The sequence below is a fragment of the Chenopodium quinoa genome, unplaced genomic scaffold (genome assembly GCF_001683475.1).
Source record: "Chenopodium quinoa cultivar QQ74 unplaced genomic scaffold, ASM168347v1, whole genome shotgun sequence".
Classification (NCBI taxonomy): domain Eukaryota; kingdom Viridiplantae; phylum Streptophyta; class Magnoliopsida; order Caryophyllales; family Amaranthaceae; genus Chenopodium; species Chenopodium quinoa.
In genome coordinates this window covers 2,016,633-2,088,721 of record NW_018743327.1, presented here as the reverse complement: position 1 = coordinate 2,088,721, position 72,089 = coordinate 2,016,633, and the positions used below count along the sequence as shown (strand labels likewise).

The 72,089-nt window shown below is 38.5% G+C and overlaps 1 long non-coding RNA gene across 1 annotated transcript; it reads right to left on the bottom strand.

The window, feature by feature from the left end:
- Positions 1–41,121: 41,121 nt before the first annotated feature.
- LOC110737388 lies at positions 41,122–54,888 on the bottom strand. Its single transcript, XR_002514382.1, has 4 exons — positions 54,627–54,888; positions 53,044–53,167; positions 41,717–41,806; positions 41,122–41,544 (listed from the first exon to the last, which is right to left on the bottom strand). It is a non-coding gene; the product is annotated as an uncharacterized LOC110737388 (long non-coding RNA).
- Between the last annotated feature and the right edge of the window lie 17,201 nt (positions 54,889–72,089).

The following is a 72,089-nucleotide window of genomic DNA, read 5'->3' as shown; positions in this document are numbered from 1 at the left end:
CACTCGGTTCAATTAACTAAGTTGAATGCATTTGACTTTCATTCAATTCAAAAAGCTTTATTTGAATGTGTTTGACTTTCATTTGATTCAAAAGGCTTTGTTTGAATGCGTTTGACTTTCATTTGGTTCAAAAAGCTTTGCTTAAATGTGTTTAACTTTAATTTGATCCAAGTAGCTTCGTTTAATGCAATTGACGTTCATTCGATTCAAAAAGATTTGTTTGAATGATTTTTACTTTATTTGATTCAAAAAGCTTTTTTTGAATGTGTTTGGCTTGCATTTGATTCAAAAAGTTTTGTATGTATATGTTTGACTTTCATTTGATACTAAAAGCTTTGTTTGCATGTGTTTGACTATCATTTGATTCAATTAGCTTCGTTGAATATATTTGACTTTCATTCGATTCAAAAAGCTTTGTTTGAATGTGTCATTTGGTTCGAAAAGCTTTGTTACAATGTGTTTGACATTCATTTGATTCAAAAAGCTTTGTTTGAGTGTGTTTGACTTTCATTCAGTTCAATTAGCTTCGTTGAATGCATTTGACTTTCATTTCATTCAAAAAGCATTGTCGGAGACTATTTGACTTTCATTTCATTAAATAAGCTTCGTTGACGACATTTTACTTTCATTTGATTCAAAAAGCTTTGTTTGAATGTGTTAGACTTTCATTTGATTCAAAAAGCATCGTTGAATATGTTAGACTTTCATTTGCATGTGTTTGACTTAAATTTTATTCAATTTCCTATGTTAAATATATTCGACTTTCATTCGATAAAAAAAGCTTTGTTTGAATTTGTTTAACTTTCATTTGATTCAAAAAGCTTTTGTTGAATGTGTTTGACTTTCAATTATTTGAAAAAACTACGTTGAACGCATTTAACTTTCATTCGATTCAAATAGCTTTGTTTTAAAGTGTTTGACTTTCATTTGATTCAATAAGCTTTGTTTGAGTGTGTTTGACTTTCATTTGATTTAATTAGCTTCGTTACGCATTAGAGTTTCATTCGATTCGAAAAGCTTTGTTTAAATGTGTTTGACTTTCATTTGAATCAAAATTCTTTTTTTGCACGTGTTTTTACTTTCGTTTCATTCAAAAAGCTTTGTTTGCATGTGTTTGACTTTCATATGATTCAATTAGCTTCGTTGAATGCATTTGATTTTCATTCGATTCAAAAACCTTTTTTGAATGCGTTTGACTTTTTTTTATTCGAAAAGGTTTGTTAAAATGTGTTTGACATTCATTTGATTCAAAAAGCTTTGTTTTAATGTGTTTGATTTTCATTAGATTCAATTAGCTTCGTTGAATGCAATTGACTTTTATTGATTCAAAAAGCTTTGATTGAATGAGTTTGAGTTCATTTGAATCAAAAAGCTTTGTTTTAATGTGTTTGAATTTCATTAGATTTAATTAGATTCGTTGAATGCATTTGAATTTCATTGTATAAAAAAACTTTGATTGAATGTGTTTGAGTTCATTTGATTTGAAAAGCTTTGTTTTAATGTGTTTGACTTTCATTTGAATCAAAAAGCTTTGTTTAAATTTGTTTGACTTTCCTTATATTGAATTACCTTTGTTGAATGCATTTGACTTTAATTCGATTCAAAAAGATTTGTTTTCATTTGTTTAACTTTCATTTTATTCAATTAGCTTTATTGACTGCATTTGACTTTCATTCGATTCAAAAGGTTTTGTTTGAATTTGTTCAACTTTCATTTAATTCAAAATGCTTTGTTTGAATGTGCTTGACTTTCTTTTTATTAAAAAAGCTTTGTTTGCATGTGTTCGACTTTCATTTTATTCAATTTGATTTGTTAAGTTCATTTAACTTTCAATCAATTCACAAAGCTTTATTTTAATTTGTTTGACTTTCATTTGATTCAAAAAGCTTTGTTTGAAGGTATTTGACTTTCATTTGATTCAATTAGCTTCGTTGAATGCATTTTACTTTCAATCGATTTAAAAAGCATTGTTTGAATGTGTTTCACTTTCATTTGATTTAAAAAGATTGTTTTTAATAAGTTAAATTTCTTTATATAAAAAAAATTGTTTGAGTGTGTTTGACTATCACTCGGTTCAATTAACAAAGTTGAATGCATTTGACTTTCATTCAATTCAAAAAGCTTTATTTGAATGTGTTTGACTTTCATTTGATTCAAAAGGCTTTGTTTGAATGCGTTTGACTTTCATTTGGTTCAAAAAGCTTTGCTTAAATGTGTTTAACTTTAATTTGATCCAAGTAGCTTCGTTTAATGCAATTGACGTTCATTCGATTCAAAAAGATTTGTTTGAATGATTTTTACTTTATTTGATTCAAAAAGCTTTTTTTGAATGTGTTTGGCTTGCATTTGATTCAAAAAGTTTTGTATGTATATGTTTGACTTTCATTTGATACTAAAAGCTTTGTTTGCATGTGTTTGACTATCATTTGATTCAATTAGCTTCGTTGAATATATTTGACTTTCATTCGATTCAAAAAGCTTTGTTTGAATGTGTCATTTGGTTCGAAAAGCTTTGTTACAATGTGTTTGACATTCATTTGATTCAAAAAGCTTTGTTTGAGTGTGTTTGACTTTCATTCAGTTCAATTAGCTTCGTTGAATGCATTTGACTTTCATTTCATTCAAAAAGCATTGTCGGAGACTATTTGACTTTCATTTCATTAAATAAGCTTCGTTGACGACATTTTACTTTCATTTGATTCAAAAAGCTTTGTTTGAATGTGTTAGACTTTCATTTGATTCAAAAAGCATCGTTGAATATGTTAGACTTTCATTTGCATGTGTTTGACTTAAATTTTATTCAATTTCCTATGTTAAATATATTCGACTTTCATTCGATAAAAAAAGCTTTGTTTGAATTTGTTTAACTTTCATTTGATTCAAAAAGCTTTTGTTGAATGTGTTTGACTTTCAATTATTTGAAAAAAACTACGTTGAACGCATTTAACTTTCATTCGATTCAAATAGCTTTGTTTTAAAGTGTTTGACTTTCATTTGATTCAATAAGCTTTGTTTGAGTGTGTTTGACTTTCATTTGATTTAATTAGCTTCGTTACGCATTAGAGTTTCATTCGATTCGAAAAGCTTTGTTTAAATGTGTTTGACTTTCATTTGAATCAAAATTCTTTGTTTGCACGTGTTTTTACTTTCGTTTCATTCAAAAAGCTTTGTTTGCATGTGTTTGACTTTCATATGATTCAATTAGCTTCGTTGAATGCATTTGATTTTCATTCGATTCAAAAACCTTTTTTGAATGCGTTTGACTTTTTTTTATTCGAAAAGGTTTGTTAAAATGTGTTTGACATTCATTTGATTCAAAAAGCTTTGTTTTAATGTGTTTGATTTTCATTAGATTCAATTAGCTTCGTTGAATGCAATTGACTTTTATTGATTCAAAAAACTTTGATTGAATGAGTTTGAGTTCATTTGAATCAAAAAGCTTTGTTTTAATGTGTTTGAATTTCATTAGATTTAATTAGATTCGTTGAATGCATTTGAATTTCATTGTATAAAAAAACTTTGATTGAATGTGTTTGAGTTCATTTGATTTGAAAAGCTTTGTTTTAATGTGTTTGACTTTCATTTGAATCAAAAAGCTTTGTTTAAATTTGTTTGACTTTCCTTATATTGAATTACCTTTGTTGAATGCATTTGACTTTAATTCGATTCAAAAAGATTTGTTTTCATTTGTTTAACTTTCATTTTATTCAATTATCTTTATTGACTGCATTTGACTTTCATTCGATTCAAAAGGTTTTGTTTGAATTTGTTCAACTTTCATTTAATTCAAAATGCTTTGTTTGAATGTGCTTGACTTTCTTTTTATTAAAAAAGCTTTGTTTGCATGTGTTCGACTTTCATTTTATTCAATTTGATTTGTTAAGTTCATTTAACTTTCATTCAATTCACAAAGCTTTATTTTAATCTGTTTGACTTTCATTTGATTCAAAAAGCTTTGTTTGAAGGTATTTAACTTTCATTTGATTCAATTAGCTTCGTTGAATGCATTTTACTTTCAATCGATTTAAAAAGCTTTGTTTGAATGTGTTTCACTTTTATTTGATTTAAAAATATTAATTTTAAATAAGTTTAACTCTCTTTATATAAAAAAGATTTGTTTGAGTGTGTTTGGCATGCATTTGATTCAAAATGTTTTGTATGTATATGTTTGACTTTCATTTGATACTAAAAGCTTTGTTTGCATGTGGTTGACTATCATTTGATTTAATTAGCTTCGTTGAATATATTTGACATTCATTCGATTCAAAAAGCTTTGTTTGAATGTGTCATTTGATTTGAAAAGCTTTGTTACAATGTGTTTGACATTCATTTGATTCAAAAAGCTTGGTTTAAGTGTGTTTGTCTTTCATTCAGTTCAATTAGCTTCGTTAAATGTATTTGACTTTCAATTGATTTAAAAAGCTTTGCCTGAATCTATTTGACTTGCATTTGATTAAATAAGCTTCGTTAACTGCATTTTACTTTCATACGATTCAAAAAGCTTTGTTTGAATGTGTTTGACTTTCATTTGATTCAAAAAGCTTTGTTTGAATATGTTTGGCTTCCATTTGATTCATAAAGCTTCCTTTGCATGTGTTTGACTTTAATTTAATTCAATTTGCTATGTTAAATATATTTAACTTTCATTCGATAAATAAAGCTTTGTTTGAATGTGTTTAACTTACATTTGATTCAAAAAGCTTTTGTTGAATGTGTTTGACTTTCAATTAATTGAATAAGCTACGTTTAATGCATTTGACTTTCATTCGATGCAGGCTTTGTTTTAAAGTATTTGTCTTTTATCTGATTCAATAAGCTTTATTTGAATGTGTTTGACTTTCATTAGATTTAATTAGCTTCGTTACGCATTAGAGTTTCATTAGATTCAAAAAGCTTTGTTAAAATGTGTTTGACTTTCATTTGATTCAAAATGCTTTGTTTCCACGTGTTTTTACTTTCGTTTGATTCAAAAAGCTTTGTTTGCATGTGTTTGACTTTCATATGATTCAATTTGCTTCGTTGAATGCATTTGATTTTCATTTGATTCAAAAACCTTTCTTGAATGTGTTTGACTTTTTTTTGATTCGAAAAGGTTTGATAAAATGTGTTTGACATTGAGTTGATTCAAAAAGCTTTGTTTTAATGTGTTTGAATTTCATAAGATTCAATTAGCTTCGTTGAATGCAATTGACTCTTATTGATTCAAAAACTTTGATTAAGTGTGTTTAAGTTCATTTGAATCAAAAAGTTTTGTTTTAATGTGTTTGAATTTCATTATATTTAATTAGCTTCGTTGAATGCATTTGACTTTCATTGATTCAAAAAACTTTGATTGAATGTGTTTGAGTTCATTTGATTTATAAAGCTTTGTTTGAATGTGTTTCAATTTCATTTGATTTAAAAAGATTGTTTTTAAATAACTTTAACTTTCTTTATATAAAAAAGATTTGTTTGAGTATGTTTGACTATCATTCAGTTCAATTAACTACGTTGAATGCATTTGACTTTCATTCAATTCAAAAAGCTTTGTTTGAATGTGTTTGACTTTCATTTGATTCAAAAGGCTTTTATTGAATGCGTTTGACTTTCATTTGGTTCAAAAACCTTTTCTTAAATGTGTTTAACTTTAATTTAATCCAAGTTGCTTCGTTTAATGCAATTTACTTTCATTCCATTCAAAATAATTTGTTTGAATGATTTTGAATTTATTTGATTCAAAAAGCTTTTTTTGAATGTGTTTGGCCTGCATTTGATTTAAAATGTTTTGTATGTATATGTGTGACTTTCATTTGATACTAAAAGCTTTGTTTGCATGTGTTTGACTATCATTTGATTCAATTAGCTTTGCTGAATATATTTGACTTTCATTCGATTCAAAAAGCTTTGTTTGAATGTGTCATTTGATTCGAAAACCTTTGTTACAATGTGTTTGACATTCGTTTGATTCGAAAAGCTTTGTTTGAGTGTGTTTGTCATTCATTCAGTTCAATTAGCTTCGTTAAATGCATTTGGCTTTCATTTGATTTAAAAAGCTTTATCTGAATCAATTTGACTTTCATTTGATTAAATAAGCTTCGTTGACGTCATTTTACATTCATTCGATTCAAAAAGCTTTGTTTGAATGTGTTTGACTTTCATTTGAATCAAAAATTTTTGTTTGAATATAGTTGACTTCCATTTGATTCATAAAGCTTCATTTGCATGTTTTTGACTTTAATTTTATTCAATTTGCTATGGTAAATGTATTTGACTTTCATTCGATAAAAAAAGCTTTGTTTGAATCTGTTCAACTTTCATTTGATTCAAAAAGCTTTTGTTGAATGTGTTTGACTTTCAATTAATTAAATAAGCTACGTTGAATGCATTTGACTTTCATTCGATTCAAATAGCTTTGTTTTAAAGTGTTTGACTTTCATTTGATTCAATAACCTTTGTTTGAGTGTGTTTGACTTTCATTAGATTTAATTAGCTTCGTTACGCATTAGAGTGTCATTCCATTCAAAAAGCTATGTTTAAATGTGTTTGACTTTCATTTGATTCAAAATGCTTTGTTTGCACGTGTTTTTACTTTTGTTTGATTCAAAAAGCTTTTTTTGCATGTGTTTTACTTTCATATGATTCAATTAGCTTCCTTGAATGCATTTGATTTTCATTCGATTCAAAAACCTTTCTTGAATGCGTTTGACTTTTTTTGATTCGAAAAGGTTTGTTAAAATGTGTTTGACATTCATTTGATTCAAAAAGCTTTGTTTTAATGTGTTTGAATTTCATTAGATTCAATTAGCTTCGTTGAATGCAATTGACTCTTATTGATTAAAAAAACTTTGATTAAATGTGTTTAAGTTCATTTGAATCAAAAAGTTTTGTTTTAATGTGTTTGAATTTCATTATATTTAATTAGCTTCGTTGAATGCATTTGACTTTCATTGATTCAAAAAACTTTGATTGAATGTCTTTGAGTTCATTTGATATAAAAAGCTTTGTTTGAATGTGTTTCACTTTCATTTGATTTCAAAAAAGATTGTTTTTAAATAAGTTTAACTTTCTTTATTTAAAAAAGATTTGTTTGAGTGTGTTTGACTATCATTCGATTCAATTAACTACGTTAAATGCATTTGACTTTCATTCAATTCAAAATGCTTTGTTTGAATGTGTTTGATTTTCATTTGATTCAAAAGGCTTTGATTGAATGCGTTTGACTTTCATTTGGTTCAAAAAGCTTTGCATAAATGTGTATAACTTTAATTTATTCCCAGTTGCTTCGTTTAATGCAATTAACTTTCATTCGATTCAAAATAATTTGTTTGAATGATTTTGACTTAATTTGATTCAAAAAGCTTTTTTTGAATGTGTTTGGCTTGCATTTGATTCAAAAAGTTTTGTATGTATATGTTTCACTTTCATTTAATATTAAAAGCTTTGTTTGCATTTGTTTGACTTTCATTTGATTCAATTAGCTTCGTTGAATATATTTGACTTTCATTCGATTCAAAAAGCTTTGTTTGAATGTGTCATTTGATTCGTAAAGCTTTGTTACAATGTGTTTGACATTCATTTGATTCAAAAAGATTTGTGTTAGTGTGTCTGACTTTCATTCAGTTCAATTAGCTTTGTTGAATGCATTTGACTTTCATTTGATTCAAAAAGCTTTGTCTGAATCTATTTAACTTTCATTTCATTAAATAAGCTTCGATGACGACTTTTTACTTTTATTCGATTCAAAAAGCTTTGTTTGAATGTGTTTGACTTTCATTTGATTCAAAAAGCTTTGTTTGAATATGATTGGCTTCCATTTGATTCATAAAGCTTCATTTGCATGTGTGTGACTTTAATTTTACTCAATTTGCTATGTTAAATATATTTGATTTTCATTCGATAAAAAAAGCTTTGTTTGAAAGTGTTTAACTTTCATTTGATTCAAAAAGCTTCTGTTGATCGCTCTGAGCAACAAAGGGTACATCCGAGAATGTTGAATTCACCAAACCATGGAAGCGTGTTTTTTCTAAAACTCGCGGTGTCCCATTCACTCGCTCCAACCCTTCACGGTTAGGCTTCCGTGCGGTGCATCTGGACAATTAACCATGGACCCTCTATTGACTAAACCATATCCCGAACTTTAGAGAACTAGAGCCATGGTTAGGTTGTAAACTCATTGCATCATATTGTGCCTACTTGACTAATTGTGCATTATTTGTTGTGCATATTTTATGTTTCTCTTAACCGTTTGTTTGACCTGTGTTGAAATTTAATAAATTAATGGCTTAAAGAACTTTGCCTAATTAATTAATTAATTAATTTGAGTCAATAAAGTCTTTTTTTTAATCAAAATTGACCTAGTACGACTTTAGGCATACCCTGTTGATTAATAACACTGAAAACAGTCTTAGATTGAAGCTCCAGCATTGGCGCTAGAATCTGAACTGTAGCGCCACTCTGTGGAGTGTATTGCCTGGCGACAACTCTGTCGTCTGGCGCTACACTACACAGTGCGACGCCAGTCCTGTCGTTTTGCCGACAGTTTGGATTATTGGTCGAGTCATCACCTAGTGTCTAATTAACCAGTTTGCTAAATAATTCGGTTAAATATTACTGTCAATAATACCCTTGTTAAGACATTAATTGAGTCTAGTCACATAGTCTAGCCACATGGTCATGACACGAGTCTTAACATGTCACCTACACTCACTAGTCTTAGCACACACTTTGAGTATATGTCACCATAACCATGTCTTAGGTTCTTGCATGAGTCGGTTTTTTCCGTCATTTGAGTTGGGGGGTACATTCTACTCCTAATTCTTCATATCCCTCCATCTTCATCATTTTTCTTCACATTCTATTCCAATCTTTCTTCACTTCCTCCATCCATTACATGTTGAATAGAGTTTGAGTCAAATAATTAACAATGAATATCTCCAAATTCCTTTTCCACAGTACTTGATCGAGGAGAAAAGGGCGATTAAACAAGGACAACCTCTTTATTCAAGTTTCACTTTTCGATAATCAAATTCGTCAAAAGAGGAAGGCTAAGAAGATAATGGCAAGTCAAGAAGAAGTCAATGAACTTAGGAATCAATTGAATGACGTGACTGAGGTGTTAAAGACTTTAACCCTCAAAATTGATGACCTTGTTAAGCAACAACAAATGACCCTTATGCAAGAAAGCTTGAGCAAGCTATCTAGTGACTATAAATTTCAGGGCATGAGTTCACAAGGAGTCTCGCTGGACAAGGAACTTCTTCCGCATAAGTTCAACGCCACTGACATCCCGAAATTCAAGGCAGCAGATAACCCTTACTTTCATCTAAGAGCTTTTGAAACTATTATGAACATTAAGGATATTGATAAGAAAGTGTTCCCCTCTATATTTTCTCTATCTCTTGAGACCGTTTGTCAACAATGGTTCTTTTCTCTCGAGAAAGAGAAAACCTCTTCTTGGGAGTCGATAACAAACGCTTTCATAGATAGATATAAGTGTAACATCCAAGACGAAACAGATCATAGACAACTTGAGATGTTAAAACAAAAAGAAAACGAAGGGTTCACGTCTTTCTTCAACAAATGGAGGGAAATTTCCGCTAATATGGTCAAGGCTCCTACCGAAAAAGAATCTGTGAGGATGTTTATCATGAACCTCCAAGGGAAGTATCCAAGGCACTTAAAGTACCAACACAATTTAAATACTTTCAAGGCTGTTTATAATATACGCATTGACATTGAAGATAACCTTCTGATAGATAATAGTGCGAGAGGAAAGAAAAACGACCATCCTTCTTCTTCCTCTCCCATTAATAAGGTACATGCCACGAACGCCTCTGAATCGCGAATCCAAAGGTCAAAAAGGGTGTTCACTCCACTTGGCATGAGTTATGAAACAGCTTTCGAGAAGCTACATCACAAAGGACTAGTCATGCCCATAGGGCCCATCAAAGATCCAGTTCTAGAAGCCAGGCCACCTAAGTGGGATCCTAATAAGCACTGTAAATATCACCAAGGAAAGGCTCACGACACTAAGGAGTGTTGGAAACTCAAAGAATTTATTCAAGATCTGATCGATAACAATGAAACTTCCGAGATTCTAGCCATCGAAGATGATCAAGCATCCTTCGATCCATCACTTATTATCACACCTGTAGGAGAGCCCATGATCGAGACAGCTTATATGACCTCTCTCGATGAAGTGGCCATGATTGAGGGGGATGAAAGTCTTTTCTTAGATAATACCAGGGAAGACTCGTCAAGTCTAAAAGAGGACGTTCGAAAATTGCAAGATGTCGTTGCCATGCTCTTGAACGTGGTAGAAGGATTAGCAAATCGAGTGATGGTCATCGAACAAAATTCTCGCCAAGGGTTTAATGAAAAACTCAATGCTCCTAAGCCATGGGCAAAACGGACCATTGAAGAATACACACCAATAGGAATAACTTACAATGAAGCTTTTGACTGTCTTCACGATCAAGGTCTTATTCACTCCATTGCTCCCAGTCAAGACCCTCCATCTGAAAAACGTTTTCCCAATTGGGATCAAATTCCTATTGTCGATACCATAAAGGTCGCGGTCACACGACTGAAAAGTGTCTCGCCCTCAAGGATCGTGTTCAAGACTTCATTGGTTCAAATCTCCTTCATGTTCCTCCGCGCGACAAGAAGGCCAAGATTAGTAACGATAACAACAGTGGCTGTAAAGGAAAGAAGAACGACTATCCTTCTTCTTCCGAAAACACCTACTCTAGCAACAGTGTTGGTACTTTCGACCTTAATGAGATCTTAGGATTTAGAAAGCAACAAAAAAGGGATTTTACCCCTATTGGAATTAGCTACGATGATGCTTTCGATCGACTCCATGCCAAGGGACTCATTACTCCTATTGGACCTCTCCAAGAACCCCCTCTTGAGAAGAGGGTGCCTAGTTGGAATCTAAATGTGCGCTGCAAGTACCATCAAGGTAGGGGTCATGCTACTGAGAGCTCTTGGAAGCTAAAGGAGGCTATCCAACATTTGATTGATAATAACAAAATTCCCATACCTCCAGTTAACAAGAAGAGCGAGTGATGATAAAGCAAACAACACAAGACAAGAGGCGAGCTTCAAAGACGAGATTTCATGACATCATTTTTTCTTTTTCTTTATTTACCCTTTCCCCAATAAGTCTAGCATAGGCACCTTTCTTTTAATAAAATGAGCATTTATTCTCTTACATATGATCATTTCATTATTATTGCATTAAAAAAATAAAAAAAATAAAAAAAATAAAAAAAAATCCATGTTGAATTAAGCACAAGGTATACCAATGATTTGAGGCACCCCTTGTAGCCACATCATATTACTTTTCACCCTTCAATTATACATCCTTTTTTGATAAACCATTTTGAGCCTCGTCTAACGATAGTCCTTTCATTTTTCAACCCACATCTACCTAACCTTGGGATGGGATGGTGTGTAACTTATGCAATCTCAAAAGCTTGAGTGATTTCAAAAGAGCAAAATAAAAACAATAATAAAAGTGTACAAAAGGGTAAGTGTTCCAATGTCTTTGACATGATCATATCTTTGATAAGAACACGTCTCAGATTGCGTCTCTTATCGAGTGCTTGGTACCGTTCCATAGAAACATGAATGCCAAGTGAGTGATAGACCGCATGATTGGGTTTGCCCACACTTATAAAAATGAAATAAATGTTAAAGCAAAAAAAAGAGTAGAAAACCTCAAGCGTGAAAATACAAATACTCAATAGCAAGGTTGCACACCTTGGGGGCTTATCGAGGGTCTTGAGCCTTTATCCCTTTCTTCTATAACCTTTAGCCTAACAACATTACAACCCTTAAAAAGACCTTTTTGAGGTATACACATACTTGTGCGAGGTTCGGCTAGAGCTATGTTCGGCCTGATTCCTAACGGATACGTAGGCAACCTCACATCGAGTGCGGCCGTAATAAACATGCATTCATATTCACACACTCACACCATGATCATATCAAGGGATCCTCTGTGCTCATCCCTATTCATTTAGAGCTAGACTTGGGGTCTTGATCCCTACATCATTAGGTTACCTAGCCTAAGAGTCACCACCATTTGACTCTTTTAAAAATAATATTTTCCCACGCACTTAGCCTTTGTGCCCTAACTTTAGAATCACTATCACACACATCACAGATATATGACCAAATATACTTACCTTAGGAACCCTTTGTCATGGAATCTTAACATAACACTAAAGCATGCCTTGTCATGTCAAAATGCCCAACATCACTCATAATCATCATCGCATCGAAGTATGAAGTGCTTAGCCTTCGTGCTTAATTTACCCAAATACTTTCATCATGGAGCCAAAAATTGAGATAGCCTAGGATGAACCAATCCTTGCTCCTTGAGAAATAGTATCAAACAACATTTGACTAAGCTCTTTCAACATGCACCTTCAAAAACTTCGCTTCATTCTTTTTCATGTCTTTCTTTTTCGGGACAAAGTCGGTACCCTCTACAAAACGACGGAAATTTTTTGCTTTTTTGAATTTTTGTTTCACAATCAACATTATGCACACACGGGTCATGAGTCACATGTGTCAAACATTTCGAGTCGAGTCAACCTCGAGTCAATCACAGCGAGTCAGGTTTATACCTTGAGTCGTGTCCAGTCGATGAGTAAATCGACGTTAAACCTTAGGTCAACCCTAAGATAATTGAAGAGATTGGCAAAGTTCTATAGTCAAAAATAAATACAGGTGCAGCAGAATAGGGAAGACCCTTCTCCTGCGCCAGACGACAACATCTAGCGTATGGAAATAGATTTCAGCGCTTGGCGCTAAATCTCAACGTGTGACAGCAGAGCCAATTCTTGGCGCCAGAGATATTTCAGCAGTGACAGAGCTCGATGCCTCTTAGAAAGGTAATTTCAACCTCATACAGCAATTTCGGGTTCCTTGGTACGCCAGTTAGCCCCCATAAGCAATTTGACATGATTAAGTAGTCTGTTTGATTACAATCACAATAAGTGATCGACCTGATGAAAGAACGTCTTACTTAGCTTAAAGCGCCTAAGAATTGGCTCATCAAGAAGACACCGACGTACTGGTTTTAGCGGAAGCAAAGTTCAAGCGAGCTTTAGAGATCGACAAGCGTTGGTCTTCGGAAATTTTTCTTCAGAATATTATCGCAACAAGCGTTTAAGTATCATCAAAGCTCTTCGCTCCAGAGACGCGTGGGCATATTATCAAAGCTCTATTGTTCAGAGAAACGTGGGCATGTCTTTTAAGCTCTTTTGCTCCAGAGACGCGTGGGCATATTAATCAAGCTCTTTTATTCAGAGACGCGTGGACATTCCTTTCAAGCTCTTTTGTTCAGAGATGCGTGGACATTCTTTTCAAGCTCTTTTGCTCCAGAGACGCGTAGATATATTATCAAGCTCTTTATTCGGAGACGCGTGGACACATCATTCAGAAGTTCATATCCTAAAAATGAAGAAGCTCTATTGTTCAGAGACGCGTGGACATATCCAAAAAAAGAAGCTCTTTGTTGAGAGGCGCGTGAACATATCCAAAGGAAGCTCTTTGTTCAGAGACGAGTGGAGAGAAAAACTGCAAGATGGCGTTCCCTAGATTGTGGAGAATTGTCAAAAAGCAACTGAAGGTGATTTCAAGCGAAGTTGTCTTCCATCTTGTTACCTTAGAAGTGGAGGATTGTCATAAAGCGGAAGAGGATTGTTTCAAGTGAAGGAATCATCGATAGTATTCCTTGGACGTGGAATATTATCAAGGCGGATATTAGAAGCAGTTACAAGCATAGCGGTTTTCAAGCGGGATGGCATTCTCTTGGCAGGAGGTCATCAAAACAACAACAATGCGGCAGCAAATCGGTTACCCTTCAGAGACGTGTGCTTGACGGTGCAAGACACGCGTTTCTTAACTTTTTTATCTGTTTAACTAACGCTAGTTTGTAGATATCGGCGTTCCAAGAGTGATTTAGGATCGCAGAACGTTCTGAATCATTCTCCGTCCCTATCGATATTTTGACTTTTGTTTTCAAAACTTGCGTTTCCCAAAACTCAGTCAAAGTGGGGGCTTCTATAGACACCCATTTGTCTCTCCCTGAAACCAAACCCGGTGATGAGTACCTTTCGCGTCGAATCATAATCGAATGAAGTGAAAGTGTGAAAAGTTTAGTGTTGCGGATAGTTTTAATTTCTTTTCTCTTCTCTCTGTTTTTGAAAACTTATTTTAATAAAGTAGCCAATCTAGTTTGGTTGGTCCATGATATGAGTCCAATAGTAGTGTAGTTATATGGGGCTTGAAATGAGCTTTCCAACGATATATTATAAGCCCAATTTCGATGAATATTGAGAAAGTTATGGTCAATTTACTGAACTGGGCCCGTTTTGAGTTTTATATGCAGTCCAATGATCTAGGGGAGGGCCTAATATAGATTTATCATTCCTCATGCAATTAAGAATGGTTTTAGTCTTCTAGATTCTTCTAGAAGGTTCTTTTCATTTTAATTCAATTGGCATTGATAAATTGACTTTTGTTAACTTTTTAGAGTTTTAATTAAGATCAAATAGCATTTTTTAGGGAAATACGATTTTATCCTTCTGTACGGCAATTTTTATCTGATTTTAAGAAAACGCGTGAAATTTTAAATCAGCGCCAAACGCCAGCTGTAGCGCCTGGCGCTATGCTTGGCGCTTGGTGCCAATAGCCAGTGTTGGCGCTGGTAAGATGTTTTGTGCGCCAAAACTCTGTTTTGATATTTTATCTTTTTGGCTGATTTTCTTTATAAATAACGTCGTAAAAACTCCGTTTTGATAGACCAACTCTCATTAAGATCTTCTTGATTATTCTCTCTCTCTCTCTCTTTTTCTAAACTAGTTTTTCTCAAACAAAATTCTGCATTCATTAGATCTAGATACACCTAGCCATATTCAAAGTTGCCTTCACCCTAGACGTGAAAGGTTTAATTTATGAGGGTTTGTTCCAAAATCTCTCTTTCAATTATTTAATTTAATTATTGTTTTGTTTATTATTTTCCTTGAAGTTACTAACGTGTGTATTTTGTTATTAGAAAGAGGTACGAGACATCAAAGTAAGTTGGTGTAGACCGGCTCCTTATTGGTGTCCGAACTACTAGCAGGTTGGGGTGTCTTAGCTGACTGCCTCAAGTTCTTCTTATTAGTCCTTTTGGACTTAGAAATGTAGGACTTTAACATCCCCTTGTCAGCCAGACAGTCAAACGCCCGTTGAAGGTTGAAGCAGTCGTTGGTGTCATGGCCAACTTCCTAATGGTATTGGCAGAATTTATTTTTGTTCCTTGATTGAATGGAACTTATCATTTGATTCAGTTTCTCTAGAGACAGCCGGTCCTTGATCTCCATGAGGATGGAGTAGCAGTCCTTGTTAAACTCGTACTTAAGGACGTACGGTTTAAAAAATTTCTTCTTCTTAGCTTCTAGGACGGCTGGTCAGAATCACTCACCGCCCAAACTTCTTTTCTCTTTTTTCTTGGCCGGTTGAGCAGGCTTGTTGTCTTTTTGCCTGTCAGACTTCTTGGAGTCCGAATGGTTACCACGAGAGCAGAGCTTGGTTGCTTGAATATAGCTTTCCGCCTCCCTCAGGGCTGCCTGCAAAGTAAAAGCCCCTTTTCTGACAAGGTCGACCCGTCTCTCAGATCCTTAAAGAAATCTGTAAAAGCTACCTCATCAGACAGTCCTTGAATCTGAATTCTGGTTAGATTGAACCGCCTGACGTAGATGTGCAATCCTTCTCTCTCTCCTTGCTTAATGGTGCTCAAGTCAACACTTGTTTTCTTCGCAGGGATGTTCATTGAGAAGGTGGAAGCAAACAAGAAAGCAAGCTTCTTGAAACTATCAATGGAGCTGGCTGGCAGCTTGCCAAACCATTGTTGGGAAATGCCTTTCAATGTAGCCGGAAAGCATCGACACCAAGTGGCATCATCCAACCCCTGTAAATATATGAGGTTGGTGTAAGCCATGAGGTGATCTTCCGGGTTGGAGGTACCGTCATAAATACCCACCAACACATTTTTAACCATGGTCGGCTGTGCCGCCTCGGTTATTACACGGGTGAACGTAGAAGGTTGTTCATCCAGGCGGAGTAGACGAAGCTGCCAGTCCAGTGGCTTGACATTCCTTAATGTCGCCTGACCTCCGAAGAGGGCCGGCTAAATGTATTGAGGAGAATATGGCCCGTAGACCAAAGGTGGTACATACGATGCATTCCCAATCATCTAAGGGCCAGAATGGATGGTATTACAGCTTGTATGGCTCTCATGCAAGGATTGCACATTCCCTACAGATGTATTCTTAAAGCTGTCTAGAAAAGCTTGATGTAGAAGCTGACTCAGACAACTGTTGATTCCTCTTGTGGATGATGAACCCCCGGGAATCAAGAGGTGATTTTTTTGTTTCCGACCGGCTGTTCACTCCGGCGGGTATTGTTAGTGTTCCTCTTAGGCAGAAGAATCTTGGACCAATCAATGGTCCCTACTGCCTTCTCCTTTGGATGCAGAGTTAGCTGCCTATCTCTGACTGACTTCCCCTTCTCTCAAGAGGAGTTTTCCTTGCCGATTGACCCCTGCTTGTGCTAGCTCGGCTCTTAGTGATCAGATCCTTAATTTCACCCTTGAAACTAGTCATGAATTTCATGAGTTCGTCTCGAGTGACGGGAGCGGATCCACTGGCCGTATGGGTTTCCCCTTCCGGTTGTCTAGGGGGTCGGTTTGTGCCCGACTGGCTGGCACCCCGCTCTAGAGTGTCTTTGGGCCGGATGTTCTTGGTTATTAGAGAGCCATCACTGGCTATATGAGTTTCGACCTGAGGATCGTCGTCCTCTTGGTCAGTAAAGACTTCCGTTTTGTCTACCGGACGCTCAGGAGGTGGTACAGACTCTTGTACCATCCTTAAGGTACTCTCCCCACAAACAGCGCCAAATGTTTTATGTGTTTTTGTCCCTCGGGAGAGTTACGTCACAAAGATTGGTCCAGCTGAGCTGTACCTGCAAAAATAACGGAGACTCCGGGTGGTGAGAGCTCCGCCTCCGAAGATCAAGTTAGTAACTTGAAAGAGAATAAAGAGTGCAGAAATTTAGGTGGGGATATGCTTGGATTCCAAGCTTAGGTGTTTCTCTGATGAGAGAGAAAGTAGGTGTAATAAATGATTGAATGTGTCCCAAATGGGGAAATATCTCCCTATTTATAGGGTCATTGGTAGGTGTACCCCTATCTAGGTCACTTGACCTAGATTTTAGTGGGCTGCGCCGAATAACGGCGTTTTCTTGGGATTTGGGCCCTTGAAGGCCGCCATTTCAGAATCTATCTGAAGGAGCCACGTGTTAGATGGCTAGGGGGCCACTTGGGTCAGCCTAGTCTTGACATGTTGCCTTATCTTATTGGGATACCTATCTAGGGTAATTTTTACCCTAAACAGGTTGGGTAAACTCAGGTCGGGTGAATTTGTGTTAATGTCGTAACTTATGCGGGTCGAGTTCGGGTTGGGTCATGCTTGAGTCGGGTCATGTCGGGTCATACATCTTAGTAGTTTTGGGTTGAGTTTAGGTCGGGTTACATTTGAGTCGGGTAAACAATAGGTCGGGTTTAATTCAGGTTTGAACAGGTTAAAACGGGTTAGGGTAATTCTCGGGTTCGAGTTAGGTTCGGTTTAAGTCAATAATTTGCGGGTTATAATCAGGTTGGTTCATTTCCAAGTCAGGTCATTCTCGGGTTCAAGTCGGGTTATGTTCAAGTCAATAATATGCGGGTTACAATCTGGTCAGTTCATTTCCAAGTCAGGTCAAATTCGAGTTCAGCTAACTATACATTGATAACTTATCATTTTTATCAAGCTAATTATTTTCTTTGACTATAATATATATGGAAACATACTAGGGAACTATAATCTATAATTTAAGAAGATAATCGTCTCCTTTGACCATACAACAAATATGTAATATATTTAACTCTTAAATTTTGGAATGATGCTTCTTTCGTTTGTTGGCCTGGACCAACTTGGTCTCCTTAGACAAAATACTTTGATCAACAATAATAAGGTGGTCTAAATTGAATCTAAGGGGATTTGAATGCAGGTCAGGAACAATTAGGTTTAAATTTAGGTCCGGTTAATAACAAGTCGTGTTGATTTCTTGTCAGGTTAGTCACTTATCACGTTGAATTTTTTGGTCGAGTTAGTAATAGGTCGGGTCAATAACAAGTCGGGTTGAATTTAGATCTGGTCAATAACAAATCCGGTTGATTTTGGGGTGGATTTGTAACAGGTCGGGTTAAATTTGGGTCGGGTTGAATTCGGGTCGGGTTAAATTCGGGTTTTCACGAGTTAAAACGAGTTTTGGTCAATTTTGGTTTAAGTCGGCTTTGGTTCTGGTCAATATATTACGGGTTACATTCGGGCCAGGTCCCCTCTAGGACGGTTCATGTTCGGGTTCGGGTCTCACATACTTGGGTCAACTCAAGTCTAGGGTTTGTTTTAGGTCAAGTTTGGGTCACCATTTTTTCAGGTTCAGATGGGTCGGTTAGTAATCGGGTTTGGGTCGGGTCAGCTTTTGACAACTCTAATTGTAGAAGATACTCCTTGAGATGATAGTGTTTCAAATGACTTTAAACAGGTTTTATGTAAATAATTATGTACTCCCTTCGTTTTTATACAGTCTCCACTTTCCTTTTCCTGTTGTTTTTAAATACTTGCTCCATTTCCTTATTTGGAAAGTTGTTACAATATTTAATTAATTTCTCCCAACAAGTGGACCAACAATATAAATTACATATTCTCTCTCTTTCAAATTTCTCCACTACTTTTCGTTTTTTACAATTTTTTATTCTTCCACCAACCCCACTACCTCTATATTTAATTACATTCTTCAATTTCTCCTAAAACTCCGCGCATGGAGAAATGGAGCAAGTATTTAAAAACGGATGGAGTATTTATTTATAGTTTTTCATTTCAGTAATTTTATGTTGTCTTTATAATATTTCAGTAATTTTTATAATTTTTATTTTGTTATAGGAATATGGAGAAATCTCAATGCAATCAAATGTTATTATTGAACCAGACGTATCCTTTATTGTGAAGGTGAAATATTATTCATGTACCTTTTATTTTCGTAAAAGTTCATTGAGTATCTTTAAATTGATCATTAAGTGTTTTGATTTTGATTGTCAGGGTAAAAATATTGATGTTGGTCAAGGTGTTGCAATTGCTCAAGATGCCGAAAATGTTCCAAACAATGCTCAATTTCCACCAAGGAAACCAAGAAATGTACAATTTCCCACACTTGTGTTGTAATACCCCGTATTTTCATACTTATTTTCTAATTAATTAATAAGAAGTATTTTATAAAAAGGGTATTTTAGTAAATTTATTATTCGGAGCCAAAATAATATTTGAATTTTGGCGCCAAAAGAATTTTGAAAACTAATCATCATTTTTGATAAGATTTATTAATCATTTATCCTATTTAAAAACCGGATTATTTATATATTTCAAATATTTTATTTAAGGCAAAAACTATATTTTATTAATTAATTAATATGTTGGAAAATTCCCATTAATTAGCTAGGAATTTCGGATTTCCTATATGTGGGAAATCTGATTTTTCTTAGTTATTTTGTAGGTGATTAATTGGTATTTAGGTAATTAATTATTTTATATTATTTACATAATTATTTTATTACTTAAAAACCGAGAAAAATCTTCCTAAATATATTTATAGGAGTCTAAAATTTTAAGCTATGGTAAGCTCAATATTTTCGGCCCTATTGAATTATTTTGGGGGAATTTAATTGTTATAATTATATTTTTAATTATCTCCCAAAATCTCTTATTTTCCTTAATTCTAATTCTCCGTCTTTTTAATATCTAATCATCATATTTTCTTGCCAACCATTCTTCTAATTTATTCCCCAAGTAATTCTAATTTCCTTATTATTTTTCATGACATACATACCTTCCATATTCAATTATACACAATCACATTAATATCAAAACTTTCCTTAGTCCTTTTACTCACTTCTCCAAGTAATCCCATAAACCCTACTTGCCATAATTCTTCCCACATTCACTTGCCATAATTATTGCATGAGCTAGCCAATAAATACCCCTTCATACCTCTCACATTCTTCACACCAATCCTCTTCTTTTCTTCTCCTCAAATTTTGAAAAATCATCCCGTTTATCTTTGAAGTCAATTTTCGGGCACTTCAGGTAAGTTTTTGGGGTATTATTGTTTCATTAAAGATTGTTCCTCTCAAAAAGTCCTTGAGTTTAGGATCAAGAATCACTCAATTTGGAATTATATCAAAGGCGTTATAGCCTCTGCAAGTTCTGCCTATTCTTTCCAACGCAAATCCAATTCTTCTCTTTTCCTTGGTTTCTTATCTTTTCTTATTCTCTTCTCTTATTCAATTATTATTATTATTATTATTATTATTATTATTATTATTATTATTATTATTATTATTATTATTATTATTATTATTATTATTATTATTATGGGAGATTTATAAATAATTATTATGAGTAGTTTTAATTATATAAAAACAGATTGTTAATGATGTTTATGAGAAATTAATTTAAAAGGTTCATGTACATATAGTTGGGGGTTTTTAATTATTTTTTAACCTTATATTGATTAAGGTTATATTTATTTTTAGGGTGTGTTCAATCAAGGTTCTTGAGGTTCTTTTTGTGTGGTTTTTCTAGCAAGGATCAAGGTATGTTTAGGTAGCTAGATACCTTTGAAAGTGATTGGTTTGAATAACATGTTTTACATGATTTGATCGGTGATTGACTTAAATTGATTTGAATTATGATTTTGAAATAAATTATGTTTGAAGGTATTGATTTTAATAAAAGTATTTTGAATGATTGATTTTTAAATAATGTTTTTAATGGTTTGGATTACTAATCGTTTTTAAATAAAGGAATTGATTTAAAAGGTTTGTTGAATTTAATAATGGTTTTTCAAGGAAGAGTTGTTGATTTTGAAAAGTTATTAATATGAGATTTTATTCTCAAGTATTTATTTAAAAGGTTTTGATTTTGAAAGTATAGGGAATTATTAAAAAGGAGTTTGAATTATATTTGAATTATTGGATATTAAAAGGATTTATTGAACAATTGAATTATTATTATTATTAATGCTTTATAAGAATGTTAGTAATCCCACTATGCGGATTTGGTTTATTGATAAGGCCTTGGACTTTGTATGACCGGGTCTTTCCTCAAGAATAGCCTTGTAACATAAGGAGATTAGCTTGGGGGTGTGCACACTTGGGTGAGGAATTGGATTAAAAGTAATTGGTTCTTAATAAAGGAATTGGTTTTATTAACTATTATTTTGAGTATTGAATCATTGGAATCGGTTTGGAATAATGAGTTTGAAATTATTGGATTAATTATTGGAATTGGATTTTAAAACAAGTTTGAAAATAAATTGAGTTTACACTATCTTGCACTTATCGTACTTAGCATAATTTGCTAATCCGTATTTTTTATTTGTTTTGGTGCGCTCTGTTTACCGTAATGGTAAGCAGTGTTGACTATTTTCAGGTGGAGTCATGAATGAGCATATGGGAGTCCCGTGATTTGCTTCACCTAGTTTAGGAGTGTTGGTCTTGTCTTTATTTTGAGTACTCATAATAATGCTACTGTTTTTTATAAGTATTAATAAAAGAAAGATGAGTTTCCGCTGCAAGTTTTGTTGTTGAGTTGAGTATTCCGAGTAGCCTTAAGTAATCACGCGGCGGTAATACGCCCAAGTCTATCTCTCCGGTATAATTATTTGTATTATACTAGTATTTCCATAGAGGGAGATTTTGGGGTGTTACATGTGCATGCTCAAACCAATGCTCAACCTCCTTCTAAAATTTCTAGAATTGTTCAAAATCCTATAAAAGCTCTAAGAAATGTCCAAGTTCCTCCTAGTGTTCCAAGGAATGTTCAAGCTGCTCAATGTCCCAAGACGTACTCAAGGTGGTTCTCGAAATGTTCAAGTTGCTCCTAGTGTTTCAAGAAATGTGCATGATGCTCATAATGTTGCAAGAAGTAGTGAAGATGGTTCTCGGAATGTTCAAGTTTCTCTTAGTGTTTAAGAAATGTTCACGATGCTCCTACTGTTCCAAGAAGTACTCAAGGCGGTTCTCCACAGATTTCAACAAAATATGACAGGTTATTAGCGTTTTATTATACAAGTGTGGCTAAGATATTGGCCACAAATAGTAAATAAAAGAGTAAATAAGTATACAATTATGTTTTGGTTTACAACTATCAAGATTTTTAATTGTCTCAACTTTAAAGATATTCAAGTTTTTTTTTTATTTAGTATGTAATCAGAACCTTTTTGTTTAAAACTATTCTTATATTTTCTATAAATGATTATTTAGGTTTTTGAAACTGATAATTTACTTTCATAAATATTCATTACTTTAATATTTTTAATAGGCTTCTAAGTGATCATTTATATTTTGAAAATGATCGAAATTGATAAATATAGTAGATCATACAAAACTCGCAATTTTAATGTATAATGTTCGAATAATTATGTAAAACTTTAATATATGTCAATTTTAAAATGTTAATAAATTTTGTCTATACTTGAACAATAAAAAAAAACTTATGTCTATAAAAAAAAATATCAAATATTTATGTTCATATATTTGTCTATATGTGAACATATTGTATTAAGATGTTGCAAATCTTTTTGCTGCTCTTCTATTACTCTAAGACTGCCTATTTCATTCGTTCAGCATTATTTGAGCAATGTATTGTACCCTGAGCTTTCTGATTTGGTCCGCCTATTTATGGAAAAATAAATATAATAAACATCAATATTAATAGTTATACAAATGATCATTATGTCTTATAAAGCGATCATGAAGTATTGTTTTTTGTTTATTGAAATTTACTTACATTGTTTGCTTTTAAGTTACAAACCCATTCTTCATTTGGATCAGAAGTGAAAGTCTTCATGTGTTTCATAATGTATACTCCGCAATTTGTGTGATCTTCATTGCTCATCCACTTCATTTTTTCGCAAATCCACTTTATATTTTTCAATAGAACATGCATATTCATATCCCAATTTCTTCAAGTATTCTGCAAATCCTTTTAAGTGCAACATATATAAATAAAAGATTCAAATGACCATTTAAATATTCAATATTGATCATCTTGTATAATAAAAATAATCATTTTAATATCTATTAAACAATATACTTAACACCAATTGTGGTTGGTTTTGGTATTTTGTAGCAATTGTTTGATGTTGTGGCGGTTTTCTGTTATCAATTATATGCATTGTCTCATTGACATGCTCAATGCATTGAAGATAGAAATGTCCAGATATGGTCACCGGAAAAAAATATGTACATAATTGACAATATTATTATATGTACTCATTATTGTAAATGAACATATTACTAATAAATTTTGTTTATTAATACATGTTGATATCTAACAACGCTTTTAATTTTGTATATCCTCAATTCATTTATTATTCTTTCTCTGAAGTATTCAAGTCTAAACTCCATTGTTGATCCTTCAGGACAAAATGTATTTGCACACATATATGGAAATGTACATATGTGTCATTTCAATAAAAACTCACATGTGGAAATGTTGAGTAGTAGATCTTATTTTTTTACCTTTTTTTATTCAGAATTGTTGCCCATAAATCAATCACACAGTCAACTACTAGTGTATCTTCTTCAAGAGTTTTCATCTCTCCTCTATTGACCAAATTCAATCCATCATAGAATAGTAGTTCAGTGCAAAATTTGCATTTTATAATTATATGACTTCACAACAAATATAATGTTATAATTTTCATGACGTAAATGATGTTTACCTTTGATCTTCTCCACTAAAAGCAAAGTCAGTTACAAGTTTGTTCATTGTTTCTTCATCTTTGAACAAATCCTTGTACTTGACTATGTACGAAGATCAAAAAGAAAGAGTAATAGTTGAAGTTTTCCTTTGTGGCCTTTTGTATTTATTGGACATAGTTTAGAGTTAATGTGAACATTTATTAATACAAATATGAACTTTTATATAATGAACAAATACTTTATATAATGAACAAATATTAATACCTTTTTCCTTCACAATCTCAATTTTATCTTTCTCAGCTTTGCTTGAATTTTTTCTTTCCAAAGTCTTTTCTCTTCATTGAAAATTGTCAATTATGAATTATCATTTAGTATGATGATAATTAACATTATTCATATATATACATGAAATGAACATTTACCTTTTGTTGTTGTGTGTTTAGCAAGTTGAATCTTCTCTGCTTCAACTTTGTTTGATTCCTTCTTAGTCTCACCGAATATAACATAAGTATAAATGATTATTTAGTTTAATTATAAAGAACATGTATATATGAAATGATCATTTACCTTTCCTTGATATTTGAAGCATATAAATATTTCTTCTTGTATTCTCTGAAATATTATCATGGTTAGTAATGAAGATTAATTAAAATAACATAACATTATTCTCATTTTTTTTGAATCACGAACACTTAAAATATTACTAAAACATTTAAATTCAAATACATAACATACATAACTTATAATGTTCATTCTAACTTAAATCTGACGGCTAGGCGTCTGCCTCAAGGGTAAGCCAAAAATAGTGTCGCCTGGCTCTGACGGCTAGGGATCTGCCGCCTATGTGGGAGGCGTAGTACCCCGTATGCAACTCTTCAAGAAGTTCCTTCCCCTTATCTAGGGTAACACACTTTAGAAGAGGCTTCAAAAACCCCACCTTGAAGAGTTCACCGTTTCTCATCTTGAAATTTACCGCTCTCTTTTTCATGACGGCTGCCTCCTGTGGCGAATCAAGGATCGTGTCGTCTGTTAAGAAAGCTCGTATGCCATCCATCCAAGTAGAGCTTCGGTCCAAAATTGAATGGGCTCTTCATATATGCTTCTTTGTTCAAGAACTTCCCAAAAGACTGAAAAAGGCGTATCACAACAGGCAGAGGATGCCAATTTGGACAAGGCATTCACCTGGTTTATTCCGGACCTTGGCACTTAGCTCAGAGTGAACCCTTCGAGTGTCCCAGCCTCCTCTTTGACCGCCAGGAGATAATTGATCATTGTCGGATGGGTAGCTTCATATGTACCTTCGTACTGGCTAACGACCAATGGAGAATCAAAATAGGCGACAATTTTGGTTACCCCTGCTGCCATACACATGCGGATTCCGGCTAGCAGGGCTTCGTACTCCGCCTCATTGTTTGAAGCTTGAAATTTTAACCGTATTATATACTCATATTTGTCTCCTTCCGGAGATTCATAGATTACGCTTGCACCACAGCCGTTCTATGTTGACCTCCCATTTACATACACTTTCCAAACCGGCTCAAGATTTTCCGGAGCCACCGGACGGGTCATTTCAACAATGAAGTCGGCAAACGCCTGACCTTTCACTGACTTTCTTGGTTCTTAAGTGATTTCAATAGCCCATTTTAGCATTCTTTCGGATGACTTCAAGGTGGACATAGGCCGCTTGAGTGGCTGATCGGTGTATATCACCACCGGATGTGCCAGAAAATAAGGCTTCAATTTCTTGAATGCCATATACAGAGCAAGACCAAAATTTTCAACCATTGGGTACCGGAGTTCAGCATTTTTGAGTACATGGCTAATGAAATAGATCGGGAGCTGGACGCCGTCTCTTTCAGCAAGGAGAACGGCATTGAGGGCATGATCTGAGACGGCTAAGTACATGTATAGCGTCTCTCTAGGTAGAGGACTAATGAGCCTCGGCAAGGAGTGCAAGTGCTCTTTTAGCTTTTGAAAGGTCGCCTCAACATCATCCCCCCATTTAAATTTGGTCTTCTTCCTAATTGCTTGGAAGAAGTAAGGGCATTTGTCGCCTGACCGGCTGAGGAATCTCCCGAACGCCGCCAGAAAACCGGTTAATTTTTGAACTTCCTTGACAGTACGGGGTGACTTCATGTCAATTACCTCCTGTATCTTCTCGGGGTTAGCCTCTATTCCCCTTTGATCAATCAGGAATCGGAGAAACTTCCCAGACTCAATACCAAAGACACATTTCTTAGGATTCAACATGACCTTATGCCACTTGAGGGTAATGAATGTTTCTCGGAGATCAACAAGATGATCCATCTATAGCTTGGATTTGACTATCATGTCATCAATGTATGTCTCCACCATCCTCCCAATTTGATTAATGAAGACCGTATTAATCATCCGTTGGAAAGTGGCAGGCGCATTTTTTAAGCCAAACGACATCACAGTGTAACAGAATAACCCTTGATCAATTACGAAGGCCGTCTTCTCTTGATCTTTTTTCCACAGGGGTATCTGATGGAAGCTGGAATAGGCATCCATGAAGCTCATCAAGGCGTGGCCGGTTGTAGAATCGACCAGACTGTTGATCTTTAGAAGCGGATAACTGTCTTTAGGACACGCCTTGTTGATGTCTGTGTAATCAACACACATACGCCAGGTACCATTCGACTTCTTTACAAGCACAACATTGGCCACCTAGTCGGGGAAATTACATGGCCGAATGAACCCAGCGTCTAGCAGTTTTTTTACTTCGACAGCTGCTTCCTAACTTCTCTCCTCGCCGTGATTTCTTTTCTTTTGCTTGATGAGCTTCTTTTTTGGATCCACGACGAGTTTGTGGACAGCGAGATCCGCGCTGACGCCTGACATCTATTCAACTTCAAAGGCAAAAATGTCTTTGAATTCTTTCAGTAGAAGGTGCAAGTCTGCACCCATCTTAGCATAAGCAGCCTTCCCCACCTTAACAGTACGCTCTGGACGGCTGCATCCAAAACAAGATCAATGTGTTCTCCAGCTGGTTGGGGACAAAGCTCATCTGACCGTTCATCAGTCAGTGATTGCTATTTTTTCTCTATCTTCACCTCCACAAGCTGAGCAGCTTTTCTTTTCTTTCCGGCTGCTGCTCGGGCTGGGCTGGCATCATTGACATTGTAAAGGTCTATTGGTTCCTGCGCTTGGTCGTCTGGGGCCACAGTGTCTTTGAAGGCTGAGAGATAGCACTCCCGGGTCGTCTTCTGATCCCCGTTTAGGGAACTAACAGAGCCATCATCCTTCTCATACTTGATGAGCATAAGAGAAGGGATGATTACAGCCTTGGCTTCATTGAGGGTTAGACGGCCTAGGATGATGTTATAGGCGGTTAGCTCCTCAACGACCACGAATTTGACAACTAGGTATCGTCCTTCTCCCTTTTCTCCCAGCCGGATAAGTAAGTCAATCCTAGCGACTAGGTAAACCATCCCACCCAAAACTAACCAAGGGGTGGGTAACCGGATGCATGGTGCTGGGTTTATATTTTAGCTTCAGCAGGCACCGGAGACCGATGATGTCTGACAAGCTGCCAGTGTCAATAAGGATTCGGCCAACCAGCTGGTTGGCAACCTTACATTCAATGACGGCCGGGTCGTCATGGGGACGGCAGACGCTGCCCCTGTCCTTCTCAGTGATGAGAACGTCTGGGAAGGTGGAGCTGGCAGACGCCTGCTCATCATCATCCTTTTCCATCTTTCGAAGATGGCTCTTGGTGCCCCTGATGGTAGGGCCGCCACATGAGAACCCGCCTACTATGGTGTAGACCGGCTCCTTATCGATTTCCGAACTACTAGCAGGCTGGGGAGTCTTGGACGACTGCCCCTTGTTCTTCTTATTAGTACCTTTGGACTTGGAAATATAGGTCTTTAACATTCCCTTATCAGCCAAACGGTCCAACGCCCGTTGAAGGCTGAAACAGTCATTGGTGTCATGGCTAACTTCCTCATGGAACTGGAAAAATTTGTTCTTATTCCGTGACTGGACGGAACTTTTCATTAGATTCGGCTTCTCAATGGTCAGCCGGTCCTTTATCTCCAGGAGGATGGAGTTAGAATCCCTGTTAAACTCGTACCTGGGGGCGTACGATTTAATCTCTCTCTTTTTCTTCTGAGACGGCTGGTCAGAATCACTAACCGTCCAGACTTTTTTTTTTTCTCTTCTTGCTCTCTTCTTTCTTTTTTGTCGGCTGAGCAGACTGACTTTCTTTTTGTTTGTAAGACTTCTTCGAGTTTGACTGGCTGCCAGGCGTGTAGAGGTCGGTAGCTTGAATATAGCTTTCCGCCTCCTTCAGGGCCGCCTGCAGCGTAAATGCCCCTTTTTGAAGAGGTCAAACTTAAATTTTGACCCGTCTCTCAGACCCTTGAAGAAGTTTGTGAATGCTACCTTGTCAAACGGCCCCTGGATCTGGATTCTGACCAGGTTGAACCGCCTGACATATGAGCGTAGCCCTTCTCTCTCACCCTGCTTAACGGTGGTCAAATTAAGCCTCGTTTTCTTAGCAGGGATGTTCATTGATAAGTTTGTGGCAAACAAGAAGGCTAGCTTCTTGAAGCAATCAATAAAGCCGGCTGGCAGGTTGCCAAACCATTATTGGGCAATGCCCCTCAATGTAGCAGGGAAGCATCTGCACCAGGTGGAATCGTCCCACCCTTGTAGACATATGAGGTTGGTGTATGCCATCAGGTGGTCTTCTGGGTTGGTACGATCATAAGTACCTACCAACACATTCTTAACCTAGGTCGGCTATGCCGCCTCGGTTATATTCCTGGTGAACGCCAGGGTTGTTCACCAATTTTGAGTAGTCGGAGCTTCCAGTCCAAAGGTTGGACGCTGTTGAATGCCATTTGTCCTCCGAAAGGAGGTGGCTGCATAAATGGAAAACCATATTGTCCATATTGCGCCTAAGGTGCAAACGGGACAGACCCTATCATCATTTGAGGGTCGGTGTTGACGGACTTGCCGTCTGTCCCACACTCATGTATGGACAGTGAGTTCCTTACGGAAGTGTGTTTGAAGCTGTCTGGAAAGCTCGAGGTGGAGGCTGACTCAGACACCTGCTGGTGTCTCCTCCGCTCAATGATTTGTCGAGCGTCAGATGCAGTTTTCTTTGTAGCTTCCGGCTGCTCTTGCTGGGTGTGCCGCTGAGGACCCTTAGGCATAAGGATCTTGGTCTAGTCAAGTCATGTGGCTGCCTTCTCCTTCTCCTTGGGATGAGGAGTAGGCTGCCTGTCCTTGATCGGCTTCTTCCTCCTATACGGAGGAGTCTTCATAGCCAGTTGACCCTTGCTGGGACCAACCTTGTTTTAGTTGATCATCTCCTTGATTTCACCCTTGAAGGAGTTCATGAAAGTCATGAGCTCATCCCGGGTGACCGGAGCTGATCCTCTGGCTTTCTGGGTTTGCCCTTCTGGCCTCCAAGTGGGTCTGACTTAACCCGCCTGGTCTGCTTCCCGTTCCAGCTGTTCTCTGGAACGAGTGTATTTGGAGATGAATGAACCAGCCTTGGCCACATACGTCTCCACAACATCATCGTCAGCATCATCTTCTTGGTCAGTGAAGACCTCCGGCTGACGTAGCGGTGGAGGAATACTTTAACTACCCGGTTGGTTAACCGGTTGAGAAATGTTTGTATTACTCGGTCGGGTAATAGGTTGAGGATTGTTTGATTCAGGAGGTGGTACAAAATCTTGAACCATCTTTGAGGTACTCTCCCCACAGACAGTGCCAATGTAATGGGTGTTTTTATCTCACGGGAGAGTTACATCACAAAGTCTTGTCCGGCGTGAGCTGTACTTGCAAAACAAACAGAGACTCTGGGTGGTTGGAGCTCCGCCTCAGACAATCAAGTTAGTAACTTGAATAGGAGTAAAGAGGTGCGGAAATTTAGGTGGGTATCTGCTTGGATTCCAAGCTCATATGTCTCTTTCAAAGAGTAAATATGTAATAAATGGTAAAACGTGCCTCCAAAAGGAGGAAATCTCCCTATTTATAGGGTCCTTGTGAATTGTGCCCCTGATTAGGTCATCAAGCCCTTATTATTGGTGGGCTGCGCTGCATTGCGGCTTTCTTGGGATTTGGGCGATGAGGACCGCCTTTTTCCATTTCTTTGGGATGACACATGTCAAACAGGGGTTGGTGTCATTTTCTGGTTGGGCCACGTGGCAGGGTAAAATTACCCCAAACATATTGTAGGGAATATTTCAAACGTTAATCCCCTAGCTTGAACCCCACTGTGATCATACACTAAAGTACGGTGGCGTCCAAAAGGGAAGAAGATAAAGCAAAAGAGTCGCCAAAAAGTTTTTTTAGGAACTTGTAAAGCGTTCACGAGGTGAAGGTTACACCCCTTAACGATCCAAGAGATCATCAACTCCATAAGGTCTTAACCAAATAGGGTTCGGGGATGAAGGTACAAATCCAACCTAAAAGAGGTTGAACCTGCCCTGATAATAGCCCTCTAATTTAACCCTAAACCTGTTTATCTAAATTGGTTGAATTTAATACACAAATAAATCTATTATTGGCGATCACTTGAATTATAATCAAATTAACCCTAAACAAGATTATTTATTATCTTATTAAGCGTGATTACAAGTACAAATTCCCTTTAAACATGCATAAAAGGCGTGATCAAGCAATAACAATAAATATATCATCAAGCAACATAATAATAATAATAATAATAATCATAATAAAAATAATAATAATCATCATAATCATGTTAACAATCATAATAATTAAAATAATCATGTTAAAGCATAATAACAGCAAGATCCTAGGCATGATACTAATAAGATTAATAACAAACCCTAGCATGTCACTAAACATTAAAAATCATATATATAGCCCTAACATGATACTAACAATCATAAATATTATGAAAGAAAATAGAAGGCATCATAACAATTATACTTAGTATTAAATTTACCCTAGACATGATACTAGGAATTAAAATAACAACCTAAGCATGAACTCTATATCATAACATCAATAAAAACCATTAAAGTACTTACTTCGATGCCTCGTACCTCTTTCTAATAACAAAATACACACGTTAGTAACTTCAAGGAAAATAATAAACAAAACAATTAAATTAAATAATAATTGAAAGAGAGATTTGGGACCAAACCCTCAGAAATTAAACCTTTCACGTCTACAGCGAAGGCAACTTCAAATATGGCTAGGTGTATCTAAATCTAATGAGTGCGGAATTTTTATGTATGAGATAAGGCTAATTTAGAAAAGAGAGAGAGAGAGAGAATTGGTAGATTGTAGATGAAAATTGATGAGAATTGATTATTGTAGGTGATTCAAAACGGAGTTTTTACGACGGTATTTATAAATAAAATCAGCGAAAAAGATAAAATATCAAAACAGAGTTCTGACGCAAATAAAATTGGATTAGCGCCAACGCTGGTTATTGGCGCCAGACGCCAACATTAGCGCCAGACGCCAATGCTAGCGCCAGGTGCCAAGCGTAGCGTCAGGCGCTACAGCTGGCGTTTGGCGCTGATTAAGAAATTCACGCGTTTTCTTAAAACGATAGTCAAAGTGGCGAAAGTCAAATTCACGCGTTTGGTTTTGGGGAGACACAAATGGGTGTCTACAGAAGCCCCCACTTTGACCGAGTTTGGAGAAACACAAGTTTCGAAGACGAAAGTCAAAGTGGCGATAGGGACGGAGAATGATTGAGAACATTCTACGATCCTGAATAACTCTTGTAACGCCGATACCTGCAAACTAACGTTAGTTAAAACAAATGGGTGTCTACACATATATATATGTATATATATATATACATACATACATATACATATATATATACATATACATATATATATACATATACATATATATATATATATATATATATATATATATATACATATATATATATACATATATATATACATATATATATTTGTATATATCATTTATATGCATACATACATATATATATATACATATATACATGTGTGTGTGTGTGTGTTTGTGTGTGTGTGTGTGTGTTTGTGAATGGTAGGTAATGACTAGCGTTTTACAGGTAATAGGAAGTTACTGGGGTAGTGGGTGGGTTCATGAAACACGTCTTTTGATGGAGGGTGTAGGGGAAGTTACCTACACTAGAGTCTAGGCTTAAATAATTAATAATGAGGAAGTTATGGCCAAAATACTTAACTGGACCCAAATCGGATTTTACCTACGGCCCAATGATCATGAGGAGATCCAATGGTTTAATCCCACTCCCAAACTAATTAGGATTAAATAGAAGCTTCTATAAGTTTCTAAAAGCCCTTAATTATCCTTTTTGAAAAGATAAGATCAAAGAATTCAAAGTTGAATAAAACTTCTCTTTTTGAGAATCCTTGTTATGTGCGAAATGGAACATGATTTGGGGATTTATATTCCTACAAGTGGACCAATGAGAGAATGACACGTGTTGCTATTAGAGGTGTCCAAATGGAATCCCCGGATGGACGACACGTGTAACTCAGATACGCCCCCTGAGAATGACGGTCTTCAAGGCCCAAATCCCAAGGGGAGCCGCAAAACGACATTGCCCTAACCCCTAGGTCATCAAACCCGGGTAGGGCAAATTTTTCTAGGATCCTATGAATAGTGAGATTCCCCCAATAATTGGGACAATTTTACAATCTTGAACTTTACGTCTCAATCATTAGCACATTTATTGCTCTCGAAAATAGAAAACACCTGAGCTCGGAATCCGAGCAAATACCTACTTTTCCAACGTTTTTCTCCGAATCCTTACTAACTTCATATTCGGAGGCGGACCTCCGACCATTCGGAGCTCTGTTTGTTTTGCAGGTACAGGCGCTCTTGTCGAATCTAGTCTTCAAGTTGTAACTCTCTCAAGGGACACAAAAACACCAGAAACATTTGGCGTCGTCTGTGGAGAGAGTACCTTCGTTGGTTTCATAAATGGCACCCATTTGATGAGCATTTAGGTTGTTTTTACCTTCTTTTCATAGCTTTCCTTCTTAATAAATGCTTGGTTTTATGCTTTTACTCTTTGTTTTACCTTTTTTTCCTCTTAATTTGTGGTTTTGTGCATTTTGATGGGTTTTCTAGTCTTTTCTCCTTTATTTGTTCTCTTTTCGTGGTTGTAGGTATTATACGAGGTTCAGGTCTTGATATGGATGGAATACTAAGGTTGAAGATTCTTTTAAAGCTAGATCATGGCAATAGGAAAGCTCAAGATGCAAGGAAGTGGGTTCTCCAAGTTTTAGCTCTTGCGCTCTCAAGTCGTGCTCTCATGAAGATAAAGTGTTGAATCCACTATCAAGTGCTTTTTGGGACTGCCACTCTTTGTGTCCATCATCATCATTCGGTGCGCTCATTCGAAGACCTTAGCGAATGCACAAAGCCGCGAGAAGAGCCGAAGAAACCCAAAAAGCGCGGGCGCGCCACCTACCCCGCACGGGCGCGCATCCCTAGGTACTTGCATTGCTCGGTTTTTATTTTCGCCTCCTATATATACCTATTATAACCCTGATTTTTGTTGGGGTTTAGTGAGTCCCACTCACCGCGGAAAAAACCCGAGCCAAGATCACGCTCGTAATAAATAATATCACTAATGCATAAATAAATACAAAAGGGCAAAAAAGGAAATTTACCTTTGTCGTGTGCTTTGCCCTACAAATTAGGCTCTTACTTGAGAAGCTTAGCCCCGAAAATACAAGAGCCTCCGACGGAGATCCACCCGCAAAAACAACTACCAACGTTTAGGTCCGTTACCTCGAGGTTAGCGAGGTCCGACCAAAGCCCGAGTATTAAGTAAGTTTAAGAGTTTTTGCTAATGCAATGCTCTATTTAACTCCTACTCAAGCACTCTCCCCAAAAAACCCAAGGTGGGTAGGGAGGAGTGAGAGTGGGAATTTTTGTCCCATCAATGTGGGAGCATAAAATTCAACAATTTGTTTTAAAGCTAAAGTAAAATAAATAAGCAAACTAATAATAAATCTGCAAGTGTCACTAATTCATGTAAAGGGAAGTGAGGACCACTTGGAGAGTAGGGAACCATACTTGCTCCCCACTCCATACTCTCCTTGTGACACATGTCCCTCACATTTAATCCCTCCCTTTACTTGCTTTCCCTCTAGCTCACGGCCCACCCACCCACACCTAGGTGATGCGGGCTGCTGCTGCTCGCAGCTAGCAAGCCACGCATGCTTGTGCGGGTTGCTGCTGCTTGTGGCCGTGGCTGCTAGCATTGGTGTGCTAGCATGCACCAGGCATCCTAGGCTCGGCTTGGTTCACATGCTAGCCACCTATGCTAGTACATTATGCCCCTAGCACTCGGATGCTCGGGGCATACCGATGCGAGGGGTATTTTGGGAAATATTGTCGATTTATTATTATTTGTGTGTCTCGTCTTTTACTTTTTTCGACTCGATTTCCGACGCTCGGTTTCGACGCTCTAAGCTCAAATTTTGGACGTCTAAATATTTAATACTCAAGCAACTCATTAATTTCTTCCGAATTAATTCGTCAAGTTTGTTTGTTAATTGCTTGGGTTTTACCCGAAGGGTTCAGTCAAGATTAAGTTGTAATATTAAATATACATTAATATTACTGATCAGAAACGACCTCCACCTAGGAATTCCGATCACTTGACCTTACTGAATATATTAACTTTCTAATAATTCTGAACCCACTATTAGAATAATACACTTTTTCGGAGGACACCATTCCTTTCAATCTCCCACTTGTCCTTCTGGACAAGTGAGCATTTAGTGTATAGCCCCTTTCCAATGTCTCTTCATGAACTAAAGGGTAAATTTATTCGTCGTCCCTGTTACGTCTAGAAGTGTTTCTCGAAATCCGAGTTTGACTTTCAATAAGCAGATGATTTCTAAAATCCATCTGAGCACGTCCATGCATTTTCACAGTCTTGCTCTTCAAGAGGCCTTGTAAACAACAAGACATGTTCCCTATTATTAGTAGGGGGACATTCCTAGTCTTGTAATGTAGCTTCTCTTACTAAGAGGACCTAGCCGTTTGAGTTGATGTCGTTATTATCCCTTGTTACGGTTGACGTTTGACAATCATCAAAGCGGACTAGTACTCAAACAAGAAAGCTCACAATACTCATGGTCAAGGAAAAAGGTTCCAATAGCAATAATGAGAATTATACTTATGGCGATTTTGAATCTCTTAAAGTATTCTTATAGGTCGATCCAGTATGGTTCTAAACCAATACCTGTGTAAATGATTCATGACAATCATGTCCTTGTAGCACATGAAACGATGCTATAAATCAAACTACTCACTAATCTTAACTGGTCATAAATCGTCCATTATTGTTTAAATGATCTAGATTAGGGATAATTTTCGATTGCAATATTCAACGTTCACTTAATAGGTGCTTCCGTATCAAGACTGGTCTTGATACTCTATTTTTAATATTCTTTTAATCGAATGGACTCATTATTTAATTCTAAACCACAATTAAATAGAAACGGAGTGTTTTTAATTGCATGAAAATATAATTACTCCAAAACTGAATGGTTCATCATAGTGTTTTACATCAACATTGTCCCAAATTTAATTAAAACACTAAAATAAGGAAATCAAAGCCAGTTTCCAATATGCTTGATTCCCATTGCCTCAACGTGTTTGTTGTGCTTCACTTGAGAGAAAGGTTTAGTAAGTGGATCGGCTACATTATCATCCGTTCCAACTTTGCAAATTCTGATTTCGCCTTTTTATTTCCATTCTCTAATCATGTGAAATCGCCTCTTGACATATTTGACCTTCTGATGTTCTCGTGGCTCTCTGGCTTGCGCAATAGCCCCATTGTTGTGATAATATAGATCTATTGGACCCTTGATGGAGGGTACAACATCAAGTTCCCTAATGAACTTACGAATCCAAACTACCTCCTTAGCTGCCTCAGATGCTGCCAAGTATTCGGCTTCAGTTGCAGAATCAGCAGTTGTGCTTTGATTAGCATTCTTCCAACTGCTCCTCCATTGAGACACAATATGTAACCAGACTGTGACTTGTAGTCGTCTCTATCTGTCTTGAAGCTTGCGTCGGTGTATCCCTTAACAACCAATTCATATCTACCACCATAGACCAGGAATTTATCCTTGTTCCTTTTCAAGTACTGTAGGATATTCTTGGCCGCACTCCAATGCGCCTCTCTTGGGTCTGATTGGTATCGGCTCATAGCACTCAAGGCATATGATACATCTGGCCTAGTACATATCATGGAATACATGATCGATCTAATAAGCGAAACATATGGAATCTGATTCATCCTTTCCCGCTCATCATGTGTCTTTGGACACTACTTCTTGCTAAGGGTTATGCCATTTAGCATGGGTAGGTGGCCTCTCTTGGCTCCTTCCATGTTGAATTGAGCTAGTACCTTATCAATATAAGTACTTTGACTCAAGCCTATCATCTTCTTTGATCTATCCCTATAGATCATGATGCCTAATATGTACCGAGCCTCTCCCAAGTCTTTCATTGAAAAACGTTTTCAGAGCCAAGCCTTTACAAACTCTATAAGACTAGGAAGGCGATGTCACTCCCACTGACCTTCTTGTAAACACAAGAAAAATCTGGATTCTTGATTAAACCAAACTTACTAATGGCTTCATAAAATCGCAGATTCTAACTTCTGCTTGCTTGCTTGCTTTAATCCATAAATGGACTTAAGCTTGCATACCATTCTAGCATTGTTTTGGTTAACAAAACCTTCAGGCTCTGTCATGTACACAGTTTCTTCCAAAATTCCATTGAGGAAGGCGGTTTTGACGTCCATATGCTATATTTCATAATTGTAATATGCAACAATCGCTAGAAGGATCTGAACGGATTTAAGCATTGCGACTAAAGAAAAGGTTTCATCGTATTCAATACCATGAACTTGTTTGTAACCTTTTGCTACCAATCTAGCTTTGTAAATGAATACATTTCCATCTTTGTCGGTTTTCAACTTGAAAATCCACTTACATCCGATAGGTATGTAGCCTTCGAGTAAGTCAACCAAGTCCCAGACTTGATTTTCAAACATGGAATCCATTTCAGATCTCATGGCCTCTTGCCAATTAGCAGAGTCGGTGCTTGCCATCTCTTGCTCGTAGGTTGCCGGTAGGATGTCCTAATTCTCGGTGAAAAACAATCCGAGATATCTATCAGGTTGAGAACTCGACCACTGAGACCTATGTAGGGTAATGGACTGAGCATTTGCATTGTCGATTCGACTTTGCATATTTTGATCTTCGTCAACAGATGCTACTTGAGCACTTTGACTATCATTTTGATTTTGTTGCTCATCCTCACGAACTTCGTCGAGTTCGATTTTCCTCCCACTTGTCATATTAGACAGGTGCTCCTTCTCCAAAAAGACACCATCGCGAGAAACAAACACTTTGTTCTCCGATTTGTTGTAGAAGTAATACCCTTTGGATTCTTTTGGGTAGCCCACAAAGGAAACCTTATCAGATTTGGGATGAAGCTTGTCAGAAATCAATTTCTTGACGTATGCTTCGCATCCCCATATCTTTAGAAAAGTCAACCTAGGAGGTTTGTTCGTCCATAATTCATATGGAGTCTTTTCTACAGCTTTTGATGGAGCACGATATAGTTAAAAGTGCCGCATTTAAAAGTGCATGTCCCCAGAAATAAATTGGAAAATCACTAAGACCCATGGTTGATCGTACCATGTCTAACAAGGTTTGATTTCTCCGTTTGGATACTCCATTCCATTGTGGGGTTCCTGGAGGTGTCAGTTCCGAAAATATGCCATGATCTTTCAGATGGTCATCGAATTCTTGGCTCAAGTATTCACCTCCTCGATCTGATTGAAGGGCTTTGATTTTCTTGCCAAGCTGATTTTCCACCTCACTCTGAAATTCTTTGAACTTGTCAAACGATTCAGATTTGTGCGACATTAGGTAGACATAGCCATATCTACTATACTTGTCTGTGAAGGTGATGAAATATCGATGTCCAATTCTTGTGACGGAGCTCATTGGTCCACATACATCGGTATTGTAGACAACAAAAAATGTCTCCCTAAAACCAAACCTGATGATGAACAACCTTTCATCCTCATTATTGGTCGGGTTCAGTATTTAATCTCGAGAGTGTTTAAAAATCTTATTTAATTAAATTTATTTTTTGAATAGTCCATGGATCAGTCTTGATGTTTAGTTAAAGCATAATTAATTTTTTTTAATTTCTGCCCAAACCTTTTTAAAATTATTTTATTATTTTAGCCTAAACCTTTAATTTTGTTTTAATTTTTATTTTAGCCCAATTGATAATAATAAATCAGAAAAGGCCTGAAATTATCAATCGGCACTTATAAATGATGAACGAAATTAAGGTTGAAAATGAATTTAGGCGGAAAAACGGACTGCAGGCTCCCGCGTCACGACATTTGTCCACCGTGTCACGCAAACTTGCACCGTCTGACGGTAGGATTCCCTGTGACACGGTGCCTCTACTGTGACACGAAGAAATCCTATGTCCTTTCTGCGTAAACCCTTCACGCATTTTATTCCCCGTACCCAAAATATTTCCCGCGTCACACAGCTGTCCACCGTGTCACGGGAATTTTCCCCGTCTGACGATGCCCACTGCCGTGTCGCGGTGCAATATTTTAGGGTTTTTATCTTTTTATGGTTCTGTGTGTTCCCTCAGCACATTTTTTCTATAAATACCCCCTCATTTCTGATATACGGGGCATCTATTAATTCTCTATTTTTTTTCCCTTCTATGCTCTAGCCTAAACAATAGCCTACCCTTCTTCTTTCAAAATTCCCTCTTCAAGCACTCCAAGGAGTCCATACTTTACTCGTGGTTCTTTCCTTAAGCCAAGGCGTGAAAGATAAAACTGTTTGAGGGTTTGGCCCCAAATCAACTCTATTTAATTTAATTTAGTTTAATTATTGTTCCATTAATATTTCCTTGAAGTTACTAACTCATTTATTATTTTATAGTTGCAAGCAAACAAAATCAAAGTAAGAATTATGTTCCTTTTATTTCTAGTTTTTTTCTAAAGATTTTATATTGTTGGTTTTATTGGTAAATTGCTTCCAAAGTTAAATTTGATTTTATTATATTTATTGATCACGATATTGCATGTTTAAAGGGAATATGTAATTGGAAATCACGCCAAATAAGATAATTTGGACGACCGGTTTAGGTTCCTTTTTAATCTTGTTGTTTAATCAAGTTATCACTAATATTTTAGAATTATGTGTTGCATTAATATTAAACCAATTTAGCTTAATAATAGTATGGAGAAAATTTAATATATTGTTTGTTTGCCTTTGAGATCGCAGGAATGCTTTTCACTATAAGAATCGAGTAGAGGCCAATACGGGCGAATGTGACTCCATGACTCACTTCGTACCATCATCCTCGATCCTCCTTTTGTGGTTCCGAACCATATGGAGTTAGTAATCTCATGGATTATGAATGGGGTGTAACCTTCACGAGTCAATTGTTGTTGCCTATTGTTGTCCCTTTATCGTGGTTGCCTAAAATGATCCGTGAACGGTTTACAAGTTCCTTAAAAACTTGTTGGCGACTCCCTACTTTCCTTGTCCCTAATTGTATATGTCAATTCCCACTTCCTATGAGTGCCAAGCATATTCACAACATGCACTAACGTAGGTGCACTTCGAACAACGCCTACAGGTATGTATTTAGACCTAATAAGTCACCTGCTCTTTCTCCCAACTTGGAGAATGGCTGCTTTATCATCTTGCCTAATAAACATCCTTTGCAATTCTCAAAAGATTCTAAATCGAAAGAGTTAAGAACGCCTTCATGAAGAAGTTTCTTGATGCGTTTGATGTTAATGTGGCCAAGACGACAATGCCACAAGTAAGTTTGATTTGACTCCATGGTCTTAGCTCTTTTAGTATCATCATAAAAAATTTTGTCTAAACACACAAAAGGTGTCATTTACATAAATATAAATAAGACATGAAACAAAAGGTCTTGTGATCAAGGTTAAAATAACGTCCAACGTCGCAATATCAAAGTATGGTAGATAAAACTTAGCAAGTTTTAGAATTTAGACAAAATACATGAGATTACAAGTTTTCTTTGGATAGTTTTTCTTCATCTTCCACTTGTATACTCATGACCACTTGAAAAGCACCGCTCATTTTGTTCCTGAAATAGGAGCATAAAGTGAGTCAATTTTTCGGTATCTAATACCATATAAATTGCTTATTTTCAAGTTTCAAGATGATACCTAAGATTAAGGCTTTCTTTCCTCTTTCCTCATCTTCCAGATACTCGCTACATTGTCTTTTGTAGTGGCCTTGCTTACTACGATAGAAGCAGCGCATCTTGGCCTTGTTTTTTAACTCCTTCTTGAGACTTAGAGCAAACTTAGCCGCCTTGCAAGAATAGGTTTTTTGGAGCTCTTGGACAACTTCCTTGTGGGATAGTTTGTTCCGATTGTTGGTAAGTTGTATATGAATTGCAACGTACGCCGAGTGGAGTGAGCTTAAAAGTATATGAGCCGCTTGCTCATCCTCCACCAGTTTACCAATCAGTTACAGATGGTTGAATAACCTTGTCATCTTTTGCACATGGGCTTGAAGCGGCATCCCGGGTCTAAGTCTTGCACTATAGACCCTAGCCCATACTTCTTGATCCTCATGTTAGACAATGACCTAGTCACTTCTTCCACGAGTCCATAATAGTTTCCCTTATCGCTCTTTGTTACCCTCAAATTGACCACATCTTCTAGAGCCTTGAGAACTACATCCGGAAGGTAGTTTGTCATGAGTCGAGAGACTCTCTTGCAATCATAACTCCATTCCTCGTGAGCCACATCGCTCATGATACCTTTTGAGTAGAAACTCGGGATGGGCGTATCCAAGATATGCTCCAGGTATCAATTGCAGAGGGTCAAACGGAGTTCCTCCTCCCATTCCTTGAAGTTTACCAAATTCAAGCTAAATGATAACTTCTCGGGAAGTTCTTACTAGTGGAAAAATAGCTATCCGTAACGGGCAAAAACAGCCTATTCGTAACAGGCAGCGGGCGTAACGTATGCTGCCATTACGGATAGGATATGTTATTCATAACAGGCGCTGCCTGTTACAAAATAACGGGTTATTCGTAACGGGCAGTCTGATTGCACGTTACGAATAACGGGTTATTTGTAACGGATAGTCTGACTGCCCGTTACGAATACAATTGAACCCAAAATAAAAAAAAATCCAGCAGCTGATACCTGCTAGTATGCTGCCAAATTTTAATTACTATTATAAATTATCAATTAAAAAAATAGATTTAAATAATAATTTATACAAATATATAGTTGAAATTCAATTAGCAAAAGTTATACAACATTCAAATGATTTTATCTATTAAAGAAATTAAAAACAAGTCATGCACTTGCTAATTGCTATGACTAAGATGAGATTCAAATTCAATACGTTGCTCTCTCGTTTGCTCATAATTCGAAACTGTTTCAGCAACAACAGTTGTTCTTTCTGGGGTTGTTCCTGTTATTGTTTAATTTTGGCGTGATTTCAGCAAAGGGGGGCAGCGGATGAGGAACCGGAGGAAGAACTACCAACCGTGTTGATTATTAAACCGTTGAAGCCCCCGGAGAAGATCTGAGTAGCACATCTTGCCGTACTCTCGGTTTACTTATCACCATACCCAAACTAGCAAAGAAAGATCCAAAATCAGAAAAATAAAAATAAAATAAAATCGATAGATCTGAAGCAAAAAAATGCAAACTACACTAGTGAAGAATCAAACACAACATGCCTATATTATTTATCAAAGTTAAAAAAAAAATAATATATACAATTTTAGCTTTACAATTTTACAAACCTGATTTTCAGCTCCCATAGGCACAGCAAGTGAACCGGGAATGCTAGAGCCATCACTACTTGTCATACATCTCTCCTAATCAAGAAGAACCTGCAAAAAAAGAACTATTAAAAATTAATCTGCATAGTTAAAAATACGCACACACACACATCAGGCTGAGGGAAGTGCTTGTAAGCCTTACATATATACTGCCAATGGAAATTATACAATGACACACACATACACTACACATTTATCAGGCTGAGAGCCGGAAAAGATCGAAAGGAAACCAGAGTAAACTATGACAGTTCCTGTTTAGGGTAATTTTACCCCGCCACGTGGTCCAATCAGGGGATAACACGTGTCAGCCCCCGGATGGCCCAAGGTGGACCTATCCCTGCTTGACACGTGTCACTCCAGAAACCTGGGAGGAATGGCGGCCTTCAGGCCCAAATCCCGAGAAAGCCGCAATACGGCGCAACCCATCAATGATTAGGGTTTAGTGACCTAATCAGGGGCACAAATCCCGAGGACCCTATAAATAGGGAGATTCCCCTCTTTTGGAGGGCACGTTTTTTAACATTTTATTTCAAATTGTCCCTATGATAGAGACATCTGAGCTAGGAATCCGAGTAGATACCCACCTAAATTTCCGCACCTTTTTCTCTCCTTTCAAGTTACTAACTTGTTCGTCGGAGGCGGAGCACCACCCAACCGGTGTCTCCGTTTGTGGGGAGAGTACCTCAAAGATGGTTCAAGAGTCTCTACCACCTCCTAATCTTCTGGGCGATGACCCTGAAGTCTTTACAGACCAGGAGGATAAAGATCCTCAGCTCAAAACCTATACAGCTAATGATGGCTCTCTAATAACCAAGCGCACCCGGCCCAGAGAGACTTTGGAGCGGGGTGCCTCCTAGGCGGGTACAAATCGACCCCCTGGACAGCCGGAAGGGGAAACCCATACGACAGTTGGATCAGCACCCATCACCCGAGACGAACTCATGAGATTCATGACGAGTTTCAAGGGTGAAATTAAAGAGCTCATCACTAAGGGTCGGGCTGGCCCAAGTAGAGGCCAGTCGGCCAAGAAGACTCCTCTTGAAAAGGGGAAGTTAGTCATAGATCGGCAGCCCACTCTTCATCCAAAGGAGAAGGCAGTCGGGACCAATTATTGGTCCAAAATTCTTCTTCCTAAGAGGAATTCCAACAATACCCGCCGGACTCAACAGTCGATGGGAAGTAAAAAATCAACTCTTGATGCCCGGGAAATCATCAACCGGAAGAGAAATCAACAGTTGTCTGAGTCAGCTTCCACGTCGAACTATCCTGTCAGCTTCAACAATACGTCTGCAGGGAATGCACTTTCCCTGCACGAGAGCCAGACAGGCGGTAATACCGTCCATTCTGGCCCTCAGATGATAGGAACTTTATCGTATGTACCATCTCAGGTCTACGGTCAGTATCCCCCTCACTTCATGCAGTCGGTCCTCTTCGGAGGTCAGGCGGCATATCACAATGTCCAGCCACTAGACTGGCAGCTCCGTCTACTTCGCCTCGGTGAACAACTTTCTGCGTTCACCCGGGAGAAAACTGAAGCGGCACAGCCGGCCAAGGTTAAGAATGTATTGGTAGGTACCTATGATGGTACCACCAACCCGGAAGATCACCTCATGGCTTACACCAACCTCATGTACTTACAGGGGTTGGATGATGCCACTTGGTGACGATGCTTCCTGGCTACATTGAAGGGCATTGCCCAACAATGGTTTGGCAACTTGCCAACCGGGTCCATTGATAGCTTCAAGAAGCTTGCCTTCCTGTTTGCTTCCAACTTCTCAATGAACCTCCCTGCTAAGAAAACAAGTCTTAACTTGAGCACCGTTAAGCAGGGAGAGAGAGAAGGGTTGCGCTCCTATGTCAGGCGGTTCAATCTGATCAGAATTCAAATTTAGGGACTGTCTGATGAGGTAGCTTTTACAGACTTTTTCAAGGGTCTGAGAGATGGGTCGACCTTTAAGTTCGACCTAGTCAGAAAAGGGGCTTTCACTTTACAGGCGGCCCTGAGGGAGGCGGAAAGCTATATTCAAGCAACCGACCTCTGCTCGCCTGGTAATCAGTCGGACTCCAAGAATTCTGACAAACAGAAAGACAGCCGGCCTGCTCAGCCGGCCAAAAATAAAGAAGAGAGCAATAAAAGAAAAGAAATCTGGGCGGTTAGTGACTCTGACCAGCCGTCTCAGAAGAAAAAGAAAGAATTTAAACCGTACGTCCCTAAGTACGAGTTTAACAAGGACTGCAACTCCATCGTCATGGATATTAAGGACCGACTGTCCTTAGATAAGCCGAATCCAATGAAAAGTTCCATTCAATCAAGGAACAAAAACAAATTCAGCCAATACCATGAGGAAGTTAGCCATGACACCAACGACTGCTTCAGCCTTCAACGGGCGTTGGACCGTCTGGCTGACAAGGGGATGTTAAAGTCCCCATCCGGGGAAAAGAAGAAGAGCAAGGGTCAGTCCTCCAAGGCTACCCCCCATTTTGCTAGTAGCTCGGATACCGACAAGGAGCCGGTCTACACAATAGCAGGCGGGTTCTCATGTGGTGGCCCTACCATCCGGGGCACCAAGAGCCATCTTCGAAAGAGGGACAAAAATGAGGATGAGCAGGCGTCTACCAGCTCCTCCTTCCCAAACATCCTGATCATTGAGAAGGACAAGGGCAGCGTCTGCCGTCCGCATGATGATCCGGTCGTCATTGAATGTAAGGTGGCCAACCGGCTGGTTGGACGGATCCTTAATGACACTGGCAGCTCATCAGACATCATCAGCCTCCGGTGCCTGCGAAATCTGAAATACAATGTCAGCAGCATGCATCCGGTCACCCACCCCCTGGTTGGTTTTGGGGCTGGGATGGTCTACCCAGCCGGAAGAATTGACTTACCCATCTGGCTGGGAGAGAAAGGCCAGGGACGACATATTGTCGTCAGATTCTTGGTCGTTGAGGAGTTGACCGCCTACAACATTATCCTTGGTCCGCCAACTCTCAACGAAACCAAGGCGGTAATCATCCCGTCTCTCATGCTCATCAAGTATGAGAGGGATGACGGCTCTGTTGGTTCCTTGAATGGGGATCAGAAGACGGCCCGAGAGTGTTATCTCTCGGCCGTCAAAGATAATGTGGCCCCAGGCGGCCAGGAACCAATAGACCTTGACAATGTCAAGGATGCCGAGCCAGTACCTGCCCCACCAGCATTCGGGAAGAAAAGAAAGGCACCTCTGCTGGTGGAGGTGAAGAAAGAGAAAAAATAGCAATCACTGATCGGTGAACGGTTAGACAAGCTCCGTTCCCTACCAGCTGGTGAAAACATTGATCTCGCTCTGGATGACAGCCGTCCAGAGCGTACTGTAAAGGTTAGGACGGTTGCTCATGCTACTCTGGGTGCAAGCTTGCACCTTCTGCTGAAAGAATTCAAAGACATTTTTGCCTTTGAAGTGGAAGAGATGTCAGGCGTCAGCCCGGATTTCGCTGTCCACAAACTCGCCGTGGACCCCAAAAAGAAGCCCATCCGGCAAAAGAAAAGAAACCACGACGAGGAAAGAATTCAGGCGGCAGCTGCCGAAGTCAAAAAGCTGCTAGACGCCAGGTTCATTCGGCCTTGTAATTTCCCCGACTGGGTGGCCAATGTGGTCCATGTTAAAAAACCGAATGGGACCTGGCGCATGTGTGTTGATTACACAAACCTTAACAAGGCATGTCCAAAGGATAGTTACCAGCTTCTAAAGATCGACAGTCTGGTCCACTCCACAGCCGGTCATGCCTTGATGAGCTTTATGGATGCCTATTCCGGCTTCCATCAGATACCCCTCTAGAAGAAAGATCAAGAGAAGACGACCTTCGTCACTGATTTGGGGTTATTCTGTTATACTGTGATGTCGTTTGGCTTGAAAAATGCGCCTGCCACTTTCCAACGGATGATTAATACGGTCTTCATTAATCTAATTGGGAGGAATGTGGAGGCGTATGTTGATGACATGATAGTCAAATCCAAGCAACAGGCGGATCATCTTGCTGATCTCCGAGAAACATTCACCACCCTCAGGCGGCATAAGGTCATGTTAAACCCCAAGAAATGCGTCTTTGGTGTTGAGTCTGGGAAGTTTCTCGGATTCCTGATTAATCAAAGGGGAATAGAGGCTAACCCCGAAAAGATATAGGCGGTGATTGACATGAAGTCACCCCATTCTGTCAAGGAAGTTCAGAGACTCACTGGTTACCTGGCCGCCTTGGGGAGGTTCCTCAGCCGGTCAGGCGACAAATGCCTTTACTTCTTCCAAGTTATCAGGAAGAAGACCAGGTTTAAATGGGGAGACGATGATGAGACGGCATTCTAGAAGTTAAAAGAACATTTGCATTCTCTACCTAGGCTGGTCAGTCCCTTGCCTAGGGAGATGTTGTACATGTATTTATCCGTCTCAGATCACGCTCTCAGTGCCATTCTCCTTGTTGAGCGAGACGGCGTTCAGCTCCCGGTTTACTTCATTAGCTATGTTCTCAAACATGCTGAACTTCGGTACCCCATGATTGAAAAATTTGGCCTTGCTTTGTATATGGCATTCAAAAAGCTGAAGCCTTACTTTCTGGCACATCTGGTGGTGATTTACACCGACCAGCCACTCAAGCGGCCAATGTCCACCTTGGAGTCATCCAGGACAATGTTGAAATGGGCTATTGAAATGCAAAGTCTTAAAATTACTTACGAACCAAGAAAGGCAGTGAAAGGTCAGGCGTTTGCTGATTTCATAGTTGAAATGACCCGTCCGGTGGCTCCAGATAATCTTGTTCAGGTTTGGAAAGTGTATGTAAACCGGAGCTCTACAAAGAACGGCTGTGGTGCAGGTGTAATCTACGAGTCTCATGAAGGGGACAGATATGAGTATGCACTACGGTTCAAGTTTCAGGCCTCTAATAATGAGGCAGAGTATGAAGCCCTGCTAGCCGGTATCCGTATGTGTAAGGCGGCAAAGGCAATGAAAATTGACGCCTACTCTGATTCACAGTTGGTCGTTAGCCAGTATGAGAGAAAATATGAGGCAACTCATCCGGCTATGATCAAATACCTTCAAGTAGTCAAAGAAGAGGCTGGGGCACTTGAGGAATTCCGTATGAATCAAGTGCCTAGGTCGGATAATAACTTGGCGGATGCATTGTCAAAACTGGCATCTTCCGCCTGCCATGATACGCCTCGGTCAGTCTTCTGGGAAGTACTTGAAAAAAGAAGCATCTATGAAGACCCCATTGGAATTCTTGACCGAAGCTCTACCTGGATGGATGGCATCCGGGACTACCTTTCAGACGATACACTTCCTAATTCGCTATAGGAGGCAGCCGTCCTGAAGAAGCGAGCTGCAAGCTTCGAGTTGAGAATCGGAGAACTCTTCAAGGTGGGGTTTCTGAAGCCTCTCTTCAAGTTTCACCCCAGAAAAGGGGATGGAAGTTCTCGAAGACTTGCACTCGGGATTCTGCGCCTCCCACATAGGCGGTAGGTCCCTAGCTGTCAGAGCCAGACGACATTATTTTTGGCCCACTCTTGAGGCAGATGCCAAGGAGTTGGTGAAGAAATGTGACAAGTGCCAAAAATTTGGCAAACTTATTCACCGTCCGGCTACTGAACTGATGGCCATCTACAGCCCAATCCCGTTTACAAAATGGGGCATGGACATTTTAGGTCCTTACACGCCTGCTCCAGGTGGAAAGCGCTACATCTTGGTGGCTGTTGATTATTTCACCAAGTGGGTGAAGGATGAGGCGGTTAAGAATATCAAGACCTCAGACGTAATTTCCTTCATCTGGAAGAACATTATCACCCGGTATGGGGTACCTATGTCTATGGTGTTCGATAATGGTCCTCGGTTTGAGACGCCTCAGCTCAAAACTTGGTTGGGTGATCAAGGGATCTCAAGCTGTTTTGCATCAGTCAGCCGACCCCAAGGAAACGGCCAAGTTGAAGCCTTCAACAAACTAATCTCAGACGGCATTAAGAAGAAAATTGAAAGAGTAGGTGGCTTATGGGTAGAAGAGTTAATCCATGTCCTATGGGCCATCCGGACAACAACAAAGGGGGCAACCGGTGAAACCCCATTTCTCATGGTTTACGGTGCTGAAGCCGTCTTGCCCATTTAACATTATGAGCCGACTCTTAGAGTCATGCTATATGATGAAGAGACAAACTGGGAAGCAATGCGCCTGGCATTGGATTCACTCCCAGAACGCAAGGGCAATGCCGCCTTGCGTCATGAGATTTACCGTCTGAGAATGACCAGAGCTTACAACAGGAGAGTACACAAGCGTCCCTTGAAAGTTGAAGATTTAGTGTTACGGAAAATGGAGGCAACCGGTAGGGCCAATGAGTTGGGAAATCTAACACTAAATTGGGAAGGACCCTACAGGATCTATGAAGAAGTAAGAGACGGCACCTACCGCCTGGAAACTCCAGACGGTAGACGCCTGCCCAGAACTTGGAATGTAGACAACTTGAAAAAGTACTACTTCTGAGAATGTATGTTTTTTGTAAACAGTGAGTCAATTAATGAGAATTCAGACTTTGTTTGCGAAATTGTTTTGATTATTCGCCTAGGTAATACTCAGACGAATTCTTCATTTACCTAATTAAGTTTGATACTTAGTAAAGGTTACATTTGTTTGACCGCCTGGGTAATACTCAGACGGATCCTTTGTTTATTTAACTAAGTTTAATACTTGGTATGACTTAATAATTGTCTGTCCGTCTGGGTAATACCCAGACAGGCTTATTTGTTTAAAATAACTAAGTTCGACACTTAGTGTAAATTTAATGTTGTGACAATGATCCGATTAAAAGCTAATCATAAAAACGCTTAGTGGCTATTCAACCGGTCCTAAACAAGACCAAAGGCTAAAACAGCCGGCTGGTTGCTTATTTTATAAAACCGCCTGTCCCAACATGGACAAAGGCGTCCGGCGACACCTCTTCGGGTGCAATCGTCGCAGAGAACAGACTATTTGTCAGTTCTACGTACCTATGCAGACGGTAAAAATTGAATGACCGAATTGGTCAACTCATAGCCGTCTGACCAGAATGATCTGTGAAGAACGACCAAGTTATTGAATACCGGATGCCCCTAGGCATCAGTTGGTCACCGGCTGAAGTTCTCACTTGGGTTATTTATTCCAAAGTTTCACTTTCTATCCCAATTGGGGCAAAGGAGGTGTGCAATGGCTATGCAATCTTTACCAAGACGGAAAAAAACAGTTTGGGTAGTGACTGGAACGCCTGTTGGTGTACGGCTATGCACTTGGTTTAGGGCAATCACTACTGTGATTGATTGACTTACAAACGTATCATGCTCTTTGCAGCATCAGACGTTCCCAAGTCAATCAACCAACTCCATTTGAAACCAACCATATAGCCGTCCAGGGGCAAGATTAGCCGGCTTTTGATAAGTTAGGCAAAATATTGCCGCATGCTTTTGATAAATTAGGCAAAAATCAGGCATATACGCAAAAATGCAAAAATTAAAATCCAAAAATGATCAAAACCGACTCCGTCGGTGCATTCATTAAAAGTTCACCCAACCAAACGGTTGTAGTGGATCAAATGTTAACCGGACCCCGTCCAGAAGAAAAGAGATATTGTTGATTAACCCGACTCCTCAGCCGGTAAATACAAGGATACTCGGCACGCAGGCCGGAAAAGCAAAGCTAAAATAAAAAAGAGTTGGCATACTGCCGCTGAAAAATCACTTCTGGCCTGCAAGCGGCTCCTCCTGGTCCTCTTCCTCATCATCCGAGGGAATCTCTTGTGCTTCACCTAGACCGGGTAGCTCAGGCGCGGGAAGCTCAATGTTGGCGTTAGCCCAGGCGTCAAAGGACTCAGGCTCTGGCTCACCTTTCTCTCTCAAGTACACCACGTCCTCGGCGTACCTGTGAGCCAGTGCCCAGATGCCATAATCCTTGTCTGGGTACAAGGTAGCCCAGGCGCCTTTATGAGCGCCTCGTCAGCCTTCTTGAGACCCTCATCTACCTTTTTCTGGGCCTCCTCCGCCTTCTTCTGAGTCGTCTCAGCGTTGCTCACCCGCTGGTTGGCCGTCTTCAGATCCGCCTCCAGCTGCTGGATTTTCGACGTCTGTGTCATTGTGATTGCTTTAGTTTCAAGTTCATTTACGATAGTGGAGTATAAATCAACATTATCAGCGTCTGTGGCGGACTTCTTGGCCCTTTTTACCTCTTCCCGTTTGCGGGAATAAGGACGCTTGAGCCCGTCTACCCGCAGCAAAGGCTGCAAAAACAAATCAAGTTAATATTCCAGGCGGAGTAAAGCACTTGGAAAAAATTGTTAAGTATCTTACCTCAGCCAGAAGGGACAAGATTCATTCCAGGTTGAACATCTCTATCCCAGGGATAGCATTCTTGTCCTTCCTGCTCACCGCCTCCAACATGGCTTTAGCATGCTTCTGGACGTCTGGCCAGCGGGGAGATTGATCTGCACCATAATCAATAGGTGATGAGTGCGAAATTAAGGCAGCACCTATCTGTTGCCGACAGTCTGAGGATAACGTCTACTGGGAGTGGGATTTCACTCGCAAAGGCCACCCCAACTCAGGCGGGGATTCAAATGGGTTCTTACCTTTACAGCCGGCCAAGCGGGAGCCTCTTACAGGCGTGGTGAACCCCCCGGTTGCTGTTAAGGGGTTAGTGAGGTCGAGGCACACACTTCCGCCTATCCTTTCGTTTCGCCCCCCTATCCGCATCTTTTGGTTCTCGGCTGAGGCGCCAGGAGTTAGGGCGGAGGCTGACTTTTTGGTCTTGTTAGGGGTGGAGGCGGATTCCTCCCTGGCCTGTTTCAGATCTTTCTCAAACGTCTTTCCTACCTCTCCCCCCTGTGAAAATTACCAAGTTAAAGTTAGCATCCGGAGAAAGTAAACTTTGAGGCCAACCTAAGAAAGAGTCAAGCGTTCTTTACTTAGGCCCTGACTGTGGCCGCCTGTTTTTCCGCAAGCTCTTTGCGGATGGTTGTAGAGGACCGTTTAGGTGTCTTCTCCGTATGCAAAATGCTTAAAGCTTCTTCTGCAAAAAAGAAAAAGATTGGTCAATATATCATCAATCAATTCTGATACAAAAGTACTACAGGCAGATGTGAACTTAGGCGCATACGTTTGGTAAACATGTTTCCTAGCCCGCAGGCGGCTAAGAAGCATGCGTCCCTGAACCAGGCGCTCTTTGGGATCCAGTTCTTGGGGACTTTTATTGTCTCCCCGGTTGACAAGGTTGCGTCTATGAGGCCGAAAAAGTCTGCCTCAATTATTTTGTCAAAGTCCTCATCAGAGATCCGGGAAAGAGCGCACTTACGGCCCATCAGGTCGGGCTTCTTATTGTATTAGCGGAACTCGTAGTTTTCTCACTTGCTAGGAGCCGACAGCTGGTATAACCTGTGCTTCCAGCCGTCAAATTTTGATACCTTGTCCAAGGACATCATGTATTGGGGATACGTGGTTAAAGTGTACCACGCCCTCCAACCACCTAGGCTTCGGCAAAGATAATGCATCTTAGCAAAAGCTTCCCAGCCGGGATGGAGCCCCTAGAGTTCACAGGCGTCAACATACCCCAAGATGTTTGCCCAAGAATTGGGGGTAAGTTGCCAGACTCCGAGGCCGTAACCTCTCAAGATTGCCTTCACCGCCTGGTGAAGGGGAAAGCGAAGACCGGCCTTGAACGCCGCCTCAAAACAGCCGAAGTAGCTGTTGGCGTTCTGTTAATCGTCTTCCCAGGCGATGGTGCCGTCCTCAGGCGGCACTCTGATTTTGTACCCATCTCCTAACGGGTGCATTTGCTTAAACCTCTTCAAGCTGTCCTCCATTTGACTTCTGTCCTTGGCAAAGACGTGAATTTTGAAGGGGTCGTCCTTCTCACTCCACTTCTTCCTCTCCTCCTCCTCGCTATCCTCAAGCGGTGGCAAGTCGTCACTACTCTCAGAAGTGGAGGCGGAGCTGTCACTCTCCGTCTCCCCCTCAATTTGTGGTAAAGGAGCTGAGACGGCTTTGTAACCGTCCTGGTCGCATTATTCTAAAAAGGAATCTGCGGGAGTCGAAGGGGCATGCGGAGGGGATCTCTCCAGAGCCGTCTGGGTTCTCTGACCAGACGCATCTCCCTCAGGCGTTTGGCCGCCTGAGCCCTCGCTTCGGTAATTCGGATCGACAGCCGTCTGCATAGCCCGAGCCATTGTGTCCTGCACAGACACATAAATGGTTGGAATCCAAGCTAAAGGGTGGTCCCAACACCCCGAGACAGCACTCCCAGTCCTAGACTCAGCCGTCCCCGGTGACCGGCTGGATTCTAACCTAGGCTGTGCCGTGTGTGTTGGTGATGCATCCATTTATTGCAAGAAAAATGTACAAGCGGTGAAACAAGGAAAAGAGCTAAGAGAGGCAGAGATGGTACCTTTAGATTTGATATCTGAAGATAGACGGGTCCGGCTGGGTTGACGAAGAACGAGTTTTCTTGCTTGCGCTTGACTCAAACGGATGACTTCTGCTCTCTCAAAGTTGTCTCTCTTGAAAATTTTTGTAAACGTACAAAATTATGAGGGTAAACAGCTATATATAGAGGGTAAATGCGGGGGCATTCCCGTAATTTACTCGGAAGGTGAACGGTTACTCTTCGGTGGTAAAATTACCACCAACCGGAGCGTGACGCGTGTCACAGATGCCACGTGGTGTGCCACGTTACATCTGTGAGGGGCAAATGTTTAAGGTAATTTTACCCCGCCACGTGGTCTAATCAGGGGATGACACGTGTTAGCCCCCGGATGGCCCAAGGTAGACCTATCCCTGCTTAACACGTGTCACTCTAGAAACCTGGGAGGAATGGCGGCCTTCAGGCCAAATCCTGAGAAAGCCGCAATGCGGCGCAGCCCACCAATGATTAGGGTTCAGTGACCTAATTAGGGGCACAAATCCCGAGGACCCTATAAATAGGGAGATTCCCCTCTTTTGGAGGGCACGTTTTTTACCATTTTATTACAAATTGTCCCTGTGATAGAGACATCTGAGCTTGGAATCCGAGCAGATACCCACTAAATTTCTGCACCTTTTTCTCTCCCTTCAAGTTACTAACTTGTTCGTCGAAGGCGGAGCACCACCCAATCGGTGTCTCCGTTTGTTTTGCAGGTACAGCTCACACCGGATCAGTTTTCGTGTTGTAACTCTCCCGAGGGACAAAAACACCCAAAACAGTTTCAGTGCTTGTAAGTCTTACATATATACTGCCTATGGAAATCATACAATGAATACAATAAAAGGAAAGGAAAATACCTGCTTAATAGTCTCTTGATGGGTGGCCAGAAGCTCTTTGTATTTCTCCTGCATCTCTGACATCTCAGTATGAAGTTTCTCATATTCAGCAACAGTAGGTCCCCCTAATTTTTGTTGCACACATCTGTAAAACAAAAACTATAAAACATTAGGGTAGATGTTCATAATTAAAACAAGCTGTCATAACTTATAATCAATAGTTGTAGAATTATTAATAAAAGCACAGGGCATCTGTTGGGGAGTGGAATGACTGAATGAGCTCCAATCCCATCCAAAAAGAAATACAACCACTCCAAAAGTTGCCATTAAAATAAGTGTCTATAAATGAGTAACCAGGATAAATCCCATAAGAGAATTTAAACGGTAGACAACAAATCCAACAACAAATCATATAATAAACTTGATAAGAAATAATTTGGAAGGGCGTTTAGAATATGGGACCTTGCTAAGAGTCTACTTAGTATCTATGTTCATAAATCTTGCAAGAAACATGAAAATGACAGTAGCAGGTATCTCTTTAAGTGGCAACTTAAACCACACGACATCTTGGATGAGAAATCACCAGAAAGTAAGATCATAAGGAATGTCACTAGTATCAACCTCATTTCAAGGACACTTGAGAACGAAAAAGATAAACAAGAATCAAAACAAATCTTAGTCATATGTCAAGTTATCTTACAAATTTTGTAGAACAAACCAGAAAATAAAGACGAACAACTGCCAAACTACACAACTCGAACTACATTCGTTCCCAAAATCATAACTTTCCTCTAATTCTACCAAGTTAAACCACCATAAACATCATCTCACCAGTACTTTTGAATATAGCAGGCAGTTAATGCAGACGCTAACTTTCTATAATTAGACAACGTATACAGATGATGCTTTTACACATATATCAGTATCAATTGTAATTCTCTGATATAACCAACTTGAATGTTCATCTTCTCTTTGATAAAAAAAAGGCAGGTTATGCATTAATACAATCTTAACAAGTGATTGAATTTCTTCTCAAACCTAAGCGGTCAACTACATACTTTATCTTAAAATCGCAACTATTCATGGAGTCAAATTAAGTATATACCAGTAATACCACCATTTAATCATCCATTTTAATTTTAATATTAATTAATTCCCCCATAGTTCTATAAGATCAAAGATCTTAAGAATCCAGAAATGAATTGAACAACCCATTTCGAATTATTTATTACACAAATTAAACACTTATTCATTTTAAACTCTAATCATCTACCAAATCCCACTAAAATTGATTAAATAATTTAAGTATATACCACCAATTTTATCATTAATCAATTAACCCACAATTCTTAAAATAAAAAATCACAAGATCTGAGATCTTCAACCCTAGAAAAAATAGTCCATTTCAAATCAAAAATTCTACAAATCAATCATTTACTCATTTCATTAAAATCATCACAACATGAATCAAACCCAACAAGATCCAATCCACAAAAACAATAAAACCCCATTTAAGATCTGGAAATTTCCAAAATCAAGGGCAAATCACATATTAAAAAAAAGGGGGATTAAATCGAAAAATGACGAGATAAATGAAATTATACCTGGGTAGAGAAGATGTAGTAAGAACACCAACAAACTTCAGCAACAAGAGTAGTATGAGTCTCAATAAGAACAGCAGTTTGAATAGTCATATGAAGAGATCCAGTCATCTTAGCACCTTTAAAAGGTTGAGAAGGACCAAATTCAGTACGGCAAGACATAAGTCCAGACATTTCGGCTTCAGAAATTCCAAACTTGGAAAAAATTGCCAAACAGAGAAGGAGCACGACAATCCACGCTTAGAAACTTTGCCAGAGATGACAATCCAATCATGAAAAAATTGTCGTTGAAAAAGATGCACGACAATCCATTTTTGGAAATATTGTTAGTTGGGGATGACAATCCAATTTTTGGAAAAATTGTCTTTTAAGAAGAATGCGCGACAATCCGAATTTGAAAATATTGTCGTTTAAGTGCTTGCTTTTAAACTGATACGTTGGTGCTTGTAATGAGCCAGTGTTTTTGGCGCTTAGGCTAAGTGAGACAATTTTTTGTCAAGTCAATCACTTACTACGATCGTAATCAAGCCGACTATTAATCATGTCAATTTTCTTATAGGGGATAACTGGCGTACCGAGGAACCTGAAATTGTTGTATGAGGTCGAAATAACCATTCTGAGAGGCTTCGAGCTCTGTCGCTGCTAAAATATCTCTGGCGTCAAGAATTGGCTCTGTCGCCAGACGCTGAGATCTAGCGCCAGGCACTGAAATCTGTTGCTAAATGCTAGATGTTGTTGTCTGGCGCTGGAGTCTGGTCTTCCCTATTCTGCTCTTTCTGCCGATGTTGCTCGGTTTCGCTTCGAACTTTGAACTTGGTCGTTTCCTTTCAACCAAATCCGCTCAAATCCTTTGTAAATTAAAGCTCTTCATCTCTAATTTACCGATCAATGTAACTCCTCTTATCTTGGAGGAATCTCCTATGTCATATTCGCGGTTTTTTTCGAAAAAAAAATCCAGGAATGTCCTTGCTTGCTGGGATGTACCTGCATTTATATCTTTGATTATAGGACTTTGCTTATCTTTCTTTAGGGTTTTCCTAATGTTTAGTGTTGCTTGACTCATTGACTCAAGGTATAAACTTGACTCACTAATTGGCTGACTCGAGGTTGACTCGATTCGATGTGACTCGTGTGTGCATAGTAAAATTTTCCGTCATTTTTGTGGAGGGTACCGACTTTCTCCCGAAAAAGAAAGACACGAAAAAGAATCGAAATGAAGTTTTTTTTGAAGACGCATGTTGAATGAGCTTAATCAAATGTTGTCTCTCACAGTACAAGGATTTTAACATCTTAGACTATCCTAGTTGACTCGATAATGAATGTATTTAGGTAACTTAGGCGCGGAGGCTATGTACTTCATACTTCGTTATGCAATGATGAATATGAGTGATGTTGACAAGGCATACTTCAACGTTGTGTTAAGATTTCATGACAAAGGGTTCCTAAGGAAAAGTATATTTGGTCATGTATCTGTGCGGTGTGTGAAAGTGACACTAAGGTTAGGCCGCAAAGGCTAAGTGTGTGGGAAAATATTATTTCAAGAAGAGTCAAATGATGGTGACTCTTAGGCTAGGTAAGCTAATGATATAGGGATCAAGCCCACAAGTCTAGCTCTAAATGAATAAGGATGAACACAAGAAATCCCTTGATATGATCACGGTGTAAGTGTGTGAATGTGAATATGAATGCATTTTTATTACGGCCGCACCTCGATGTGAGGTTGCCTACGTATCCGTTAGGAATCAGGCCGAACGTAGCTCTAGCCGAACCTCGCACAAGTGTGTGTATACCTCAAAAAGGTCTTTTTAAGGGTTGTAACGTGGTTAGGCTAAAGGTTTAAGAAGAAGGGGATAAAGGCTCAAGACCCTCGATAAGCACCCAAGGTGTGCAACCTCGCTTTTAAATCTTTATATTTTTATGCTTGAGGCTTTTAACTGTTTTTTTTTATTTTTTTAGCATTTATTTTATTTTTATAAGTGTGGGCAATCCCGATCGTGCGGTCTATCACTCACTTGGCGTTCATGTTTCTAAGGCACGGTACCGAGCACTCGATAAGAGACGCAATATAAGATGTGTTCTTATCAAAGATATTTTCATATCAAAGACATTGGAACACTTGCCCTTTTTCACATTTTTATTTATTTTTTTTATTGCTTATTTTTTGCTATTTAATCTTTTGAATCACTTAAGCTCTTGTGATTGCATAAGTTACACACCATCCCATCCCAAGGTTAGGTAGATATGGGTTGAAAAATGAAAGGTCTATCATTAGACGAGGCTCAAAGTGGTTTATCAAAAAAGGATTGCATATTTGGAAGGTGAAAGGAGATATGATGTGGCTACAAAGGATGTCTCAAATCATTGGTATACCTTGTGCTTAGTTTGACATGGATTTTTTATTTTTAATGCGATGTAATGAAATGATCATATGCAAGGAAATAAATACTCATTTTATTAAATGGGAAAAAGAAAGATTCTACAAAATTAATCTAAGGGAAAAGAAAGGTGCCTATGCTATACTTATTGGGGGAAAGGGTAAATCAAAAAAAGAAATAAAAAAAAGAGGCTATGAAATCTCGTCATTGAAGCTCGCCTCTGTCTTATTTCGTTTGCTTCATCACCACCCAGTCTTCTTGTTAGCTAGAGGCAATGGGATCTTATTTGCTTCTATGAGATCTTGAATGAGATTTTGAAACCTGTAGCATTCATCAGTAGTATGACTATTTCCTCAATGGTACTTGCAATAAGATTTGGGATTCCATCTCGAAGATCGATTTTCTGGCGTTGGATCCTCGGTAGGGCCAATAGGTTTGATTAACCTTCAATCATAGAGACGATCGAAAGCAGCATCGTTGGTCATTCCAATGGGTATGAATTCTCTCCTGGTTTTCCTTTTAGGTCTTTGATTTTCCATGGCTAAGACACCATTATGGTCAAAGGTACTAACATTATTACTAGAGTGGGCGTTTTTGGAAGAAGAAGGATTGTCGTTCTTCTTTCCTTTCCAGCCACTGTGGTTACTATTGTTAGTAGCTTTTTGTTTTGCGAGGTCATCTTCGATTTCCATTCCGATGTCATAAACGGCTTTGAAAGTATTCAAATTAAGTTGACATTTTAAATGCTTCGAATACTTATCTTGGAGATTCTTGATAAACATTCTCACAGATTCTTTTTCGGTGGGCACCTTAATCATCTTAGCGGAAGTTTCCCTCCACTTATTGAAAAAAGAAGTAAAGCCTTCATTCTCTTTTTGTCTTAGCATTTCAAGTTGTCTATAATCGATTTCGACTTGAATGTTACACTTGTATCTATCAATGAAAGCATTTACTATGGACTCCAAGGTAGAGGTTTTCTCTTTGTCAAGGGAGAAGAACCATTGTTGGCAAACGGTTTCAAGAGATGGAGAAAATATAGAGGGAAACACTTTCTTATCAATACCCTTAATACTCATTATTTTTTCAAAAGCTCTTATATGAAAATAAGGGTTATCTGTTGCTTTGAATTTAGGGATGTCAGTGTTATTGAACTTATGCCGAAGAAGTTCCTTGTCCAGCGAGACCCCTTGTGAACTAATGCCTTGGAATTTGTAGTCACTAGATAGCTTGCTCAAGCTCTCTTGCATGAGCTCTATTTGTTGTTGCTCCAAAGGGTCATTGATTTTTAGGGTTAAAGCCTTCAACGCCTCAGTCACATCAGTCAATTGGTTCCTAAGTTCGTTGACTTCTTCTTGAGTTGCCATTATCTTCTTAGCTTTCCTCTTTAGACAAATCGGTTTATCAAAAAGTAAGACTTGAACAAAGGTGTTGTCCTTGATTAATCGCCCTTCTCTCGTTGACCAATTTATGTGGAAATAGAAATTAGGGATATCGACTATTAATTATTTGACTCAAACTCTATTCAACATGCAATGATGAAAGAAGGTAGAAAGAATGAAGGTCGTGATGTGAAGAAAAATTATGTAGATGGAGGGATATGAAGAAATTAGGAATAAAATGTACCCCCAACTCAAATGACGGAAAACCGACTCATGCATGAACCTAAGATATGGTCATGGTGACATGTACAAAGTGTGTGTTAAACTAGTGAGTGTAGGTGACATGTTAAGACTCGTGTCATGACCATGTGGCTAGACTATGTGACTAGACTCAAGCAAAGACTAAGTTAAGACTTCACGTATATGCATTAAACTGGACAGGTTGTGGTATTTTAGTCATAACTTTTGATCCGTGTCTTTGATTGGGATGAAACCAACGCCAAATTAAAGATAAAACTCGGGGCTAAAGATCCATAGTTTTTAAAACTCGTAGTTCTTCCAAGAAATCCATCTAGGACCAAAACAAGTTGACGCTTGTGCAGTATACGAGAATAAAAATCCGAGTTGATTAAAGGAGCTATGACTCGATTTTAGACATATTTATTAGCTCAAATTAATTAATTAATTAATTAAATAAAGTCCTTTAGTCATAAATCAGTTTATTTAATCTTAACACAAGTCAAACAAATGGGTAAGAAAAGAGACATAGAGTATGCACAACCAATAATGCACAATTAGTCAAGTAGGCACAATCATGATGCAATGAGTTTGCAACCTAACCATGGATCTAGTTCTCTAAAGTTCGGGATATGGGTTAGTCAATAGAGGGTCCATGGTTAATTGTCCAGATGCACCGCGCAGAAGCCTAACCGTGAAGGGTTGGCGCGAGTGGATGGGACACCGCAAGTTAAGAAAAACTAGCTTCCATGGTTTAGTGAATTCAACATTCTCGGATGTACCCTTTGTTTCTCAGAGCGTTCAATCAGGTAGATGGAACTTAAATACCCAGCGGGGTTATGTCCATATGTAGAACACATATGGGTTTCAGAAAAGTGAGAAAAACTCAATCAGGAAGTAGGATCGAGCAAAGAGTGCTAAAAACTGGCCAAAATTAGAACGCATATTTCTGGTTCGGTATTGGAAGAACTTGGCGCCAGCAAACAGAGTCCAGCGCCACCTTTTGGCTTTAGCACCTAGCGACAGAAGCTGTTGCCTGGCGCTAACGTCAAAATGTTGGCGCTACTCTTTGTTCGCTAACGGTAGTTCCTACATGCCTCAGCAGCTTTCTGTGCTCGATTAAATTTTCCAGTTTCGCGCAGCATTATTTCGATCCTACGTGTAAAAATCCTATGTTCTAACTCATTACGGATGGTCTTTCCAATGAGATATTTTTTATGCATATGACAATAATGTTAATCAAAATTACGCACATGAAACACTTGGAACTTTTCAAGTCTCTTCCACTCATTTCAAATCATTGCCGAAATAAATTTCAGGAATTAAATAGAAATCCTCCCCAGTGGAGTTGCCAAAAACTGTAGGGAATATTTCAAGCATTACCCCTATCTTGAACCCCACTGTGATCATACACTAATGTACGGTGGCGTCCAAAGGGAAAGAAGATAGAGCAAAAGAGTCGCCAACAAGTTTTAGGAACTTGTAAACCGTTTACAGGGTGAAGGTTACACCCCTTAACGATCCATGAGATCGTCAACTCCAATAGGTCTGGAACCATGACTGGTAGTTTGGGGATGAAGGTACAAATCCAACCTAAAAGACATTGAACCTGCTCTAATAATAGGCCTCTACTTTATTCAGATCGTATTCATGTGCGCTTTCTGCCTAACATGCAATCCATAAGTTTACCCTAAATCTGTGTATCTATGTTTGTTGAATATGAATGCACAAAAAAATATATTATTGGCGATCACTTGAATTATAATCATAATTAACCCTAAACAAGATTATTAGTTATCTTATTAGGTGTGATTACAAGTACGAATTCCCTTTAAAAATGCGTAAAAGGCATGATCAAGCAATAACAATAAATATCAAGCAACATAATAATTATCATAAATTATAATAATTATAAAAATAATCATAATAATAATTATAATCAATAATCATGTTAAAGCATAATAATAGCAGCAAAATCCTAGGCATGATACTAATAAGATTAATAACAAACCCTAACATGTCACTAAACATTAAAAATCAAAGCTTTAACCCTAGCATGATACTAACAATCATAAATATTAGGAAGAACATAAAAGGCATCATACTTTTAATCATACTTGATATTAAAGTTACCCTAGACATGATACTAGGAATTTATTGTTGTCACCCTAAACATCAAATCAAGAAAAACATCCTAACATGATACTAGGAATCATAATAACAATCTAAGCATGATTTCTTCATCATAATATCAATTAAACAATTAAAGCACTTACTTGGATGCCTCGTACCTCTTTCTAATAACAAAATACACACGTTAGTAACTTCAAGGAAAATAATAAAATCAAAACAATTAAGTTAAATAATTGAAAGAGAGATTTGGGACCAAACCCTCAGAAATTAAAACCTTTCACGTCTAGGGCGAAGGCAACTTCAAACTTGGCTAGGTGTATCTAGGTCTTGTGAGTGCGGAATTTTGTAAAAAGGGGTGGTTTAGAAAAGAAGAGAGAGAGAAAATCTTCTAGCTTTAAGAAAGAAGAGAATTTAGAAAACTAAGGAATTAGTGATTATAGATGAGAATTCATGATTGTTGATGGAAATTGATGATTAAAAACGAAGTTTTTAAGAGGATATTTATAGAGAAAATCATTTAAAAAGATAGAAAAAAAAATCAGAGTTTCAATGAGAATAAAACTCGATTAGCGCCAGACGCTGGACATTAGCGCCAGGCGCTGAAGGTTAGCGCCAGGCGCTAATAATCAGTTTCACGCGTTTTGTTTTTATCATATCTTTTGATTCGGAAGTTCAAATAAGGCATATAATATGTAGTTGGAAATCTATTGAATTCTACTTTCCAATCCAGTTGGAATTAGATTAAAATCTTTTGTAGATAAAAAGATATGACCGAAATAGTGGAAGGGTGTCAGTTTTAGATAGAGTTTCATATCCCATTCATATCTTTTCGTTATAGCTCGGATTTTATATTATAATATATCATTAGAAAGATAATTTCAAGATCTATACAACCATATAAAATTTGGATAAAGATTATGAGGCACGAAAATAAAATCTGAATGTCTTTGAACATCATTAAATTCGAATAGAATTAGGATTTAAGAAAAATAATGTTTTAAAAAAGGAAAGTTTTTATTTAACTCAAATTCTTTAATCTTATCATTTCAAAAAGGATAATTAATATCTTTTAAAAACTTATAAATACAGAGAGAAAAGAAAAGAAAATAAAACTATCCGCAACACTAGACTTTCCACACTTTCACTTCATTCGATTATGATTCGACGTGAAAGGTACTCATCACCGGGTTTGATTTTGGGGAGACACAAATGGGTGTCTATAAACCCCAAACATGGGTATGTATAATTACAAGGTTAAAAGAAAATAAAAGAGAAAAGAAAATAAAAGAAAGGAAAAGAAAAGGAAAAGATTCGAAAAATAAATAAAAAATAAAATAAGAAAACAAAATGAAAGTAAAAAGGAAAATCTGATATATATAAATAAAGTAGGCATTTTTGGAGGGCATAAGGAGAGCCATGTAAGCAGAGGTATATTTTCGACCAATTAAAAATTAGATTTCTATTTTATTTTAGAATTAAAAAATGCACTTGCTACCTAGATAAAAGTGACGAATTAGATTTGATATAACTTCAATTTTAATTCCACGTAGATTAAAATCAACAAATTAAATTATTTTCATTGAAAAAAGGTAAAAATTCAATTATATAGATAAATTACATGCACACCAAAAAGATAAATAAATAAAATTTAAACCCACAATTCAATCCCCAAAACCCAACCATGATCACACAAATTACATATGAATATCTAACTTATTAATGATAACAAACACCCACTAGATATAAATACTAATGATAATACACTAAGTATGAATGTAGGTATTGATGGTTGTATATTCAAATAATGTTCAATATTAGGATTTGATGAACTATGGGTTTTTTATTTTTTTTATTTTTTTTTATTGATAAGTATTTTTAATTTCTTTTAATAATGACCCAATAAAATTAGATTGTGTTTTATTTTAGAATTAATAACTTTACTTGCCAAAAAAATAAAACACAATAATTTTCAAATTTTATCTTATCTAGCAACCCATATCATGATTAGATAATAAAAAAAAAATTATAAGAGATTTATTTGCTAGTCCTCTCATATAAGTAGTATAAGATATGATGATATTAAAGTTTTGTATACATCCTCTCAAAAATACAATTTTTTTTTCTATTATAAATAGACACTAAATATATACTACACACGCACAACCAATCCACCACGAGCTTTATTTCATTAAAACTATATAATACAAAAACGCAAACATGTGAATATTATTTATGTACTCTATTTCGTGGTGTGTTTTTTTTTTTTAGGTCTAATTCGTTTATTAACAAATAATATTGGGAAAAAAATTTAAGTATATCAAATGCTTTTTAATGGTAAACAAAATAAGTTGATTGTTAATTATTCATTATTTTCTAAGATGTATATTTTGTTTATTCTACCTAATCTAATTGTGTTACTTATCATATTAAATTTTGTTACACAACTTAATTATAATTTAATATTATTTATTCTGTATTTGAAGGGATTATGTCCATGTGTCAGTTGAAGGAAATTTTGTCAAGTACTTATAAATCCAAAAGAGGAATGTGTAGATTGGAAAAGTAAGTTTGCAATTATAGTCTTATAATAGAAGGGAAAAAAATTTAAAAATTATAAGAGATGTCTGCATGTCTCTAATAATTTTGATTTGTGTATTATAGTTTTTGGTAGAATATAAGTATTATTGTTGTAAAAATTATTATAGTAGTGTAGTAATGAAATTTCATTATAAAGATTTAATTTTATTCAATTAGATTAATTTCAGTAATGCAACATTCTTGGTATATACTTTTTATTTAACTATTTAAAAATTTATAAAGTCATATCTTTTTATTATTACTCTCACCATCTTTATTCGGTCTTACCTTATAGTTTTGGGTTTACTTTATTAATTTTTCATTGTATAAAGTTGATATGGAATAAAAGAATAATGGTGGTCTAAGTTATTGTTTGTGAAAGAATATAACGATTTTATAACTATACATGTATAGAACAATAATGTACTTTCGTTATACAAACAAATCACAGTTGAAAAAAAAAGAGGATTTATAATTTAAATTATTTTAAAAAAAGCAAAATAATGTCTTGACAAATTAAAAATTAAATTCGTATTTTATTTTATAATTAAATGAATAGTCAATAATTAGTATTTAAATTATTAAAAAAACTAAAAGTTTTATTTTTATTTAATTATCTTTGGATAAATACGAACCGTGATTTATAATTTAAATTATTTTTATTTAACATTAATATCTTATTTTAATATCTGATAGATTAAATAACATATAAAAAGGCATGACAAATGATAACAAAAATATTACAATTTATTTTAATTTAGAATTAAAAAATCAATCACCACTTGAGAAAAGTTAATGCATGAGATTTGAGAGTCAACCAATGAAAAAAAAAATTCAAAATTTTATTTTTAAAAATAATTAATTACACCATAAGAAATCTTCACGAATGAGATATGAGTGTTTAATTTGATGTGTCATGTAAGAAAAATATCAATATTGATTTAGGATTAAAATTATTTGTTAAAAATATATCTTTGAACGTTAAAAGTTTTATCCGGCAAATTTGGTAAATGCTTAATTAGTTATAATGACTTTTGCAAGGGTTAGGGGAGGGTCCATCATAATTAGTGATTTAGTATTTTTTTTCTTTTTTTTTTTAAAAAAAAAACTTATAATTTAACTTTTTTTCTTCTATTATCCGAAAAATAAGATATTATATTTATAATTTTTTTATTAATTATAAATTTAATTTTCACATATTTAGCACCAACAAATAAGATCTCTTTTTAAATTATGTTAAATAATAAAAATTAACATTTTCCTAATCAGCACAATAATTTAACCAACATATTGTATGGTGTAATTACAAACAAAAAAATTATCCTTACATGAGATTTACAGATAAAAACCGTGCATCGCACGGACTTTCATCTAGTGAAAAATGAAAAGAAACTGAAAAGAAGAAATAAAAAGAATCGAAAAACGAAAGTCAGTGGACATGGACTTCGATTTGCTTTTAGCTGCTCTTAATTATGAGAAATAATCCCATGCTTCTCACATCACCAATCACACACCATCACAATCGTATATCATCAGCTATCTTTGATCATTAAATCAAGACCATACAATCTTCACTACAATCATGCACCAAGCTCGTTATTCAATCCAAATTTGGCGGCTATGGATATTGCGATTGCGGGAGGCCGGAGCAGGGGAAGGTGCCGCTGGCTGGAGGTGCGTGAGGCGGTGGTTGCTGGTTGCGGGTTGTGGAGGTAGAAGGTGGGTTGTTGATACTGCTGGTGTTGCGCATTATTTGGTGAGTTGTGGTGGCTGGTTGCGGCTGCTACTTGAGTGTCTGATGTTGCGGGAAATTGGTGGTGAAAAGTGGTGGTTATTGTTGGAGTTATTCACTGGTTCCCATAGTACAACTCCAAGTCTTGGTTCATTGATTTTGCTTCAAAAGATCAAAATTCAAATTTGCTTGATTGATACCATGATTATGGCAATTAGTTGACTTTTATCATCATATATTTCCTCCTCTCTAGCCGTTTAATACATAGATGGAAGACTAATTAGTAAACATGCATAATTAAAGGGTTTTTGATTGATGTCTTATGCATGGTTACCGTGAAATATTAACTCCCTTCTTTTGACTTGAGCTTGGCGAAACTTCTATATAAATGAAGCTCCTCCACTTCTTTTTGGATACACGGAAAAGATTACATACGACTCCATAATAAATTGAAGCATCCTCCACTTCACAAGGGATATACACAATTAAAAAGATATACTTCTCTTCTTTACTCCAAAAATGTTACACAAAATAATTTCTTCTTTTGGGCATTGATCATTGTGTTCTCAATCTAGCTCTTTGAAGTACACCGGAGAGTTAGAGTCGTGTAACCCTGGAGGTCGATTGCTATGAGTCCGAGTGTACGAGCATGGGGCAAATTCGACTTTAGGGTTGTGATGCTATGTCACGCCACGACATTAAATTAGATATGTTTGTTCTATTATTAATTGCTGTTTCGGGTGAAAACAATGGGACCTTGCCGAAGGTCCGATGAAACGGAGAAGACTAGATTCGGTCCAAGTAACGTTGGGCCGAAGGTTTCCTGCACAGTAAACACACGTAAACTAGCCTCGGGGGTGTTGCCGAGGAAGGCCCCTCCGATGCTAAAGTCAGTACAATGTGTAGAAAGAGAACACTATGCAAGAGAATTTGTTGCTTGAGGCTTTGCTTGAATTAATGAGAATCTGAATGTAAAAATGTAATATTGATGGCTTTTATACCTCTTCATACATGGAGAAGTTGGGCCTTAGCCCAATTGGCTTGCCTTGAGGACTGATCTTTGACTTTAGCACAATTGGAGAGATGAACCTTGACCTTGGGCTTTTAATTGGATCATTTAATGCCTAAGCCCAATTGGACTAAATTGGACCCAAACAACTTGCCCCCCAGACCCGATTTGGAAGGATGACGGGTCGGGTTTGATTTAACCAGAAAAGGAGGGAAGTGAATGATTTAATTAATCCAAAAATTTGAATTTAAACCGTAATTAATGAGATAACAACGGTTAAGGCGGATGATTGTGGAAGTTGGACGGATAATGGGCAGTTTAATCGCAAGGTCGTGTGTTTAACGGTTACTTAGTGGGGTATTTAAGAGAAATTGAATCGCGGACTCCCCGTATTCCCATTTCTGGAGATATAATCAGAGGCGCGTCATCTCTCCTCACTTATTCACCAACACAAACCCAGAATTCTCGAGAGAACCCAAGAACCCGCATCAAAACTTCGCAAATTTCCCCGAGCATTAAGCTTAGAAACTGAGACTTGCCACTACGAACTCGTAAATCGGCAACTTTCGCTTCAGATTAAGGTAAATTCCTTTTATTTTATTTTATTTTTCTTCGAATTCGAACTCCTTCCCTCTTTTTTTCGACTTTTTTCTTCGAGATCATCAATGGCGAGAGGAGTTAGGGGTAGAGCCCGTGCTCCAAGAAGAGCAAGGCCAATTCCCGATCCTAGGAACAGGATTAGGACCTGGAATGGACAAAGAGCAGAGTCTGACCCTGCTGATGGGATTAGGGCGACTCCAATTTCCTCGACTCCTCCTCAGAGAACGGAGGGGCCGAGCGTTTCTGGGCGGGACGACGAAGTTCCCGCTGTCCTTTGGGATATCCTCCCCGGGTTTTCAGAGTGGGAGGATGCCGAAGTAGCTTCGACCATGATAAAGAACCGCCCCTACTCATGGTGGGTGGAGAATGCCGAACAGTATCGGTTTGCCGAACAAATTGAGTTGCATTACGGCATCCTTGAAGCTGATGGGTATTGGTGCCGAATGCCCGTGGCATCCGATAGAATCCATCGTCCACCCCCGGGGTATGTGGGGGTGTACACCAGACAACTTCAGTATGGGCTGAGGTTCCCTTTGGACGTATTCGTCCGAGACTTGCTGATCCATTACAATATCTCCCTATGTCAGCTAACTCCTACCAGCATCCGAAGGGTGATGACATACTTATGGGTCTGCAAGTTCTTCAAGTATGTGCCGAACCTGCACTGCTTCAAAAAGCTTCATCGGCTAGTGCCAAATATTCAAAGTGGGCAGGGAAGCCATGGTTCTGGGTGGTACCGGATTGAGTCTCGACCCCAGTACCTAACCATGTGGCCGAACGACTCTTCAGACAAGGACTGGAGAGGTCAATGGATTTGGGTTAGGGCACCCACGGACCCGGGCCACCCTTGCGTCTTCAGCGCTCCCCGGTACCTTGTTGAGCCTGATCCCGACATGGGAAGTCTAGGTCCCCCCCGCAGACAACGGGCCAGATCCAAACCTTAACCAACAGAATATCTTCGGCAAGCTGCCGAACCGGGGGGGCAGCGGCCGAATGCAGCATATCCCGGAGACTTGGCTCCCCGATACGCATTATGTTTTCCAAGAGAACATGCTAGCAGCTGTTGGCCTCAGCCGAAAGTTTAAGGATGGTAAGCTTCTTCGGCTGGGGCCGAGGCTTTTTAATTATCTCTTTTTCTCCTCTCACTTCGCTTTTTTATGCTGTGCCAACCTAACTGAACTGACCTTTCCCCTTTTCTTTTTCAGAGCGGGACGAGACCAACGTCGGCATTAACTACGCTCGTCTTGGCGTCAACCGAGAACGAGTTGTAACTGATCGGGCCCCCTCTATCACTGAACCGAGGCATAGGGAAGTTCATCTAGATTCTTCCCACTTCCAAATTGAGGCTGTTGCTCTGTATCAGAGGCAGAAGCCCTGGTGGAAGAAGAGAGATCCCTGGTTTCAGCTGCTGGACGAAGAAGCTGAAGCTGCCCGTACAGCCGAAGAGGTTGCACGGGTTATTGAAGCTTGTGAAGGAGGAGAAGGGTCCTTCAGGGCTGCTGAAGAAGAAGCTGCCGCTAGGGCAGCTGAAGAAGACGAGGCTTTGCTGAAGACCTCGGCGAGCTTTCAGACTTAACTTTGTCCGTTTCTGTTTTTACTTTTTTTTTTTTTTTTTTTTTTTTTTTTTTTTTGTACTCACATTCTTCCTCCCCCCTGTCTTTTACAGTCTGAAGAGAGTAACAGAAACAGAGAAGGGAAAGCCCCTGTTTGTCCCGAAGACCAGATACAAGAAGAGTCTTCAGACTCAGACATGGACGAGCAGCCGCTTCAGAAAAGGCGCCGGAGAATGGCCATCATCGGCGCGCATGACTTTCAGCGGAGGCCGATGACCATCGGCGTTGAAATAAGGGAACCCGAGGAAGGCAATGGATCGCCGAGGGTTCCCCGGCCACCACCTCAATCACCTCCAAAGACCCCTCCGCCACCTCTTGAGATGGAGGTGGATCAGAAAACTCCCGAATCTAAGGGAGGGGTCCAAGAAGAAGTTCAGGAGAGTGCTGCTGAGCACAAGAATAAGGATGTCGTGATGCCCAGTGCTGAGGGTTTCACGGCAGACATTGCAAGAGAGGTTGAGGCTTTCGTCCTCACCCCTGAAGAAGAAGAGGTCATAATAATTGACTCTTCTGAGAAGGATGATGCTGAGCCATCCAAAGTTAAAGAAGCTCCGTCATCATCCTTTCCTTCCTTACAGACTCTGCAATCTGGAGAAATGGGTTTCTCAGCCCCCCGAATTCCAATCCCAGATCACGTCTGGGACCTCATATGGGGTCAGAACCGAGAAGGTGCTGCAGCCTACTTCGGCGATTTTGCTGGCACGTCCAAAGTAGATAGGGCAAGAATCTGGTTGCTGAAGGCCACTGCTGAGATGGGTGAATCCAGCAGATCAGTTCCTGACCCAGCCAGGTCTAACCAACTGCTGATGATGCAGGTGATTTTCCTTGCCTTTATTTCCTCTAAAATTCAGCTCTATTTTTATTTTTTTTTATTTTAAACTTGTGCTCCTGTTTTCAGTTCGTGCACAATCAGACTCTCACTGTAGAGCAGATAGATACCCTACAAGATAGGGTAGACGCTGCCGAGCACGACAAAAAGGTAGCCAAAGAGGAGTTAAAGCTTGCTAAGCTGAAGCAAGAAGTAGCTAAAGAGAAGCAGCAGAAGGGTGAGGAATACGAGAAAAAAGCTGCTGAAGCCCTCAAAACCTTCTGCGACGCTATGGAGAAGGAAGTTTTTCCCCCACTGATGGAAGGGGAAAAATTCCTCCAAGAGCACATGGGAGTGGAAGTCTCCAAATTCAAGGCTGCCATTGAGAGCCGAATCCAGGAAGGAGCTGCTGCACAAGCTGAAGTGCAGCAACGGCTAGAAGCTCTTGAAGCCAGCAGAATGGCTGCTGAAGAGATGCTCCAAGCCAGGGATGTCCAACTCTTAGAGGCTGCTGCTGCTGCTGAAGCTCAGAGAGCTAAGCTCCAAGAGGCTGAGGATCTGCTGATGGCCAAAAAGGAAGAAGTTGCCCAGGCTCAGACAGAGGCTTCCCAAGTTCAGCAGGAGCTGAATGTGCTGAAAGGTTCCTCCTCCAAGCTCGCCGATGAGCTGAAGAAATCCAAGGAAGACTTGGAGGAGACCCAGAAGAAGTTGGCTGATGCTGAGGCTCTACTCAAAGTCCGTGTCTATACCCAGGTTGAATATGAAATGGGTTTCAGAAACGGGTTCAGAGTGTGCCGAAGAGTCTGCCTTCATGCTGAGCCGAAGCTGGACTGGTCCAAATGTGCTGAATGGGTCCAGAATCCCGAAGACCGTCATATGAAGTATGCAACTCCAGTCGAAGCTGAAATTCTTAAAGCTGAGGAAGCCGAAGAAGAAGCTGAGAGAATGGAGTTGGAGGCTGAACAGAGGGAAAGGGAGGCTCGGCAGAGTGCAAAGCCTGCTTCTTCTGCTGCTGGGGCTGACACCATCATGGGGCTCAACAATGCTGACCAGTCTGATCCTCGGGCTGAAGCATAGGAACTCGGGCAGTCGTCTTCAGAATCTTGCGGTTCATCATGCGCTCAACTTTAGACTTGCCGCTTTCTGAATTTTTTGCCTTGTTTTTTGCTTCAGCTTGCCTTGTCGTACAAAACAGTTTAATTTTTCGCTTCTGTACGTATTTCGACAGCTGTTATTTTCCGCTTGTGGGCGGCTGCCGATACAGTTTATTTGAACTTGTAGCTCAATTTCTGAGCATAAATTATTAATTTGATGTTCTTTTCTTCAGCTGCTTTGTTTTTGAATGCTTTACTGTTTCTTCAATTCTGCTGAACATAAACTTGCACTGGTAGTTTGACTTCAGCTGAAAGACCAGTGTTCTTTAAAAAGACGAGTTTTGTCAGCAATCTGAAACCCAGTTACCCGAAGGCGAAGGTTTCAGACGAGGCTGAATAAAAAAAATTTCAACTGTTGCTGTTATCCTTGATTTTCTGTCTATCTTTGAAAAATGGATATCCGAAACACAGGGCCAACTGAAGGCAATGTTTCGGATAATGGCTTTCTAGGATACAAGGCTCAGTTAAGGCAATATCCCAGAATTGTCCATGGACTCATGTCTTTGGAGAACAAGTCTTACTGAAGTTTGACTTCAGCTGAAAGACCAATGTTCTTTAAAAAGACGTGTTTTGTCAGCAATCTGAAACCCAGTTACCCGAAGGCGAAGGTTTCAGACGAGGCTGAATAAAAAACCCTTAAAGAGTAGATAGAACCGAGAAAACTTTGAAAGGATAAAAAGTTGTAAACATTTATATAAATGGCGGCTCCAAGGCCTTTTATTAGTTCAAAATGTACTTACAAAGATTGTTCTGCCCCGAAGGGTTTACACATGATATTTTTTCAGTACATCAGCGTTCCAGTGATTTTTCAACTCAGTTCCATCCAACTGCCGAAGTCGGTATGTCCCTGGCTGAAGCTCATCACAGATTTCATAAGGTCCCTCCCATGCAGCTGAGAGTTTCCCATGGATTCGGCCTTTCTGAACTGCAGCAGCATTCCGAAGGACAAGGTCTCCAATTCTAAGAGGCCTTGCATGGACCCTTCGGTTATAAAATTTGCTGATTCTCTGCTTATAAGCGGCCATTCTGTCTCGGGCTGAGTTTCTTACTTCGTCGAGGAAATCGAGAGATTCCCTCATCAGTTGCTCATTCTCAGCCGAGAAGTGGTGCACTCGTAGGCTCTCAGAGCCAATTTCCACTGGAAGGACGGCTTCGGCACCATACACCAGTTCAAAAGGTGAATAGCCCGTTGCCTCTTTTTCAGTTGTCCGAAGGGACCAAAGGGTTCCAGGGAGCTCCTCCAGCCACTTGGACTTTTGATCTTCCACCCTCTTCTTGAGGGCATTTAGGATCTGTTTATTTGCAGCTTCGGCTTGTCCGTTACTTTGCGGGTAGCATACCGCTGAATATGCCAGTTTGATGCCGAACTGATCTGTATACCGCTTCAACGGTAAGTTATCAAATTGCCTCCCATGATCGAAGACAAATACTCTCAGGATGCAAAATCGAGTGATGATATTCTGCCAGATAAATTTTCTGACAGTTTGCTCTGTAATGTTCGAGGCTGCTTCGGCCTCGATCTATTTACTGAAGTAGTCGACACCAACTATCAGCCATTTTTTCTGGTACACAGCCTCTGGAAATGGTCCCAGTATATCCAGTCCCCATTGGGCAAACGAGAGTGGATTAAGGATCGGCTGAAGATCCCTTGTTGGCTGATGGATAACTGGAGCGTATTTTTGACATTTTTCGCATTTCCGAACCAGCTCCTTAGCATCTGCGATCATGGTGGGCCAGTAATATCCAGCCCTCAATGACTTGTGGGCTAAGGTTCTTCCCCCAATGTGGTTCCCAAAGATGCCGAGGTGAATCTCCCATAGGATATAATCTGCATCTGTTGGTCCCACGG